Source organism: Eriocheir sinensis, chromosome 67 (genome assembly GCF_024679095.1).
Source record: "Eriocheir sinensis breed Jianghai 21 chromosome 67, ASM2467909v1, whole genome shotgun sequence".
Classification (NCBI taxonomy): domain Eukaryota; kingdom Metazoa; phylum Arthropoda; class Malacostraca; order Decapoda; family Varunidae; genus Eriocheir; species Eriocheir sinensis.
In genome coordinates, this window is record NC_066575.1 from 6,383,529 (window position 1) to 6,453,381 (window position 69,853).

A 69,853-nucleotide genomic window follows, 5' to 3' on the forward strand; every position below is an offset into this window, starting at 1 on the left:
GTACGACAATTTGGCAACGCTGGAGGGAAGCCACCGATTGAAATATCTTTGATTCTCCGCTGAGGGTAATGGTTTAGGGCTCAGTGGGCAATTACTCGCTATTAGTCAAGGAACCAGCCGCAAAGAACACACCGCCCAGCCATGCAGTATTCCTATGACGGACGGGGAGACCAATGCTATATCAGTGCGTAGTGGGAGGCCGCGGGTTAGTCCAGCAGAAACCATGAAGGCGATAACACTCCTTGCGGCGGCGGCGGCCCTGATAACCACCGCCTCACCCACCGAAGGTACGCTTGTCACCCGCTGTTCACTTGATGTTGTGGACACCGGTAAAGCACACCGCTGCCAGATTATCGTACTCAGAGCCTCCTATTTACCGGTTTCTGAGCCATAGCTATTGCCAAAGAACACCAAGCATTAACCATTTTAACGATTACTCTATATGAAGACAGTTATTGGGGTCGAGGAGGCAGGCTTGGGGTCGGAAATCGGGAAACATGAGGCTGAGTACGACAATCTAGTAAGGTTTGTTGATAGTCCACCGTTGCCAGATTATCGTACTCAGAGCCTCCTATTTACCGGTTTCTGAGCCATAGCTATTGCCAAAGAACACCAAGCATTAACCATTTTAACGATTACTCTATGAAGACAGTTATTGGGGTCGAGGAGGAGTACGACAATCTAGTAAGGTTTGTTGATAGTCCACCGTTGCCAGATTGTCGTACTCAGAGCCTCCTATTTACCGGTTTCTGAGCCATAGCTATTGCCAAAGAACACCAAGCATTAACCATTTTAACGATTACTCTATATGAAGACAGTTATTGGGGTCGAGGAGGCAGGCTTGGGGTCGGAAATCGGGAAACATAAGACTGAGTACGACAATCTAGTAAGGTTTGTTGACAGTCCACCGTTGCCAGATTATCGTACTCAGAGCCTCGTATTTACCGGTTTCTGAGCCATAGCTATTGCCAAAGAACACCAAGAATTAACCATTTTAACGATTACTCTATATGAAGGCAGTTATTGGGGTCGAGGAGGCAGGTTTGGGGTCGGAAATCGGGAAACATGAGGCTGAGTACGACAATCTAGTAAGGTTTGTTGATAGTCCACCGTTGCCAGATTATCGTACTCAGAGCCTCGTATTTACCGGTTTCTGAGCCATAGCTATTGCCAAAGAACACCAAGAATTAACCATTTTAACGATTACTCTATATGAAGGCAGTTATTGGGGTCGAGGAGGCAGGCTTGGGGTCGGAAATCGGGAAACATGAGGCTGAGTACGACAATCTGGCAACGTTGGTAGAGCAGTCAGCCCGCGTGGCGATGGCGGCCGCTCACGACGCAGTTAGTACAGCCGGTATACAAGTTTTGATCCATTCCAGTGTCCTGTAACGCCGGCTTCGTCCTGCTCAACGGCAACACTTGCATCCAGGTCTTCACGTCGAAGGTGACATGGTGAGGCGCCTCCCCCCCTCCCTCCCCTCCCCCCCCTCCCTCTCTCATGCCCCTGGGTGAAAATTAAGTGTTCATGAATCTTAAATGTATTTATCTAAGATCTAAGGTATATATCAGGACACCTCTCCTCCCGAAATTGATTTATCTTTTTGGCCACGCTACTCTATTTAGGAGCAGTAAGTAGCGGGCTTTTTTTTTTTCATTATTTTTTTTAACCCCCTTGCGCTGTCTCCTCTGCTGTAAAAAAAAAAAAAAAAGGCGTATGTATGTATGTATGTATGTATGTATGTGTATGTGTGTGTGTGTGTGTTTACATGTTTAAAGTTAGGAGATCACAGCTTGATCGGCCTGGACATTATTCGATGACCAATACTGGATTTTTTTTTTAAGCCTGCACGGAAAAGTTTGAATTACCACATCATCAACGTGTGTCTTGGCAGCACCCGCGGCCTTGGTACTCGTGGCACGGTCAAGGAACTCTAACATACATTGCCCTTCCTGTATTTTTCCCCAAGGGTGGAAGCGGTAGCCGCCTGCGCTAACATAGATAATTTCTTGGTCGGCTCTCCACACCTGGCCTACTTCAACGACTGCTCCTTCATGACGTACCTCTATGACTACATCTATTACCAGCAGGGTGAGTCTGTATATAGGTGACCTCTCGACCTAAGTCTATATACACCAAGTCAAGTCGTGCGCAGGTTTGTGGGAGGAGACACGGCCGAGGCGTGGTTTATGCGTGACACTGCTTGGAGCCAAACTAGAGAATGTAGAAATGTAGAAACAGGGATTTAGAGTAAACGAGGACAGGCGGACTAATTTAAATCATTCACTTCAACATGCCCTCCTTCACACCCCACACCGCCGTTTGTAGTCATTGAAATTACAGTCACGCAATAGCACAATAAAAAGACATATTGTTTCGTCAGTGGCTTGCCTGTACGCGCTGTGAAAGAAGGCGAGAATGCACATCCAGAGTGCACATACGGCCCCAACTTTAGTCACCCCTGAACTAGCGAGCATTTTTTTTTTTTGGCTCCAAGTGGCGTCATCCCGCTGCTCCGCCCCAAAACCGCCTCCTGTGGCTGCGCGTACCGGTCGCAATTTTGAAGCAGAGTGACTTGACTCGGTATATACAGACTTAGCTCTCTTCCTCGTGAACACCACTCCTCGCCGCCTGCCCAGCACCTCATTTCACTCTGGTCTGTACATTTCAGGGCTGTCAGAGGACCTTTGGTTGGGAGGAAGCGACTCCAACACCGAGGGTGCCTGGGAGTTTCTGAACGGTGACCCTGTGCCCATGGGTATTCCCTTCTGGCACCCGATCCAGCCTGACGGAGACAACATCGAAAATAAACTGGTGTTCGCCCATAACGGATACTTCGCGGACGCTCACGAGGATGACAAACTTGGTTACATCTGCCAGTATACGCCTTAGCTGGGGGGACTGAAGTTGCATGGGTGTCGTCGCTGCTGGTACCACTGGCTGTAAGGATTGATACAACAAACAGAGGAGGAAAGAAGGAGAAAAATAGTCAAATAAACCGCCACAATAGTCTAAAATAACGAGCCGAAGCAGCAAGGAGCATCAGGACACTTTCAAAACCAGATCTATTTATATTCAAACATCTCTCTCATGGCGTTCTTCTTTTGTCTTAATACGAGCAGCGAGTTATTTGTTATGTGTGTTTTAGGTTTAGCTCTGAGGCTGTCTACCGTAAGAAAGAAGGGGGAGGAAGGAAACGAAGGGTTGGGAGGAATGGTCAGCTCTCCTTTGCGCTGTGGAGAAATGTAAAAACAAAAGCCAACCTCGGATCCCTGTGAGACAACGTTGCCAGATTATCGTACTCCGCCTTAATGTTTGCTGATTTGAAGTGATTTCCAACCCCAAAACTGTCTCCTCCATCCCATTAACTGGCTTGGTATTTAGTTAACGTTAAAATGCTCAGTTATTGCTGTTTCTTGGCAATAGTTATGGGGCAGAAACCGGTCAATAGGATGCTTCGAGTACGATAATATGGCATAGCTGCTGTGAGACCCACCCCAAGGACCATTTCCCGTCAGTATGATGTACAACCTGATGACCTTGATGATTAACAGATTTACAAAGGCAGTCTGGTGGATTATCGTTACCCTTGACAACCAGGCCGACGAAGGGAGCGGAGTGAAATCAGCGTTGCCAAATTGTCGTACTCTGAACATTGTATTTATTGTTTTTTTTAGGCGCCAAGACTGTCGCAACCACACAAACAACGATAGAAAATTAGCCATTGTTGAAACTGCTAAATACTGAAGGCTTTCGTTCTTTTTTTCTATAGTTATCAACCTACACGAAAATGCAATGCGCTGAGTACGATAATTTGACATCGCTGAGTGACATGAGTTCAGGCACAGCCGTTGCTATGGACAGTCATCATTGATATTGTATGTTGTTGTTTATATATCGACCACTCCCCGCCCATGCTCGTTGCCTTCCACCCGGCGCTCCTGCCTCAACACGAGCTGCTGGAATATCAATTACTACCATTTTTTTAACTTATTGGGAGATGAAGTTGTGGTAGAGAGAAGCGCTGGGCAGGAGAGGGAAATAGATGTATGTTGGTGATTGAGGAGCCCATGGCCGAGCTCTCAACAACAGCAACAACAACAACAACAACCATGACTGCTTTCACTATTACTACTACTACTTCTACTACTACTACTACTACTACTACTACTACTACTACTACTACTACTACTACTACTACTACTACCACTACTACCACTACTACTACTACTACCACTACTACTACTACTACTACCACTACTACTACTACTACTACTACTACTACTACTACTACTACTACCACTACTACCATTACCACCACCACTACTACTACTACTACTACTATTACTACTATGTGTCCTTACTACTATTACTACTATTACTGGCGTGTGTGTGTGTGTGTGTATCACCGGGGAGGCTACACAAGAGGCATGGAGTTCGTCACAGGCAAAAAGCTTTCTATCAGATCGAGAACGCAAGGGACCATCAGCAGTGCAGGGTCTCCCAAGATATAGCGAACTGAGCACTACACCGCTGTCTCTGGAGGGTAGGATCAACACCCATGCAGAATTATCCGATCTGACACATTGCAGTTCGTTTTCTCTCAAATTTTCGTAGCCGGGGAGGTCCAGCTTGTCTCTAAAGGGGGGTGAGTGTGGTATCCATAAGTACACCATTGGTTCGAAAAGCTCGGAGATGGTTTCACAGCGCTCGGGTTCCTATCAACGTTGCCAGATTGTCGTACACTGCCTCTTATGTTTGCCGATTTCCAACCCAAAAACTTCCTCCTCGACCCAAATAACTGCCTTCAAATATAGGTATCGTTAAAATGGTTAATTATTGGTGTTTCTTGGCAACAGTTATGGGAAGCCGTTAAATACGCGGCTCTGAGTACGATAATCTGGCAACCGTGATTCCAATACGTAGCTGCGTCCCTGCCGGCAGTTGCCATTTGGTGTTCCCCTTATCAATATTATGACACCTTTCCGAATACGTACTGTGATATATTTCCCCAGCGTGATGTTCTCCAGGGGGGCTACATTAACATATTCCCTTTCGAGTCAGGCTGTTGATTGAGAAACGAACACTAAGAAGAAACTTGATAATGCAAAGTTGAGAACCCACCCCCGCCCGTCCAGTCCAGCGATGCCAAATTATCGTACTCAGCGCATTGCATTTTCGTGGTTTCTGGTCGATAACTAAAGAAAAAGAGAACGAAAACCATCAGTATTTAGCAGTTTCAACGATGACTTTAATTTTCTATCGTTGTTTGTGTGGTTACGACAGTCTTGGAGCCTAAATATGATAAATTCAATGTTCAGAGTACGATAATTTGGCAACGCTGCCGTCCATCCAACCCACTTGAACCCAGCGCCATCGCCAGTCCCTCTCAGGTGATCCAAGTGGTAACAGTGACGGCCCTCCCGAGCACAAATCAGGCTGTGAAGATGGAGTACAGGACATATTGACACGCGAAGAGAGTTCCCCGACAAGGATGGCGGTTGCTGGGGCCCACTCTTATTCTCCGACACAAATATGGAGTTCGTTTGGGTGGGTCTCGAGCCTCGGTACAGCGTTGCCACATCACCCCCAATACATCTCTCTTGGTACTTGAAATTGTGCTAGATTTGGCAGCGCTGTGGTCAGGAGAGCCCCGCCCACTCGGTCTTCATAGCCGAGTCTGCCTATAGCGGGTCTGCCAGGCTGGAGGGATGTCCTGCGCCGCTGCCCGAGACGTAAGAAGGAAGTTTTGATGTTTTCCCGTCTCCATGTTTTCTACCTGTCCTGATTTCTGTTCCCCTTTATATCCGCATGTCTGTCTAGGAGACAGCTCAAGGGCACAAAAAAAGGAAACAATAATAAAAAAAAAGCCCGCTACTCGCTGCTCCTATAAAAAATAATCAAAAGAGGTGGCCGAAAGAGAGGTCAATTTCGGGAGGACCAGTATGCTGAGCTTTCCGCTAGTCTTCATGTTCCTCTTTCCTGATATCTACCTTGACTGTACTATCTTGGGTAAATGTCCAGAGAGTTGCCCGTCTCACTGCGGTACTCCTCACCCTAGCCATGGGTTAGATCTCATAATTCTATGCATTTTGAACCCCATATATATGCCTCGCAAATTGTATTGTACTTAAGGGACGAAATACATATTCCTTAACCATAATATGAAGGCGGAAAAACTTAAAAGTAAACAAAAAGTGGTAAAGGTAGTGAAAAAGCATATTATACATACGCGCGATGTGTTTTGATGGCGGCCATATTGGGAAGTGAGCAGTGTTGCCAACGATCCGGTTATCGATGGTACGCTAGGTTAGCGATGGTACGCTTAGTTAGCCATTAGCCCACGCATGTGAGACAGGTCCACCACGCGTGGTTATTTTTTTTTTTTTTTTTTTTTAGAACACGCACCTTTACCTAATACTATACCCGGCCCAAACCTTCACAAAAGCCTTTGGGTATAGCCTAGGTGCGTGTTCTAAAAAAAAAATAACCACGCGTGGTGGACCTGGTCTCACATGCGTGGGCTACTGGCTAACTAAGCGTACCAAAGCTAACCTAGCTTAACACCGCTAACCGGATCGTTGGCAACGCTGCTCACATCGCGATGGCGTCGCCATGTAAACACATCGCGCGTATGTATAATATGCCTTTTCACTACCTTTACCACTTTTTGTTTACTTTTAAGTTTTTCCGCCTTCATATTATGGTTAAGGGACATGTATTTCGTCCCTTAAGTACAATATGGAGGCGTAATATCGTATTTTGGAGGGGGGGGGGGTAACAAAGTATCCCAGTCCTCCCAGTGACGCCCCGAGGCGGCCGCAAAAAACTCACTAACTTTTCAAAAATCGCTAGCAGCGATTCTATCAATTTGCGAGGCATATATATGGGGTTCAAAATGCATAGAATTATGAGATCTAACCCATGGTTAGGGTGAGAAGTACCGCAGTGAGATGGGCAACTCTCTGGACATTTACCCTATCTTGCTTGCACTATCTGTCTGTCTTGATATTCAATTTGATGTCTGTTTTGATAGTTACCTTGATGTTTTAACCTTGATATTTACCTTGATGTGTACCTATCTTAATATTTGATTTGATGGCTACCTGTCCTGATAGTTGCATTACCCACCTGTCGATCTTTGCTTAGTGAGTGCACTCGACTTTTGATGCAGTTGTGTCATGTTTAGAGACGTTTATTTCAACACTTCCTTCGCACTACGTAATAACATCCTTTCGACTTTTGATATAGTTAAAAGTTGTATCCAGTTTTGACACGCTTATTTCATCGTCTCCATTCTCCAACGTAATGACATGCTCCTGATTGTTTTGATAGGTGAAGTTGTACGCACTTAGACACTTACATCTCCTAATTGTTTTGATAGGTGAAGTTGTACGCACTTAGACACTTACATCTCCTAATTGTTTTGATAGGTGAAGTTGTACGCACTTAGACACTTACATCTCCTAATTGTTTTGATAGGTGAAGTTGTACGCACTTAGACACTTACATCTCCTAATTGTTTTGATAGGTGAAGTTGTACGCACTTAGACACTTACATCTCCTAATTGTTTTGATAGGTGAAGTTGTACGCACTTAGACACTTACATCTCTTAATTGTTTTGATAGGTGAAGTTGTACGCACTTAGACACTTACATCTCCTAATTGTTTTGATAGGTGAAGTTGTGCCCAGTTAGAGACATATATTTAAATTTCTTCATCCACCAACATAATTACAACTTACACCTAATTGTTTTGATAGGTACAAGTTGTCCCCACTTAAAGACACTTACACATCTCCATCCACCAACGTATTTACTATATGCACCTAATTGCTTTGATTGGTGAAGTTGTACCCAGTTAGAGACATATATTTAAACTTCTCCATCCCCCAAAGTAATGACACTCAGCTGACAGTTCTGATACAGTTTTAATTGATGAAGTTGTATCCAGTTAGAGACATAATTTTAAACTTCTCCATCCCCCAAAGTAATGACACTCAGCTGACAGTTCTGATACAGTTTTAATTGATGAAGTTGTACCCAGTTAGAGACATATTTAAACTTCTCCATCCCCCAAAGTAATGACACTCAGCTGACAGTTCTGATACAGTTTTAATTGATGAAGTTGTATCCAGTGAGAGACGCCATCATTTTAACTTGTCCACAGCAGTTCAAAGACTTCGATACACACGTAAATATAGAGTCAATACGCACCAGACACTGAAATCCATTAACCCTCTCGCACACCGTAAGTTTCCAATAAGTTTCTGTTCCACTCATCATGGATTTCTCAAGCCCGACTGGCCTTTTTTTGCCGCCGCGATACTCCACATTCCCAGACGTATTTTACCCTCACAGATATATCGTACCCCAATAAATTTAGTATCAATGGCTTCATAAAGACTTGTACTAGAACATGCGCAAATAAAAATAGAGGAAAATATATATGTATAAACAATACAAACTTCTTTCAAGTCTCCGTATAAAGTATTGTAGACAATAAATCATAAGTGCCAACTCTTCCCCACTCGCTAGCTCGAAATTTTGTGGGCCAACTTTTTTAGCTGAATATATGTTTCGAAGCTGAATTTAGTGAGGATTCTTATGGTATCCTCAAAATCCTCATACACCTATTAGTTCCCGAGTTACCCCGAGAAAACTGTATTTTTTTCCTTTCCCGTCAGAGTAGGCTAACAGCTAAAAATCGCTCAAAGCTCCTCATCTACGCTTCTTAGAAAGGTTGCCATATGTTACCATTAAGAAACTTATCCCAACAAATGGAGCTCCCATATTTGATGCACTTTCACAAAAAACTTAATTTTTAATATTTTTTTAACTTTTATGACGCGTTTCGCCTTTGATGACGCTAAACGCTTCATCGTGCGCGAGAGGGTTAAGCAAGTGTGCGATACATTTAGTAATTTTGGTGGCATTAGTTGCACAGCTGCGGGCGAGACTAATGCACAGCTGCGAGCAAGTATATATCAACCTTAACACGCATAAACTCATGACTCGGTGGCTGCTTTACCGCGGGAGGAAGTCAGACAAGGGAGGAACGAAGTGGAGGGAAAGGGAGAGAGGAGAGAGGGAGCACGAAAGGGAGGAAAAGGGAGAGAGGAGAAAGGGAGGACGAAAGGGAGGGAAGGGGAGAGAGAAGAGAGAGGGAGGATGAACTGGCGGAAGGGTCAGTAATAGAGTGCAAGGAAGGGGAGAAGGAGGAGAGAGTGAGGATGTAAGGGAGGGAAGGGAAGAAAGAATAGAATTACATAGAATTACATAGATAACCAGACCACACAGGCCCTAAGACCCAAACTAGGTGGTCTGTCCTAAACCTAAGTGACAGTTGTTATGCGGCCACCATGGCGTTGAAACTGACCTAGTGAACATTTAGATGGAGGAGATAGCGGTCAAGATTATTATTTAACTGATGGTGGTTATCTGTTGCAATCTCGAACGACAGCATTAGTGAAGAATTTTGTGCAATCTGAATGAACGTGTCTACATTTGAGTTTAGCGCCATTGTTTCTCGTTCGCGTCGAATCATCCATCACAAACAGCTTGGTCGGATCCACATTGGTAAAACCGTTAAGTATTTTAAAGCACTCGATAAGTCCTTTAAACACTCGATCAGAGAAAGGGAGGATGACCTGACAGGAAGGAGAGTGACTTCCCGCATGAAAAAGGACCACCGATTTATAAGCACAGTCGTGGGCGGATACATCTCGCCGGCATCCGCACGAAAATACAATCACATAGACGAGGCAATCCGTTGTGTTAGTGGTCGAGGTCAAGGGTGGAATCATAGGTCAGCGCCGAGCCTCTCCATCTCGTCCAGAAGGTGGTCCATGTGCTCCGGCGTGGGCTTGGGGTTACACTTGGTTACCATACGGAAGAAGTTGACGAGTCCTTTGTCCGGCAGCGGCTGATACCCCACCATGAAGGAGCCATCGCGCACCAGCCGCTCCTTCAGACGCGGCGCCACCTGGAACGGAGCGGGTGTGTTAGTGATGTTTCCCTTCCTAATTGTGGTTAACTTCTTGCCTCATATGATCTAAAATACGTAACCGCACATACTTTCGCGATGGTTTAAGTGCTGAATCAGAGTATATAAGATTCGATCCCTTCACACAAAGTCATGCGGCACTTCCTCAAACGGGTGTATAGTTAACTTCTGGCCTCCGATGATCTTTAGTATATAGCTGCAGATGTCTTCGTGATGGTATAGGTGCAAAATTACAGCATCAAATAGTAAAGTAGATGTCAGTGTTTTCTTCTCGCCTCTGTAGTCTGCAAGATATTCCGGGCTAGTATTTTGGCATCCCTTATGAGTTGTGTGTTAGGACTGTTATTGCCCTTATTTGGTTCATTTCCCCTAAAGGTGAATATAATCGTAAAAATGTCTTTGTAAAGGTTAATATACAGAGGACAAGACTCACACCCTAATGACTCCTTAACGTTCAACAAAAAATAATTATAAAAGTGAGGCCGAAGAGCGAATCCCAGTGGAATGCCTCCAACTCTCACAGGACAAGCTTATACCAGTAGTCGGAGTCTCGTTAAATTTTCGAGTAGCGGGCTTTTCTTTATCATTGTTTCCTTTTTTTGTGCCCTTGAGCTGTCTCCTTTGTTGTAAAAAAAAAAGAATAACCGATAATATCCCTCTGTAAAACAAGGGCTGTAAAGTGTACGGCAAACCCTCACCTTCGCCAGCTTGTTCCACCACTCGGGGCTCTCCTCCTCCTGGCGCAGGCTGGGGGGGATGTACCAGAAACAGACGTTGGTGCACTGCGGCGTCGCTAGCACCTGCCGGAACCCAGGCCGCCGCGACACCTGCTCCGATAAGTACCTGTCCACAAAAGGTGACACGGGTGTAATTAACTTCTTGCCTCCGATGATCTAAAGTATATAGCTGCAGATGTCTTCGTGATGGTATAGGTGCAAAATTACAGCATCAAAAAGTAAAGTAGATGTCTGTGTTTTCTTCTCGTCGCTGTAGTCTGCAAGATGATCCGGGCTAGTATTTTGGCATCCCTTATGAGTTGCATGTTGGGACTGTTATTGCCCTTATATTTTTCACATTCATTTAACGTACTGGCTCCGCTAAGGGCCACCAGCCTCCCTAAAGAAAGAGGGCTCGTTTGACAGCGGGACTTAATATTTCCACACTAGAACATTGGAACAGGACCGAAAAATATAAATAAGGTGCCCGATAAAAGGTGACACGTTAGCATTGTTTTCACATTCATCATTTTAAAACATTTCGTCGCCCAAGTTCACATATTTGACATGGCTTTCGTAGGAGCTGTAGGCCTTTCCAGGGGTAGTTTTATGACCCTGGTGGTAGTTTGACCCTTCTTCTGTGCCATGAACCTTAAAAAACACTAATGAGAACCCGATTGATCCCCTCTTTGACCTTTAGAAATAGTTGATGTGAGAAGCGATGGTGTCTTGAAATACAGCCCTTAATATTTTCACACTAGAACATTGGAGCAGGACCGAAAGATACAAATAAGGTGCCCGATAAACGATAACTACACCAGAACAACTGACGAACCTACACCATACAACTGTACACTCCTGCTGTCTTGCCTCCCCCTCACCTGTACCTTCACCACTAACCCACTTCCTCTTCATACTATACTCTTGATAAATAATAACAAAAAATAAATAAAAAATAAATAAAAATCCCTATACTGCGCGAACACTGAAGCCGGACTGAGCACCTTTACTGTACTGGTCCCAAAGATAAACAAAAATATTCAACCCGACTCATCTGTTCCCTGAGTAATTCAACGTGAGTGTTAGCTTTTCCCAGAACTCTTAATAGGATGCAGTAACTAGAACACGGTTGTAAGAGGCATGAAAACTTCGTGCGCAGAGGTGTACTGAAGAGAGGATGCACGTCAATACACGCTCACTTACTTGAAAACATGAACACTTGCAACCACAGCGATGACCCAATTAACAGGTCCTCATAAACTCTTGCCAAGGTTGTATCTCTATCGAACTTCGTGCAGAGTCGCGTATCTTCAGTGTCCCTGGACGAGTATTGGCAATAACAGCCACTGATATGATCTTTGCGAACACTCCGATAAATTGGTATCTTGCATCGGTTTGCCGTCACTCGTGTTTGCATTATGCATGAGGAAGTAATTAATGAGCAAACACTCCCGCGTACCTTATAAGAGGCGAACACACGAAGGCCAGTGGAGAACATCGGGTATTATTTTTTTAACGCCACTGATATTCGTGTCCTATAATCGAAACACTTATAAAGATATGAATGACCACACTAGCAGTCCTGAGGCAAAATATAGAAATAATTCGGAGGCTTATCTAGAACTAAGTGAATTTCAGTTAGTTTAGAAATCATTTATATGTGTGTCTCCGTCTCTTTATGTTCCTCTTTATGCCGCGATCCATCTGTGCCTCTCTTTCTTTGTCCAGTAAGTCTGTCTGTATGTCTATGTATGTCTCTGTCTCAAGTTATTTCCCTCCTCCGCCACCCACTCACTCTGCGGCACTGAAGGCGGCATCCACCCTCTCCTCCATCTCTTTGAGGCCGTGGTAGGTCAGCAGGATGTACAGCTCTCTTTCTTTGTCCTGTATATCTGTCTGTATGTTTATGTATGTCTCTGTCTCAAGTTATTTTCCTCCTCCTCCTCCTCGTCACTCCTCCGCCACCCACTCACTCTGCGGCACTGAAGGCGGCGTCCACCCGCTCCTCCATCTCCTTGAGGCCGTGGCAGGTCAGCAAGAAGTACAGCTTGAAGGCGTCGATTTTGCGGCCGCACTGGAAGCTCTTGTCGCCCGTGTCGTAGCTCACGTCGTAGAACTTGTCTTGTTGGAAGAGGTACGTGGCGTTGGCGGAGTTGCACTCTTGAAGAATATCCTGAGAGTCGAAATAGAGGTTACAGAGGTATATAAGAGCTGGACAGATACGCACACACAGACAGACACCAAGACAGAGATACTAAAACAGACAGGCACAAAGGCAGATAAACAGGCAGACAGAAACAAACGCGAGCGGAAAAGCGAAAACTAAAAAGGGACAGATTTTAAAAGGCACAGAAGCAAAAGGAACAAAAAGAAATAGACAACATTTGACAAGGCTTTCGTAGGAGTTTGGGGCTTTTCCAGGGGTAGTTTAATGGCCCTGGTGATAGTCTGACTCTTCTTCTGTGCCATGAACCTAAAATAACATTCTTGAGAACCCGATTATCTCTTTTGTGGCCCTTGGAAATAGTTTATGTGAAGGGTGAGAGCGTCTGAGGATATGGGACTACATCAATATCCTTCAACATTTGACAAGGCTTTCGTAGGAGTTTGGGGCATTTCCAGGGGTAGTTTAATGGCCCTGGTGATAGTCTGACCCTTCTTCTGTGCCATGAACCTAAAATAACACTCATGAGAACCCGATTATCTCTTTTGTGGCCCTTGGAAATAGTTTATGTGAAGGGTGAGAGCGTCTGAGGATATGGGACTAGGCTATACTCACCTTGTGGCGCACGATGAAGGGCGAGCACTGTAGCGGCGCGCAGAGCATCTTGTGAGGGTTCCAGGACAGGGAGTCGCACCTGCACGTGAGAAAGCATTGCGGCCTTAGGGAATGTTCAAGTCGTAGGCACCACCCCAGTTAAGTATAAAAACAGTTACAGTAATCATTGGGGAAGTAAAATACCCTCAAACATTTCCATAGTAGCTTTTTTATATATATTTGGATGCTAACTGGAATGGCGTTCATGAATTGTCGATTTTTCTCTAGGTAGCCACGTCTCTTCCGGCTCCTCCACGCTCCTTAGTTATCCTGGCATGCAGTGGTAGTGTTGGAAATGGTTATTATAGTTTACTGAATACATTTCCTCTCAAAGCAATAAAAAAAACTAAAACACTGAAACTGCTGCTAAGTGGAAGTGTCGTCTGGTTGGTCACTTTTCGTATTAATCCATGTCCTAGGGCAGGATTTCTAGTGACGCCGGTGACGCCAGGTGACGCCCCGCGGTGCTCACCTGTCGATGCCGTGCAAGTTGTGGCGGTGCTTCTCGGACAGGATGGCGGTGCCCCCCCAGCAGGCCTGCGGGGCGGGAACAGTCACGTGGCAGCAGTAGGAAAAGTAAGAGATGTTTCAGTACAGAAATCTTAGTAAAAAAACAATCAATCAAAGCCATCGCTGGGCCGGCACGACACGGGACGTAGCCTACACTCTGACGTATACAGTCGAGAGGAAAATGTCCGTAATGAGTGCGGACAAGTTATACTGAAACTTGTGTTTAAAAATTTCACTTCAGTGTGTAATTCTAAATAACACTTTCATGAAAGTTATGGGGCCCCTCTGGCCACCAGGATCTGAGGCATTTCGCCACTAAAGCCATCTTTTTGCTACGCCTCTGCGGACACACGCAGAAAAATCAAAGTACACCACGACCACGTAACGTACGTAATAGCCGAAATTAGACTTTGAAGATGGCCGCCATCATACATTCAGTGAGAAAAAGAAAATAACGAATCAAATGACTGTAGAATTATTGGTATACTCATGAATTAAGAAAATATCAGAAGTGCAAAAATTGGACTTTGTGGACCATCCCGACTAGCCATCGGCCAACACTCACGTCGCAGTGCAGCCATAGCCCTTCGTCGCGGCACACGTCCGCCAGCTCGTCCAGAGGGTCAAAGGCGCCCAGCACGGTGGTCCCGGCGGTGGCCCCGACGAAGAAGGGCTCGCCGCCCCCCGCCCGCGCCGCCGCCACCGCCTCCTTCAGGGCCTGGGGAATCATCCTGCCCGTGGCGTCAGTCTGCACCTTCACCACGTTGTCCAGGCCCAGGCCCAGCAGGGACGCCGCCTTCCCGACGGAGTAGTGGCTCTGCGGGGGAGACACGCGCCTGGAGTTGAGTGCTAAATGGATTTTATTGTTACAAATATACAGCAAAGGCCCTTTGCAGAGGGGGGGGCGGAGGGGGCTCGAGCCCCTGCCCCTTTGAACCTTGATGGGCCCCTTTTGCTCACGCAGCATAGCGCCAATTGAAGGAAAGTCATGAAAAAAACTAACCCGTAACTTCAAATCTTAGTTTTTTTTTTTTTTTTGTGTATGTGTATTATATATACTTAATGGTTGACTGGTTGTTTTTATTATAATTTATTATTAATATAATTTTATGTTATCATTTTATTACGAACCTATCAGTCAGTAAAGTGCAGAAATATGTAATAGTTTCCCCCTTTAATCTATTACCTTGAAATGATAATGATGAAAAACCCCCTGTCTGTTAGGGGAAGGCGCGCGGGAAAAAGGGAAAGACTGTTTTTACTGTTTTTACTATGGTTACTGCAGCTGCCGACACGCAGAAACAGCCCTTTGCACTCTGAGGAAGTCCTCCCCAGCTGTCATGGAGTTTTTTGAAATGAATGACAAGACCCTCCACTCTCACTCTCCAGCAGGTGATGCATGATTCTCTACTCAAGCTCAACTTTGAATTCTTCCTGTGTTTAAAAATCAACCCTGTCCATCTTCAAGGTAACTGGATTCTAATGCTTTGCAGCAGAAAGACATGGACCTGGGTGCAGCATAAAGTTGTTGGTAATTTAGTTAACTGGCACAACACAGAACAGAGAAGAGAGGAGAAGTAATATAATATAAAACAGGCTATAGAAGAAGGCTGCATCAGTGGGCCTGGACCCTGAGATTCCTTCCTGGGTCAGGGAAAGGGGAAAAAAAAAGCCTAAGTATCATAAGCTGGCCACCACTAAACACTTTGCCACACTTACTTTTTTTACTTACTTACTAGTTAAAAGTGTGTATTGTGTTTGTTGGACACAACACACACACACACAAGGAGGAAGGAGAATCGGAGAGAGTTCAAAGGAGAATTCCTTTCCAATTTCAATTCACTGGAAGATACAAGCAACTGAAACAAAAAAAACAACCAACAAAAAACCCAACAGAAGTAAAAAAAAGAAGTGTTATAACATTACAGAGTAGACAATTTGAAGACAAGACTCAACTAGAACTTGCATTGTTATGCCATGCACCCATCAGTGTGACACCCATCTATTCTACATCTATTCTATAGTGGTCAAAGAAAACAATGCATAATGGTTTTCCCTTTAACAGCTACTTGAGCTGTTGAATATGCACTCCTCCTCCCTGGTGTGTCTATGGAACGTTCTTTTTTTCAAAACTGACTAAAAAAAAACAAACAAAACTTCACACCTTGCAGAGAGAGAGGATAGGGTTACTTCTTTACTTTTTTGAAAGATTGAAAAGGATATTCAGTCAACCTTAGTGAAGTCATGGTGATTTTTTTGGGCATTTACTAAACAGGAGTTGCTGTTGTACCTGCAGATGCCACTGTAACACACACACACACACACACACACACACACACACACACACACACACACACACACACACCTTAGAGACCTACTCTAAGATCTCTTATCTATTCTATAATCAATCAGATACTTTTAGTTACATTAAAAATAAAAAAAAATAACTATGAATAAAGCATTCATGATTGATGTGATATCTGTTAATAAATAAATGCTGGATTATGATGCAAACAACATTTAAAGATTTCAAAAATATATTTATATTATTTGGCCTGGCTCTCTAATAATTTATTCATAACGAGTAATTAGTAGTATGTTGTGATTCGATGTTATCTTTATGAATATGGGTTGCTAATTCAGCAGCCTGTTATAGTCAGGCTTTTTGTTCTTTCTCTCAAATTCATGGCAAAGGGCGTTTGTCACCCCGGCCTTCGAGGACTGAAAACCCAAGACTGTGCAAAGTTATTTAACGTAGAAGATAAAACAAAATATTAATAGAGAATACAAAGAAAATAAAGGGTGGCTCGTCATCCTCTGATTTGGCAAGGTCTACAATGTTGCAAAGTACAACAAAGAGTTATCTTACCATCATGGGCCTACACTTGCGGGAGGGTGCAGGCGCATGCCCACTGACAATTGCCCTGTTAATCCTGACCCCCACCCCTGAAGGGAAGTGCAGCAAGCAGGCCTTAGGTGGCTGTGAGAGTGGCGGCTGCACTCACCTGGTCTGAAGTGAAGGCGACTAGCGGCTTCATGCCCGTCATCCCCCGCGTCTTCACCTCGGGGTGCTTCCGGTACCTGGCCAGCGTCATCCCGTACAGGTTGCTCATGCTCCCGCCTGCAAAACGGGAACACTATCATGCCGGCACCCGCACGCGTGTGTATGGCAGCTCAACTTCACACGACGGTTACTCATGAACCAAGAAGATACACTTTTTACCGGGAGAAAATATTCCGTCGCCCTCCGGCCACCCGAAAAGCTCCACAAGACGTGCAATGACGAAGTGCTCCACCAGTATGAACACGGGAGCCACCTCGAACGTGTGCCTGCAATCCACGGCCGGGCCTTAGAACAGCAGGGCCGGCTCTCCAGTGTATGGGTCGCGCCCCAGTACAGATAAACACAAGAGAAGTATGTACACATGAGATTTCCTTTCCCACGAGATAATGAAGGAAGAGATTTATTTTACTGGGTCGCGAGACTGTTCTCACTGGGTTCCCAAATGTTCATTAACCCGGTAGCAGCGACGGGCCAAATTTGTGGCTTTACCGTGTAGCAGCGACGGGATAAATTTGTGCCATGATATAACCCCCAAAAAATAGATGATACATAATCTGATCACAAATGCTTTGATATATATTATAAAATGGTTTGTGTGAGGGGTGATTTTTTTCTCATTTTTCTCGCTTGGAGGGACCATTAAGAAATATGATCCCCGCTGCTACCGGGTTTGTTCATAAATACATACACCTAAAGAAGAGCAAAAGGCACACAGTTGTTCGCGCTGTCAAGAGGGGTCGGGAGGGAATGTTTACAATGAAACTGCGTCGCAGTAAGAGAGAGTCAGAGACCACTGCCTTAAACACCCGAGTTATGTGCAACTGGGCGGACGGGATAAAGTTCCTGAGACAGCCTCTTTTATTCCTTAGCTAAATACTGCTGACATCCACATCTGCTAGGGAACCAGGCTATAATATTGAAAAGGAAGACCTGGATTATCTTTGAAAACTGGTGAACATGAAGAAAAGCTGAAACTGACAATTCTGAAACATGTTCCCGCTAAGGACAGTGACAGCTCTACCAAAAAGTCACAGTATGTTTCAGTGTGTCCTCGGCCACTCACTGGTTGGTGTTGAGCGCCTCGCACAGCCACGCGCTAGCCAGGGCCACCTCGTCGATGCCGCCGTACAGCTGGTTGAAGAAGTACGGGTGCTGCGTCCTGACACTGTAGCGCACCACCGTCTCCATCATCTCCTCAACGTCCTGCAGCGAACGTCCCTCCGCCCGGATGTCAAGTTGGAGGATTTTCTGGGGCAGGACAATAGGTTAGGAACATTACGATATGGATGCAATGTAAAGTAAACCCTAAAGTCGGTATTATGACACTTTTGGTCCTCACATCAGCTATTTCTAAAGGTCAAAGAGGGGATCAATCGGGTTCTCATGAGTGTTTCTTTAGGTTCATGGTACAGAAGAAGGGTCAAACTACCACCAGGGCCATAAAACTGCTCGTGAAAATGCCCAAAACTCCTAAGAAAGCCTTGTCAAATATGAGAACTTGGGCGATGAAATATTTAGTAATACGGTCCTTAAGTAGAGTGGATGTGAGGCTCTGTTGTGGGTACCAAACATTTTTAAAAAGCTTAGAGCGAAAAGGCGGCAGAGGTGAACTTACTGAGAGCCACCATGCTTTCTATATGAGTGAGATTTGGAAAGCAGTTGAACAAATATCAGCAGAGTTACCGTAAAGGACAATACACGACCTTTAGTTTTAATCATCCAGTAATAGTTGAACTCTTAATAAGGCGTAATCATAAGCCCGTATTTTTTAACAACATATCAGCCCCTCAGATCACCTGTTTGAGAAGCCCCTCGTAGAAGTTGCTGAGATTTGCATGGACTCTTTGGTGATTCTAGCAATGATTCTGCACATCTACACCTTGCGCGGAAAATATAAAAAACATTAGAACACAGTTAATCTTCTCTGTGGCCCTGGAAAAAGAGTCGTAGTGGGAGACAGATACGTTTAAAAATATGGACCTCAAATCCTCTATACGTCAACGAGGCAAGAGCAGCGTTGCCAAATTATCGTACTCCCCGTATTTTCTGACTGATATCTATAGCAAAAACAAACGAACAAACATCAATAAATAACAGTTTTAACGCTAACTTTAATATTCTTTCGTTATTTGTGCAGGTACAAGAGTGTGAGGCTTAAAAATGATAAATACAGTGTGGTGAATACGATAATCTGGCAACGTTGGGCAAGAGAGTAATAACTGACCTATTTTTTAAGCTTTTCCCTCTATACCTTCGCATAAGTATTACCTCCGTTGCTCTTATCATATTAATGCGTGTGTGTGTTCGTGGTTTCGCTTCTGGTGTGTTGGATGCGATAGTGGATAACAAGTGGATAACAGTTTCAAGACGTGGTTAATCTCCGTCTATTTGAAAGGAGAGCAGCGAGAAGCGGCCTTGGAGGGGAAGCAGCAGGTCTAATAGTGTGTTAACCTTGACAGCTGCTGCGTAGGGCCATAACTCCCTCTGAAGAAGGTGTATCCGGCGTGCCAAGGACGGATCAATGAAGGGAAGGCGCAGCACCCCCCCCCCCCCCTACTAGATAACGAGCAGCACCCCCACCCCAGTAGACAGTAATGGTGAAAGTGATGGGCAGGGAGGCGGGCTAGAACTGAGGATAGGCTAGTAAGGTGTAGGAAGGCGCATTGAGAGGGGGTACTAGCCTAGGTTCGTATTTTAAAACATTTCGTCGCCCAAGTTCACATATTTGACAAGGCTTTCCTATGAGTTTTGGGCATTTCCTGAGGTAGTTTAATGTCTCTGGTGGTAGTTTGACCCTGCTTCTGTACCATGAATCTAAAGAAATACTCATTAGAATCATATTGGTGCCCTTTTTGACCTTTAGAAATAACTGATGGGCAGGGAGGCGGGCTAGAACTGAGGATAGGCTAGTAAGGTGTAGGAAGGCGCATTGACTAGGAGAGGGGGTACTAGCCTAGGTTCGTATTTTAAAACATTTCGTCGCCCAAGTTCACATGTTTGACAAGGGTTTCCTATGAGTTTTGGGCATTTTCTGAGATAGTTTAATGTCTCTGGTGGTAGTTTGACCCTGCTTCTGCACCATGAATCTAAGGAAATACTCATTAGAATCATATTGATGCCCTTTTTGACCTTAAGAAATAACTGATGTGAGAAGCGAAAGCGAGCTGAGGATAGACCAGTAAGGCGTAGAAGGGCCCATTGACTAGTTCTGAGAGGCACGATCCATAACCAGAGCGGGAGGTAAGAGTGGTGGTTGGGGGGGGGGAGGGGGAGGGCAGGCGTCGAGGGGGGTAACTACTTTAATTCACCTCTCAGTAAAAAGACGTTGTGCATAATTGATTTCCCTGCACACCAACCCTTAAAAGTATCGACATTTTCCCTAGTTTGACGGGCAGAAGGGGTTTGGTCTATATCCTGTACTTTTAGGCGTTATCCTTAGTGACAGTGAGGGGTGAGAGAAACGATTAGGAGGAAAACAAAGCCTCTGAAGCGATGTTTATGTCGTCGGATCGTAACGAGTCTTGCAGTATCTGGCTCACACCTCCATGACCACAGATACTCAGATAGCGCATACGTGTTACTTGTCATATTAGTTAGATAAGTCGAATGAAGTCTTGTCTGTCTTTGAACTACCCTCGACGGCTATACATATTTAGATAGGAAGATGTCTACGTGTTCATACTTCCCCAGCGGTTGTTTAAAGGGATTCCACGCGCGCTTGTCCACAAACATCGGCTTTTCGGCACTCTGACTGAAAGATGAAGTTTGATTACATGAAATAAACGAACATTTAAGCGTGACAGCGAATCACTGATGGGAAACACTGAACGAAGCATCGCTATAGACGTATGTACTGAAATTTTCATATAGATTCTAACTCTTCAAACGCATGACTTAACATTGTACTATCGACCCCTGCCGCAACCCTGAGTGACGGGGGCTGTAGATACTGATGTTTAGTAATTATCTTTGGTGGCCTTGATTCGAGCCTCGCTTTTATACTGGTGAAAGATAAAAAGAGTAGAGATAATAAGGTCCGTGATACTAAACATTTCGTCGCCCAAGTACACACATTTGACAAGGCTTTCGTAGGAGTTTGGGGCATTTCCAGGAGTAGTTTTATGACCCTGGTGGTAGTTTGACCCTTCTTCTGTACCGTGAACCTAAAGAAACACTCATTAGAACCCAAATGACCCCCTCTTTGACCTTTAGAAATAGCTGATGTGAGAAGCGAAAGTGTCATAATACCAACCTAAATGTTACATAACTCACCTTCAACTCTTCTGGAGGCTTGAATTCAACGGTTTTCTTCGATTCATCCACTCCGCTGACCATTCTCTCCCTCTTCACCATTCCCAGGATGTTGTCTAGGAGTCTGCCGTCGGCTTGGGAGGAGGCGGGGCGGGCCATGGCGCGGCGAGGATCAGCGGGCACTCCTGCGGCACTGTTGTGTTGGGCGGAGGTCACGCACGGAATAACGCCCCGCAGCGGCATGTCAGTCACTAACCTACACCCTCTCCCGACACGTAGACAAAGCATGCTGCAGAACACTGCGGGTTAGAATATCGAAATCAGAGTTAGTTTGCCACGACGGACGGACGGAGACGGGTACCTGTCAGCGGCGGTGCGATGCTGGGACGATCACAGGTAAGACAGACAGGCGGCGGCGGAGAGGCGGAGGGGCGGCATCGACTGGCTCTTGCCCGGCGTCCAGGGTCATTTCGGCAGTCTTGAAACAGGTCCCAGCTACTAATAACGTGTCTCACCTTGCACCAATTTTCACCATGAAAACTTTACTATTTCTTGCCCCTTGCCGCACAGTCTGAGTATATGCTACAAGGTAAAGAGCCCCAGGTGGGAAGATCCTGTCCCGGGGAAGTTCAGCCGTCAGTGTTGCGGGGCCGCGTTTGGCAGTGGGCACATTTGTGCTACCGCTTTGCCAAGTCACGCACCCTTCCCCCTTACCACCAGTGTGCATTATGTAAGAGCCTGTAGAGTAGCCCCGCCAGAACGGCTATATAATTATAGGGTATAGAATGTGAGGTATACGTGACACTTGTATCCCTTTACATACTTTACCGTTATGACTCGGTAAGCATTCCAGTGTGTGTGTGTGTGTGTGTGTGTGTGTGTGTGTGTGTGTGTGTGTGCGCGGATGCCTTGAGTCATTGGTAGTAACTTTATAACAAATTATTTACTCTGACGTCAGCAATCAAATACTTTAGCAAATAATCAATTATTTTAGCACACACACACACACACACACTCCGGTAGATCAATCGGTTAGAGCGCCGCGCTGCAAGGCTTCACGGCCAAACAGGCGGCGGTTCGAGCCCCACTCAAGCCGGATTCTTTCCGTTGACTAGGAGTGGTTACTGTCCCCCCTTGAACAAGGGGGATGGGGTGTGTGGTGTGTGAGGTCCTGGCAGTACCCAGAGATACACGATAATGAGCACTTGTTCACGTCGTGAGGGTACCTGCTGGCGGAAGCGAGTCCAACTCGTGATCAGGCCGTGGTGAATTACACACACACACACACACACACCGCTCCGGTAGCTCAGAAGCTCAGTGGGTAAGGCTCTGCGCTGCCAGACTTCGCGTCCTGGCAGGCGGAGGTTCCCCGCTCCAAGCCGCGATTTTTCCACTGACAAGGAGTGGTTACTGTCCCCCCCTGAGCAAGGGTGGTGGGAGGTGTGGCGTGTGAAGGTCCTCTGAGCCTTGCTCTGATCGGGAGGGTACTTGCTGGCGATGACGAGTCCACCGCGTGATCAGGCCGTGGTGAATTGCGCACTCACACACACAAGATTATTCTCTCTCTCTCTCTCTCTCTCTCTCTCTCTCTCTCTCTCTCTCTCTCTCCACATATAGGAGCCGATGATTGTTATCTTTTGAAACATGCTCGTCTATCTAGTGCTAAGCGTAATCCTTTGGGGGTTGGTCATCACTCAAAACTCACCGATGAAGTGAAGCTTTGCCGCGCGTCGATGATATTTGTAACATACGTACTAAACTTACCTCCGGCGAGTTGCTAATCATATTCATTACAGTGTGGGAAGCAGATTGCCACAAGTACCTGTTTCCTAGAATGTCAATGTAAGGCAGGGTAGAGAAAGGGAATAGGTTGTGAAGCAGTACGCGCCGTCTTTCTTGTAACTGTACTTGCGAGACCGATCCTTCAGTCCTCCCTCGCTGTAGGAGACGTGGTGCTTATGTCAGCTTAAGAATGTGAGACTTAAAAATATATATAGGATGTCGATGTAAGCAGGAGTAGAGAAAAGGAATAGGTTGTGAAGCAGTACGCGGCTTTCTTGTAACTGTGCTTGCGAGACCGATCCTTCAGTCCTCCCTCGCTGTAGGAGACGTGGTGCTAATGTCAGCTTCAGAATGTGAGACTTAAAAATATATATATAATGTCGATGTAAGCAGGAGTAGAGAAAAGGAATAGGTTGTGAAGCAGTACGCGGCTTTCTTGTAACTGTGCTTGCGAGACCGATCCTTCAGTCCTCCCTCGCTGTAGGAGACGTGGTGCTTATGTCAGCTTAAGAATGTGAGACTTAAAAATATATATATAATGTCGATGTAAGCAGGAGTAGAGAATGGGAATAGGTTGTGAAGCAGTGTCTTTCTTGTAACTGTAGGCTACGTGCGAGACCGATCCTTCAGTCCTCCCTCGCTGTAGTCCAGTGTAGGAGAAGTGGTGCTTATGTTAGCTTAAGAATGTGAGACTTAAAAATATATATAGAATGTCGATGTAAGCATGAGTAGAGAAAAGGAATAGGTTGTGAAGCAGTACGCGCCGTCTTTCTTGTAACTGTACTTGCGAGACCGATCCTTCAGTCCTCCCTCGCTGTAGGAGACGTGGTGCTAATGTCAGCTTAAGAATGCGAGACTTAAAATATATAAAGAGTCTCAATGTAAGCAGCTAGGGGTAGAGAATGGGAATAGGTTGTGAAGCAGTGTCTTTCTTGTAACTCCACTCGAAATTGACCTCTCATTTGGCCGCTCTTTACTTTTGTCTATTAAGGGAGCGGCGAGTAGCGGGCTTTTTTTTGCACTTTTTTGTTGTAAAAAAAAACTAAGCTGCATATATGGGGCCGATCTTTCAGTCCTCCCTCGCTGTAGGAGACGTACCTGGTGCTTATATAGCTTTAGCATACGGGACTTACAATTCTGCTTTAGTTTATGTGGCAGCACTGTACTTAACTATAGACAGAATTAAGGGCCGATAAGTACAATTCAACCCTCAGCATAGGATCAGCTTTGAAAGTATCATTAAAACAGTCATTGGCCTTCACAGTACCTTTTTTTCTATTACTGAATCATTTTATATATGCATGATTATTATTTTTCGTTAGGTAGAAATTTGAACAGCCTTTTGATAACTGATCCGGAGCTCCGAACAAATGAAGCAATCCATTTGAGACTGGTTGAAGCTCGGAACGGCAGACAACATGGCGGAAGCTTAGCACGCCGACGAACGCCAACTCAGCAATATTCGTGCCCAGAGGAGTTTTGTCTACAGGGACTTCAGAGGTGCCTAGGGACGACTATAGCTGAGGTCCAGACGTGTTCCTGTATTGTGTGTGTCGTTGATGTGATGAGAGCGTCTGTGCGATGTGAACCGAGGAGAAATAATGGGATGGCTTCCGCTGCTCAATGGTAAGCTCTCCCTCTCTCCTCCATCTCCCCTTCTGTTTTCCCTGTTCACGTCTTCCTCCTCCTCCTCCGCCATTTTCGTTCGTTTGTGTCAGTACATTATGCCAGCCATCTGCCGTTAGTGAAGCCGTGTTCAATTCATGCCAAATACACAACCCCAGGGATTTTATAGCTTGTAAATAGCTCAAGTGTTTTGTTGGAATGCTCATCTTCCTCTCCTTGGTTGCAAGTTACTCTGGCTTTGGGGTAAGCTATTAGGGGCAAAAATAAGTCTTGGGTGCCTGAAACCACACCACAAATCATAGCGCTACACAAGGCTGGACACCAACCAGAGGATATTGCGAGGCAGAGCTGGTATTTTTTTACACATTTTATGAGGAACAGGGTAAGTAAGGTACCTCGAGGATAATGGCAATAGAAACTTGTCCACACTCAAACCACGTTCTGGTAAGCCCAAGAGAACTTCGCTTATGCTTGGCACAACCTCAAAAAACAGTAACTTGTATCCAAGGAGATGAGCAGCGCTGACAAATCATATCCACTCACAAAGATAACTAAAAGCACCGAGGTTGTGAGGTTATTGTAAGCTGGGTACATGTCACTCCCAGGACTAACGACTGACAAAATACTTAAGGGGAGCGTCTGGGGGGGTATTTTTGATGAATATTTTTAATTCCTCGAAATTCACTTTATGGGCTCATCATACCAGGGATACAATGGGGTGTCACGTGGCGAGGTTAGTTTTTTAAAATTTAAATCCTCGCGCGGTCTGGCGGCCCTTTAAATATCTGGTAGTGTTGCCATACAGAGCGCTTTACGCGCCAAAATATGCATACATGAACCAGTGCTTTTATGTCCGTAATTTTTGCAATAGAGGATATTTTTTTACACAGGGTTTGAGTTACATTGACATTCATTACCAATACATTGTCATCGGAGAGCAGAATCGATGGGCGATCGATAAATTTAGTTTTCCTTCGTTTTCTCAAAACAGGGTCACACGCGCATTTATTTGATATTTCTAAGTTATTTATGGACCTAGCACAAACATAAAGATAGCGTTGGAAAGAGAAAAAAATTAGCTATAAATGCTAGTGATCAGAATCTGGATAAACATCATCAAAATTTTTATATAAATTTTCTAAGTTTAAACTTTGAAGAAACAAAAAAAAAAAATGGAAAAGTAATCTCTAGGAATACACTTATTTTGTATGCCCGTTCCAGTGGTTTTTATTTTTGAGCTATCTAAACTCTAAATATGCTTTTTTTCAATTTCAAAATTTTGAAATTTTTGAAAAAAAATTCATAATTTTTTTTTTTTCAACAAATCTTCACCAAAACTGTACATGATGTTCCTACTCAAGGTACACATCACCTGTGAGAAAATGGTGATCCTCTGATAATATCTTAGAACATGGCAGACGCTCCCCTTAACCCGGTAGCAGCAGGGATCATGTTTCTTAATGGTCCCTCTAAGCGAGAAAAATGAGAAAAAAATCATCACTCACATGATATACTCATTTAATGATATATATCAAAGCATTTGTGATCATTTTATGTATCATCTATTTTGGGAGGTTTATATCATGGCACAAATTTGGCCCGTCGCTGCTACCGGGTTAAATACACATGAAACAAAAGTGCAGGAAGCATTTTGTGTTGTTGAGTGACTGGCATACTTCACTGACTCTGTAATATGCCATCTTTCAGAGTAATTTAATAGAAATCTTTTCCACTACCATAATGATATTCTTTGAACTTCTTGATAGGACAAAGATGCTGATGTTTTGGGGTAATGTTGAATTGCTCAGGTTTGTTTTTCCTAGCTTTTGTGTCCCAGAGTAATGGGTAACTTCCAGACACAGGCTCAAAGGGCAGTGTGACGGAGTTGAACACAGTGGCCAAGTGCATTTTTGTTTGTCGTCAACTTTACCTATACCTCACCCCATCTAGAGTGACACGCTACATCTGCAGGAAAGATCTCACCTTCATTGCCAGCTGTTAAGAGATACTGGTCATCACTGTTATGCTCCTGAACACACCCTGCCTCATTATGCCCCTGAACACACCCTGCCTCATTATGCTCCTGAACACACCCTGCCTCATTATGCTCCTGAACACACCCTGCCTCATTATGCTCCTGAACACACCCTGCCTCATTATGCTCCTGAACACACCCTGCCTCATTATGCCCCTGAACACACCCTGCCTCATTATGCTCCTGAACACACCCTGCCTCATTATGCTCCTGAACACACCCTGCCTCATTATGCCCCTGAACACACCTGCCTCATTATGCTCCTGAACACTCCATGCCTCAGTCTGCCCCTGAACACACCCTGCCTCATTATGCTCCTGAACACACCCTGCCTCATTATGCTCCTGAACACACCCTGCCTCATTATGCTCCTGAACACACCCGGCCTCATTATGCTCCTGAACACACCCTGCCTCATTATGCTCCTGAACACACCCTGCCTCATTATGCTCCTGAACACACCCTGCCTCATTATGCTCCTGAACACACCCTGCCTCATTATGCTCCTGAACACACCCTGCCTCATTATGCTCCTGAACACTCCCTGCCTCATTATGCTCCTGAACACTCCCTGCCTCATTATGCTCCTGAACACACCCTGCCTCATTATGCTCCTGAACACACCCTGCCTCATTATGCTCCTGAACACTCCCTGCCTCATTATGCTCCTGAACACTCCCTGCCTCATTATGCTCCTGAACACACCCTGCCTCATTATGCTCCTGAACACACCCTGCCTCATTATGCTCCTGAACACACCCGGCCTCATTATGCTCCTGAACACACCCTGCCTCATTATGCTCCTGAACACACCCAACATCAAGGTGACTGCCTGTCCTTCGTCTTCATCCTGTGTGTATATAAGTCTGGTATGCAGCACTTCCTCCCACTCTTTGCTCTGGTCCTCACCTTCACCTGATCCTGTACAATACTTAGGGAAACTTCCTGTCACAGTAAATCACCATTTCCAGGAACTCTTCAGCTTGAGTGACTTGCTTTCTCTCACTGGGCATCGTAGGCATCCCTGGTCTCCCTCCTTAGTGTAAATTCCCTTCAGGTTATTATTTTCATGATATTGCTGAAGGTGTCTCAGACTTGGTGATGCACCACAACTAACTTTTCATCAAGACTTAACACAAAGCCTTAAGCACCCTTTCAGAGGTCTTGCTGTTATTTACAGTTTCATCAGCACCAATAGTTCACACCCAAACACACTGAATGTCCTGCTGATTACTGAACTGCAAACTTGTAGGCCTCCAAAGTTCTAGTAAAGCTCTAGTTCTTGTAACTTTTCTGTTCAGATGTTTTGGTGTTCTTGTTGCTTCTTGTTCCCTTTCTCTAAGTGAAACATCTATTATTCTTGCAACATTTTTTTTTTCATTGCCGTTATTTTTCAAACCTCTGTTAAATTACTCAGCTAATGTGACTGGCAGAGTGCCGTATGTTTTTAGTCTCTTAGGAGTCCAGTCCTGACCATTCCATGTCAACATTTATTTCCCTTATTACTAGCTTTGATGAATTTCAGAATGTTTCAAATTGAATTTATTACAGTGAACAGCCATGGTGGTCCCTCAATGTGAAGATGTTTGTAAGATGAAATCAGCAAAGTCGAAAAGGACCATGCTCACATTTTCTGAAGAGTTCTGACTGGATGCCTACAGAAGACAACAGTGATGCTAACATATTCAAGAGGATTCTTAAGTGGATTGGAGGCCAAATTTGGGAGTTAAAACACTGGAACACTGATCTTGATAAAAGGTACGAGCCATGAACTTGTTGGACAGATGACACTGAGCAGATTAGGGCAAGGGACTCAGATCAGGGTCAACACTTGGAGTTCAGTGACCCCATGTGAATCTTTACTTAAGTTGAAGTTGCATAAGGAACCTTAGAGTATGTTGTGAAGAGTAAAGTGTTAATTTCTGCAAGAGCAGCCAAAAGTAACATAATAACCTGCCTTCAGCATCTTGTGGTGGCATCACTCTTCCTGCTCCACCTGCTGCATTCAGTTTACTAGTAATGATGATGATAATAATAATAATAATAATAATAATAATAATAATAATAATAATAATAATAATAATAATAATATAAAAAAATTACAGCCTCTAGTGGAGAAACTGTAACGGTGTTTGCTGAAGTTATTTTATTATTATTTGTATAAATGGTGTATTCACCATAGCAAGCAAGCATCTAGCACAGGGTAATGTGTAATTGTGTAACAAGAATCTGATAGCTTCAAGATAACCTGAACTATATCTAAGAGAACCATTTGAGGTAGTTACTTCTGTAGTATTTTACTTGTATTGTGTGTTTAATTGGGTTTTAATTTTACTGTTACTGACAACACAGCACACTTAAGTGCCATACATATTGTGGTGAAGTAATAATACTCCAGTACCCAAGTAGTGTCATAGAATTCATACAGATGGTGCTGATGTGAGGTCATAAATGATGCACATTTCTACAAATTTGCAGAGAATGTGAACTGTACGTTAACTAAAACAAATCGGGACTCCTCTTCCATGTTGAGTTATAGAGGGGAGGGATATCAGTTAAATGTATGTATTAAACCTGTAAGGACCTAATCCCAATGAAGACCTTCAGTGAATATCATGAAACAAAGGCCTGTGGCTGATCAAAGAAATATCTGCCAAAGGGAATCATGAACTTCATATGGGGAAAGAAAAAAAACTTTTCATCAGACATGTATTGATGTATATCACAGAGGCTGAACGGAGCAGCATAAACACCCTTTGGTTGAGCCACTTTGCACTTCACACAGATGAAGTTAATATTCTTCAACAATATGATCCACCCACTGACCCACCCACCCACAAATAACTGCCATCAAAGAAAGTGTGCAGTATTAAAGACCTGAGGCTTCCAAATGTCCTCCATCTAGTGGTTGAGGCGTCTTACCTCAGGACTGTAGAACTGCATTGTCATTAAGACTTAAAGCAGTTATTTTCTGGTGCAATCATACTACAATGCCTTACCATCTTTTACCCAGGATAACGAAGATGGATTTACCTTAAGACAATGAAAAAATAACAAGTGATGAACAATTACATGCTCAGCAATGTTACAAATACAATTATCTTTACTCTGTTTCCATTGCAGAGGCTTCTTCCATCTCTTCATCATCCTCCTCTTCACTATCATCATCATCATCATCACTGTCATCATCATCATCACTGTCATCTTCGCCCTCACTCTCAAACCACTCCAGGTCCGCTTGGTCCAGGGAGATGATGGTCCGCCACTCATCCAGCTTATTCAGGTCTGCGCCAAATTCAGAAACCACACAGTAAGGTAATATGACTTTCATTAAACACAAGTAGAATACACATTAAACTAGTCTGTCAAGTTATCCCCCTAAGTCTGTAATATTAAATTAGTCTGTCAAGTTAGCCCCCTAAGTACATACTGTAATATTAAACTAGTCTGTCAAGTTATCCCCCTAAGTACATACTGTAATATTAAACTAGTCTGTCAAGTTATCCCCCTAAGTCTGTAATATTAAATTAGTCTGTCAAGTTATCCCCCTAAGTACATACTGTAATATTAAACTAGTCTGTCAAGTTATCCCCCTAAGTACATACTGTAATATTAAACTAGTCTGTCAAGTTATCCCCCTAAGTCTGTAATATTAAATTAGTCTGTCAAGTTAGCCCCCTAAGTACATACTGTAATATTAAATTAGTCTGTCAAGTTATCCCCCTAAGTACATATTGTAATATTAAACTAGTCTGTCAAGTTATCCCCCTAAGTCTGTAATATTAAATTAGTCTGTCAAGTTATCCCCCTAAGTACATACTGTAATATTAAACTAGTCTGTCAAGTTATCCCCCTAAGTACATACTGTAATATTAAACTAGTCTGTCAAGTTATCCCCCTAAGTCTGTAATATTAAATTAGTCTGTCAAGTTAGCCCCCTAAGTACATACTGTAATATTAAATTAGTCTGTCAAGTTATCCCCCTAAGTACATATTGTAATATTAAACTAGTCTGTCAAGTTATCCCCCTAAGTACATACTGTAATATTAAACTAGTCTGTCAAGTTATCCCCCTAAGTACATACTGTAATATTAAACTAGTCTGTCAAGTTATCCCCCTAAGTACATACTGTAATATTAAACTAGTCTGTCAAGTTAGCCCCCTAAGTACATACTGTAATATTAAACTAGTCTGTCAAGTTATCCCCCTAAGTACATACTGTAATATTAAACTAGTCTGTCAAGTTAGCCCCCGTCTGTCAAGTTAGCCCCCTAAGTACATAACATTCAACTAGTCTGTCAAGTTATCCCCCGAAGTGTAGGGGAATGGAAGTTAATTGCCACTAGGGTTGGGGAACAGCAAGTAAGATGTTCTGGGTCCTCATAGGTGAGTCACTGTAAGGGTCCCCTGGGTCTGTCATTTTAGCCAGTGAGCCAACGTTGCCCTCACTTTATTTACCTCTTGTGAAACCTTGACTCTACAATTATTGTTTTCAGCCGGTACTGCTATTGTTAGCTCTCTGAAAATACTGTTTGCCCACCTATGCCAAATATTAATACAACACACCCTCTCTTTATATAACTTTGCTGTCTAGTCAAGATATTGATACAGTGCTCTACCTTCAGATGAACAAGACTTCTTCATTGACTGGTCCAACCCCATAAGGAAAAATAAAGAACCTAAATGAAGAAGAATAAGACTTGACCTTCATTAACTACAAGAACGTGTGCATTCCTCACCCAGAGAATAGAAGTCATTGAGGGTGAGCTGCTTGTGGCTGTCCTCACACATGCCGCCATACAAGTAGAGCACTCCTCGCTTCACGGCCACCCCGGCATTCATGCGCACTGGCGGCACAAACACTTCTGGGCTGCTGCCATTATCATCCATTGGCTTGCTACCCGCTTGGCCCGCTGCTGAGCTAGACGGCCCAACTGTGACCTGCAGGTGGTTCAAATTAGCATTTAAGAATGGTAAAAGCAATTGGTACTATAAACTCATTAATTCAGTTCAATAAATATATAATTAATTATTATCAGTAGTGATGGGTGCATGTTGTATAATACTTACAGTGAACACTCCGTCGTCACTCACTACTTTCTCCTTCGCTTCATCTTCCTCTGCCACGTTCAGGCCCTCCATTTTCTCCTCCATCTATGACAAAGTTAAACATTAGTCACTTTCACCTTGACGGCTGGATGGTCTGATGACATTTTTAGTCCAAGAAACTACTGCACGTACCTCTTCGTCACTTTCTTCTTTTCCATCCTCCTTTTTTCTCCTCCTCTTTTTCTTCTCTCCTTCCTCTTTCTTTCCACTTACGGTTACTGAAAACAAATTTAAGAATTAAAGTAAATTCAAAGCTGATCATGGGAATCACTGGGGCTGGTCTATCAGAATGCAGCATCTTTAATCTCCTCAAGCCGTTTTACTCTCTTCTGCGGGATTTATCCTTTCAAGAGTCCTGTATCCCTTTACGTACTGGTGGAGTGCTGATGTGAGTTTTAACAAGTGATGCTTGCAGCCAATGTTGTTCTGGAGAAGGCATTTCATTCAGTGCATTGTGAGGGACTCTGGAATTGGCTGCAATTCTGTGGGATTCTTTCAGGGACTGTTGGTTTGCTGACTGGCCTATACTTTGGGACAGTGCTGTGAAGTGTGAGGGAGGCTTGTCCAGCTCCTTTCCCATTTACATTGGAGTGAGGCAGGGCCTTGCCCCATCATTTTTCAACACTGTGTGTATGGACTGGGTACTAGGCAGAGTTGTGGATCAGTCATTGTGGAGCATCCATTAGGAATGCCAGTCACTGACCTTGTTTTTGCTGTTGATGCAGTAATCCTTGCAGTCATTGGAGGTTCTGGTGATTTTTCTAAAGGCACTGTATGAAGAGGCAAAGTCTTTGGGACTTAAGTCTCCTGGGTCCAAGAGACCTGGAGTCCAAAGAGCTTTGCCTCCTCGAACAGTGCCTCAAGAGCCATCACAAAACCTGCAGCGACTCTGCAAGGATTACTGCAACATTGTCAAAAACAAGGTCAGTGACCCTGGTATTGCCAATGGATGCTCCACAATGACTGGTTCACTACTCTACCTTGCACCCACTCCATGCAAATGTTGAAAAATGTTAGTGCAAGGACATAGCTTTGCCTCACTCCCACATTGATGGGAAAGTAGCTGGGCACCCCCCAACACCACCAAACTTCACAGCACTTTTTAATCATAGCGTACAAGTCAGTCAAGAGACCAATGGTCCTTGCAGAAATCCTGCTAAGTTGTAGGGGAGCCCAAAGTGCCTTGTGATGCACCGGATCAAACACCTCAAGATTAATATAGGGTGCAAGCATCCCCTGTCAAAACTCACATCAGTGTTCCACCAGTAGGCAAAGCCCTTGGATAGGATCAGTTGTCACCTTCCCAGGTGTGAACCCAGACTGTTCAGGTCTCTGCAGCTGACTGCAAACATGCATAAGCAATAGATGAGCAAGGACCTTGCTTTGAACATTCAGCAGTGTAATATCCTAGTCATTGTTGCAGTCCTGGTGGTCCCCTTTTCCTTTCGAAATATGGACAACCAGCCCCCTCTTGGAGTCAGGAGGTATGATACCAAACTGCCGTAAGACAGCCAAGACTGCATAAGCCATGCAGCTTTGAGCACCTCTGCACTGATGTTACAGATAACAGCAGCCTTTCCACCCTTTAAACTTATCTGACCTCATCAAGAGCCTAAGCTTTTAGCAATTGGTGGATCAACATCTGTTAATTGTAACCCAGCACTTGAAAGCTGCCTGTTTGGAAAATCTGCTGTGCACAACTGCCCAAAGTACTCAGCCCAACGAGCCCTCTACATATCCATGTCCAACACAAGGCAGCCACCTGCTGTTCTGAAAGCACTCACCGGAGAGGGAGGCATTGTGTGTTTAATGTGCCAGTAAAATTGAGAAGGAACATGAGATAGTAAGGTAAATATAATTGCAAGACTGTGATTAGCATACCATATCCAATCATTATTTCTAGCTTATATGAGCATGGAATAAAATGACCACTGCCCAAATAAAATTCCTGGGTAAAGCTGCACCACTCACCTGTATGCCAAACAAACTTCTTCAGATCCAAGAGATACAAGTCATTGAAGAAGGTTCCTAATAGTCCCCCTTCATCGTCGTCATCCTCCTCCTGGTCGTGCACTCCGCCAAACACATAGGCGCGCTCTCCCGTCCCCACAGCGAGAGAGGCGCCGCACCGAGGAGACGGCCGCGTGCCTCCCTGGCGCACACTCTGCCACTTCCATTTAGTACCAGTCTTGTCATGCTCTGAAAGACAAAGGTGGTCCATCATTTGGTCTATGTGTTTCATGCACAGTGATCATTCTGATTCAGCATAACTGCAGTAAATTTGCTGGCCAAAATATCCATCTGCTCTGAAGAACCAATGAAATACACTTCAGTAGATTTAAGCCTTACAGAGAGAAATGAATACAGCAACAGTATAACCACCACCCTCCTGTGTTGTTAGTGCAGCTGTAAACACTAATTAAAACTAAAGAACAGACATTAGTCACTGATAGATTAGTGATCACGGCACCATAACTACCACGAATATATGGTGCCGGCAGGAATTAATAGAGCAAACAATATGCTTCATCTCCCATGTTTAGAAGAGCATGAGTGGGGACCCCCCACATACTCATGGAAAGACAGACATGGTTCCTGTATACAGATGTAAGAAATTTTGATGGAGAGGGACCACTGATGAGATGAATTAGTAAAATTATGATTATATAACATCAGCCACTCCCTTTCCACCTTTCTGTTATAAAGGAAATGAACAGACCTGTGGATCCTGCTCTGGCTGCCCCCTCGCTGAACAAGAGCTCAATAAGTAAATTACAACAAGGTCTTTTGCCAAATGGGACATCACTAGAGAATATATGTTAAATCACTGCTCCATCCTTAATCAGACATGGGGCAATATTATAAAATAATAGTAATAACTATTACAGGATTATTAAATAATCATAATAGCCTTGCCCCTTGTCAGCTGATGTTAACTAAGGTCTTAGCATGATGCAAACACGGTGCATGCATAATATTCATGGCGGCCACTGGGCATAATCTTAATGACTGGGGAAAGAGTGATGCTATTAATTTGTTAAACACCGCACTTATTAAGAATTGTCTTCAATACCGACCCAAACTCCTCCGAGACTTTAATGCACCCTCCTAAAGATCTGCATGTAATCAATTCCAGCCTGTCTCTTACTTGCATCCAACACATTCTACTTCATCCTCATGTCCACATCAGCATAGTGTATCAACCTTCTCTCATTCCTTCCTCATAACTTTAACCTGTGGATTTTCTTGTGTTACAAGTTATTTGCTAAACACAAATGTCTCCAAAACATTGCTCATTTTGTACTCACACTAATTTGAATACAGCAAGATCCTTTTCACACTAGTAAAGTACTGCAATTACTGGTATCACAAGCAAAAGTATGCAGTGGTAATAGACTAAAATAGTGATTGTAATAAAATACATCAATTAAGATTATTAGTAATCAATCAATGGGGGCAGAGAAACCCTATAATAGACCCCGTGTCTGCCCTCCCTCATTTCAATATGACCAGGATTGCTGACGAGACCAACTCACTGTCTGGGGCAAGAAGAAACATATCTGTGTGGGTGACGCCCTTCTCCTCGTCTTTCTTGGCAGGCTCTTTGCTGTACCCGCCACCCACCAAGATGCCTCCGCTGGGCACAGGCGTCAGCAGGCAGCCGGACCGAGGGCACGGACCATTGCCTGTGGGATGAGGAAGATGTACAGTTTGGACAATTAAAAAGCTAAAAAAATACTATATTTGTGGTTTTCATATCATCTTTATAATACCCATGGTTCCCCCAAAACTACTCTCTGCCTATGTGTGTGTGTGTGTGTGTAATTCACCTCTTGGTCTGCTGCGGGTCTCTCTTGAGACAGCCAGCCGTTCCCCTACGGAAGAGCACAGAGCTCGTAGTACCGATCTTTGGGTAGGACTGAGACCACTCACACACAACACAACACACCGCGACAACGAGGTCACAACTCCTTGCCTGACGTCGCGTACCTACTCACTACCAGGTGAACAGGGGCTACACGCGAAAGAAAATAAACCCAACTTTTCTTCACCCGGCCGGGGAATCGAACTCCGGTCCTTCTGGTTGTGAGCCAGACACTCTACCCCTGAGCTACCGGGCCGGGTGTGTGCCCCCCTTTGTTTTATGCAGGCTAAGAGCACTGGCAGGTTGCTATTATTCTGAAGGGCATCAGTGGGTCAGCCCAAACCCATTGGTGGCACAGGTTAGTTTTATATATTGTAAAAGAAGGAGTGTCAGTGAATTCTATAGGTGGAAAACCCATTGCATGCAGGTAATTATTCATGAATCTGTACAGCACAAAATAAGTAATGAAGGGTAACCTTACCGACAACTGCCAGCTTGGTCCACTTGCGGTCATTCAGACAGAAGGAGTAAATATCGTTGTAGTAGCGGAACTGTCTGCCATTGTCATTGAAGCCTCCAAATACCAGGAGTTGATTGCCATGAACTGCCATTCGGTGCCCACTCCTGGCTGAGGGGCCACCGCCACCTCTGCAACAATGGGGACAAGTCAGGACGTGCCAGAGAGTGAAATAATACGAAAAAGAAATATGACCCAAGCAAACCTCAAAACTGTGGGATATTGCAAGTGATGTATTCTATAAACTTGTGTTGGGAAAAAGAACAGTAACTGGTCTGCCCTCATTTACACACTGGCTATCCAAAATGCCCTAAACATATACAAACACATGCACTCACCCACCCAGCCACACACACTTTCTTGATTGCTAAAGGTTGACATGGATCCTTCAGGTACAGTCATGGATGTTGTGCACATTCAGCCAAGTGACAAACAAAATCTTGAGCTTCACACACTTTACCATAGATGAAGCAGTACTATACTAAGGCAAAAGTATCACCTATGAACAAGATCAACATAAGGATAACTACACTAGCACACACACACACTCCACTAACCCCTTCCATGACTATTACAACAGATGTCCTAAATTTTCAGGTCTCTTAGCAAAACTCCTATTCTTCATCTTCTTTACAGCCTCGGGTCTCCATACAATCCTCTAGCAAATTGTGTATCTGATTTTGCACACTTAGTAGTTGTTGGATGACCAGTTAGGACAAGGTAATGGTTTGAATATATACATTATTTATTCACAATGATGCTTATATAAAGATCATCTATAGAATTAAAACTTTTGGTGCGGATGTCTCCTCACTGTGCATCAGCCATCAAGATCTCTTTTGTTGTCCTTGAGCTGCTTCCTTTGCTGTAAAAAAATAAATAAATAAAAAATAAAAATGTAGCTACTGAATGGTGACCCAAGCAGCTGGTGTGAAGATGAAACATGTTTTAATATTACTCACGGGACTTTCTCCCACTTATTCTCTGCCAAGTGGAAGACCCACAAGTCTTTGAAGTGGTAGAAATGAGATTGAGTAACACTGCTAAACTCTCCTCCAAAGATCCACAGCTGACCTCCCTCGCGCCCCACCGCTACAGCCTGGTGGCCAGACCTTGGCGGCGGGCTGTGGGGCGCCATCACCTGCACCCAGCGGTCGTGCTTGGTGTGGTACAGGAACAGGTCGTTGTACATCATGGTCTGGAAGGAGGCAGAGGAGTAAGATATAACAGCAATATAAAACTAGTTAACAAGCTGGCTAAGCACTGTGCAGGATGATAAAATGAACATAAGTAAAAAAAAAAAAAAAATGAAATCAGAGTATTCATTCCTCCAATGACACAAGTTACATTCCTAAAACCAAGTTGTGTTATGTAAGTCACTTTACATAGAAAAACTAAGGCTTAGGTAAGTAAGGCTGAAGAAAGAAGAGATAATATAGGTAAACCAATCAATATCCCATTTAACAGTCTAGCAAGTTTGCATATGTGCATATCCCAGCCCCCCAGTAAGGGAATTTAGGGTACAAATTAAAAACTGAAGTGAATAATAAATTTCCAAATTACAAACTCATTGTTGATAAGGATGTAGATACTCTATCTTTTGGGCTTCTGTGAAATATTAAAATTCTTCTACAGTAGGCTAATCCAGGTTATAATACTTTTGTGATAGGTGGTCACAGATGAGCTATACTGTTTGATACAAGCTTGTCTTTTGTGTGCTTATATGATATATTATCAATGCAAATCAGCATGTTTGGGATTTATAAAAGGTGTGGAGATAATTTGTATACATAAACATTCAAATATATCACTGAAGAAACAATCTGTATACAATCTGAATATAGATCACAAGTAGCCAACAATATCAGACACATTGACTTTTTCATCCAATCACAAGTTAACAATGTGCATGTGCCACACCTACGCTCATATGGGCAGATGGAATGAAACCAAGTGTATAGTCATTAGCTGGTGGATGATACTGCCTGCCTGTGTCATCTGAGTGCTGAAGTTTATCTTCTCCAGGTTTCCCAAAGCATTCAATTATTGACTAACCTAAGAAGAAGGATGAATGGCTAATTGCTTCCCAAATGACCCTGCCTAGATTCAAACCACATCACACAGATTCATGGTCAGGCTTGCTAACCGCTGCAACATCACAGTCCCAGTACTTCTTTGAAGGTGCAATCCATACAAACATGGCAGCAGTGAGGCTGTCCAGTTATGAGGATTTTCAATACAATTTTTTCCAGGGATCAAACTCTACCTATTAGCTATATAACTGTATGAAAAAGACATCTACAATGGTTCACATAAGAGTAATTACTATTTACTACGACTTACCTTTGAGCCATTGAAGTATTCTCCTCCAAAGAAAATGAGTTGATCCTGCCATGGGTGGGGTGTGAGTGTAAAGCAAGACCTCCGACTTGGAGGGGACACCACCTCTTCCTTCACTGCATTCACTGCTGCATCTTGGGCAGCAAATTTGGCAAGGAGGGTGTCAAAGTCCTCCTGCAGGAATATTCATATATGTAAAATCAATTTAAATAATTTATACGGTAGTAGTAATTTGTGCAAGACTTTATACAAATATCATAACATTAAAAATTGAGTGCTGAAACCTGTGTCACAAATCAAAATTATTATAATAAAGGAAAGAAGGGAAGATGATGAGGAAGAATAAAAGAAGGGAAGACGGAAATAAATAAAAAAGAAGGGCAATACACTAACCTCTCCTTTGGCCGCCATCTCCTTTTTCAGCTTCGTATTGGCCTTTTTCTCCGTCTTGACCGCCGTCTTCACCGCCCCCTGGCCCTTCTTCTTGTCCTTCTTCCCCATGTGTGCCGCCGCGACGAGCTGTGTGCCTTAAAAGTATAAAGGTTTCCTCCCTGGCGCCGAGAGCAGCTGGAGCCACACGTGTTCTGTCTGTCCTCAAGATGTAAACAAACTATTCTTGCCTTTTAACGGGGCACTAAGAGAAATGCTACAGTATATTATATCATTATTATTATCATTTGTAGTAGTAGTAGTAGTAGTACGGTAGGCAAAGGAGTATGTACTTTATGTATGAGCATGGTAGTGCATGATTAGCGGGCTGTTGTCTTTTTTTTCTCCCCTTGAACTGCTTCCTCTACTGTTAGAGAGAAAAGTAGTAGTAGTAGTAGTAGTAGTAGTGTGATGATGATGATGATCCATGAAAAAATACTTATATAGACCCAAACAGTTCCCTCGACGAGCAAACATTGATATTAACAATAAAAGACATTGACAGTAGAGTAATTAACTAACAGGGAGCATACGTCCGGGGGTGCGTCGCTTCACTCACTCGACATCCAATATTCATACTCCCGGCGGTCCTCCCGAGCAAGCTCCCACGTAGTTGCCGGCCTGTCCATCCCAAGTCCTTTCCGGCAAGATCGGCTGACTTGCCCCAGCCACGAGTTACGAGGGCGTCCCCTTGGTCTCCCCCTCTCAGGTATTAGTATGTGTGTGTGTGTGTATTTACCTAGTTGTAATTTTACAGGGCCTGGGCTTACGCTCGTGTGGTCCCGTCTCCGTATCTATAATTATCCAACTTTTCCTTGAAGCTTTTTTTCTTTTTGATATTTCGTTGGGGATATGAGCAAAGCATGCGCGCAACCCCCCAGACTGGTAGATACCCAATTCTTTCAAGGAGAAGACCCAGTGGGGCTGAAGCTCGATCTGCACACTCTTCGCCGATACTATTTTTTCACTTAGTCTGTTCCAAACCTCTATATTTCTTTGTGGGAAGCTATATTTCTTTATGTCTCTTGAGCATCTTCCCTTCCTCAACTTTTTACTATGTCCTATTCCTGCTGGAAGGTTCTTCTCTTAGTAGTAATTTCTCGTTATCTACCTCTTCCATATTTTACTCAATAGCCTATATATTTGTATTAGGTCTCCTCTTTCTCTTCTTTGTTCTAATGTTGGTAAGTCCATTTTGTGTGTGTGTGTGTGTGTGTGTGTGTGTGTGTGTGTGTGTGTGTGTCCTGAAATTAAGGGAAATGAAGTGTATAAGGTCATGGAGTTTTGCCGGTATAGGAATCCATGGGTATATACTTAAAAACAATGTGCTGGAAATGGTGGATAAAGTATATATCCAGGCATGAAAGTGACCAAGGAAGGTATAGATGCGGTGAAAAACAGGAAAGTACTGAAGGGAAGGCGAGAAGGATTTCAGGAATGATAATGGAGGGTAGGAGTGTATGAGAAGAGACTACCACAATTGTCTCCTTGGATCAGAAGTATCAATATCGAGAAGGGACAAACACACGTATCAGTGACCATTACTCTCAAACACTCGACAGCGTGGAGTTAATGTGTGACTACAGGAAGCAAAGCGATAAGTCCGGGATATCCTGTCACCAGTGTCTCCTGAGTCAGCATGGAGCCCCCACAACCCGACTCGTGCTCAACGTTGCCAGATTGTCGTACTCTGTCTCCTGTTTGCCGATTTCCGCCACAATAACTGGTTTCATATATACTGATCGTTAAAATGGTTAATTATTGGTGATGTTTGGGAATAGTTATGAGTTAGAAACCGGTATATACGAGGCTCTGAGTACGACAATCTGGCATCGTTGCTCGTGCTGCTTCAATAGTTCATACCAGCAGTGATCGTTGTCCCCGCTGCTCTTTTGCCTGCTAGCCCACACAGCCCGTTTGGTGACGATTACACAAGTGGATATTTCAGAGAAGGTAATCACATTCTAGTTATAGGTACGATATTTCAGAGAAGGTAACCACATTCCACTTATAGGTACGATATTTCAGAGAAGGTAACCACATTCTACTTATAGGTACGATATTTCAGAGAAGGTAACCACATTCTACTTATAGGTACGATATTTCAGAGAAGGTAACCACATTCCACTTATAGGTACGATATTTCAGAGAAGGTAACCACATTCTACTTATAGGTACGATATTTCAGAGAAGGTAACCACATTCTACTTATAGGTACGATATTTCAGAGAAGGTAACCACATTCTACTTATAGGTACGATATTTCAGAGAAGGTAACCACATTCTACTCATAGGTATGATATTTCAGAGAAGGTTACCCACATTCTACTTATAGTTATGATATTTAGTGAAAATGATTATTCGCAAAGGTCGATCATTGCCGTATATTAATTACTAATGATTGTTTAATGACCGGAGTTGTAGATATACCATGCTTCACCGTCAACAAATTATTGTGCCTATAATGGCCCATAAGGCAATAAAACGCGCCTAGTTGAAAGCGATATGCTGTTAGCCTACTCAAGGAACCTCGGTGAAAGATGCCTTACCTAGCAATGCGTACTAAATGCATATAATGTCCTCTGTGACGATGACGACCGTATTAAATTCAACTTGAGTTTTCTTGAGGGAGAGGAGGGAGGGACCTCAAGTGACTGAATACTGTCCGAACACTTCCTTAAAAAATACAACATGTATCCTGTTGTATAATCACACTCTGTACTGCCTGGGGGTTGGGATGGCATGCTCCTCCCTTCTCCTTTGTTGTTTACTTGCAACAATAAACAATCAATCAATCACTTCCTTAACACACGTCCTTGTTTCCCTCTTCCAGAACTGCACAAAATGGGAGTCACGTCCTGCCAAAACTCAAGAATTCTTTCCGCAGTTTTTCTCCTCGCCATTTTAGACTCCGTTAGTTCAGCGTTGCCAGATGACCAATGTGACGTCCGCGTGGCAGCCGCGAGACCGCAGGACACTCGCACTCTGACGGGGAGGCAGAGTGGCCGAGAGATACACAGCGCCTTGCCCGCCACCCCGCCCCGGCCTCCCGAGACGCACGCAAAGATACCCCAACAATATGAGACACAAAATGAAGCCTCGATTCGCTATTTGACTCTCAAGTTGTTAAGACACAGTGTCGTTGGCCGCGCCGAGGTCCCGACGACTTCAAGTGTTCAACAACTTTCAGGTCATTACCACACTGATTACGCACGAGATGAACATAATCTCGTCTCTAAGGCCGTCAGTGGGGCACCAGCGACAAAGCCCTTCCGGACCAAACGAAATGCAACAGGAATGCCTCGTGTAACAACCAGCACAAGCACGCCTCCTCCAGACGACCCTTCGTTACAGAGTACAGTCGACAATATGTTCCTTTGTGATCACCCTCCAGAAACTTTCTCTCCCAGCTTCCTTGGTTTTCCTTGGGAAACTTGCCTACAATATGATCGCAAGTTTACACAATCTACAGACACTATGGAAATCTGCCGCAGGATTTACACTTTAACAGAAAGCAACCCACAGAGCTTTGATATTGGAGTGTACCGCTCTGACGTGGGGCCCCTGACAGTGATCACTCACAAAAATTTTGTAAGGGGTTGCCTTCCTCTTTTCCGGAGATTCTACGACTGTGAGGAGAGAGATTTCCTGACCATCTGCTGGAAGGAAAAAGTAGTGTTTTTGCATTCTCATGATTGTCATCCTTCATCAAATGATATTTTTCTAGCTGGTTTTCTACTGGAGAATGACACTTATTGTTTCCAAGAATTCTGTGAGGGTTGGCAGGGTGTGGTGGACAGCGAAGTGGATGGGTTGGAATACCGCCTCCTTAACACTATACATAACCCTGAGGTCCCCTCGTGTGGCTATATGACCAAGAGTCTTAAGCACTTGTATCGACAGTACAACGGAACACTGTACCTTCTTACCAACAACCACTGGCCTTGCTGCTACCCACTCTATCTGGTGATATGGGCAGGCTTGCCGGAGGCTCATGGGCTCAACGGTGCCTGGAGTTACCTGCCCCTAGCATGCCAGGCAGGGGAGGTGCTGCTGCTGGTGCTGGTGGGCTGCGTGATGGTAGGGGGTGTTGGGGGCAACCTGCTGGTGATGGTGGTGATGGTGAGTGGGGGTCACCGCAGACAGGAATCCAGCTTGCTCCGTACCTCCTTATCCTTTGCCGACCTGCTCACCGCAACCTTTATCATTGTTCCAGCATTTATACGACACTTGACTCCCTTCCTCTCCCTGCCACAGTACTTCACAGTGACGGCAGAGATGCATCTCACTACAAGCCCCGTAAATGTGTCAGATTCCATTTACATTACAAATGCTTTACATGGGTGGCGTGGCTTTCCACTTTTTCAGTCCATACTGTTTAACACCACCTCCACAGTGTCTCTGCTGATGCTGCTGGTGCTCAGCCTAGAGCGGTTTGTCATCACAGGTCGGTACCTACGGTACAGGGATTATTTTAATTATCATCGGACGGTGTTGGCCATCACAGTTGCTTGGATAACCAGCTTCGCCAATGCTTTCTGGTTTGCAGCTTCTGAAGGAGGCATTCTTGGCTTCCAGTGGCTCACCTTTGAAAAGCTTCCTACAGGGGCATCGGGGTTTGGTGCAGGTGGGGCTCGTTACGTTATCTACCACGGGCAGTTTGCAGTCTACCTCACGCTGGGAATTTCTGTTGTCATATTCTCAGCACTGGCCATACTGAACTATGTGAGGGAACAGCTTCACGTGGCGGCCGAGTGGAGAAGCCTCAAGATGAAGGCCTCAAGGAAGTACAGTCGAGACAACAGACATGTGCTGACTACCATGACCCTGATGCTCACCCTCTTTCTCACTTCCACCATCCCCTTGACCATCAACATAACAATGAACTCAATCTTTTACAAGTTCCATCAGCAGCCACTGTTTTCTCACCTCTCATGGTGGCTCTTCATGGCAGGCTCTGCATGGAACCCATGGGTATACAATTTTCGAAGTAGTCAGTTCAGAGAGGAGATAAAAAAGTTCCAGCATCAGTCTCGGCGAGCCTGCTGGCGCCAGCAGCCCTGTGATGGTCCTCTGTCATCACCTTCTGAAAGCTTTCTTTCTGAAAGTTTGCAACCGGCAAAGAGGCGTAGGTGAACCCGATTCAAAGGTGTCCCTCTGGTGGTCTTTTCAGAAAGTACTGTTGTGCAAAGGTGATGGAGATTTGTTAGGAATAAAAAGAAGATATAAATGAAATTCAATGAATGAAAAATAATTACCGTATATAAAGTGCAACAACATGAAAGGAGTAAAAAAAATAATTTCAGAGCTATGCAAGGAAGAAAATGGCCTACCAACACTCATGTTACTATAAAAGCAACACAATGAAAAATCAATGGAAAAATATCAGATATAAAACACCACAATCATCATACTGTTAAGTCTGTATTAATGGGGAATAGTTACCCATAGAAAAAACAGGCACATATACATAGTTATAACTATTTAACACCCATAGATGAAGCTAGTCAAGATCTTATGTACATATCACACAACCTGACCCATTCAGCAGAGTGGGTTTGTGCCACAACTGACAGCCACTGGCAGAACAGTCTCTGTGCCATGCCTCCATGGCCTTCAGGTGGTGCCCAGGGGCACTGTTAACGTAGGTGAAGAGGCTACTCCTATGGCTCCCTACCAGAAACAAAACAAAATCATAAACCAACACCTCCATGTGTCTGAGAGCAGGGGGAACTGACGATGACAAAACTAAACACTCCTGAAATGGGAAGAGCAACTTGACTATTTTGTACCAGTATTCATACACATTATTTATATTACTTAGAACAAAACATATCATTTGAGTGGTCAGTATAAGGTGACTCCCTTCACACGAGCTGCACAGCGTAGTAACAGTAGTATTAGCAGTAGTTTCAAAGTCATACAAATGCCCCTGAGACGATAAAGTCACTATGACAGCTTAAAGAATTTTGGAGGGTAACATCATCTTACCTAACTCAGCTAATTGACACTCTTTAGTTTCTGCAATGCTATACATCATTGTGTGCAACATCATGGTATATAAAAATACAGCTTGTAAAACACTGCTCCAGTGGGTTATGTACACAAATACAATAGCAAGGGGAAACTGAAGTAGAAACATTCATAAGTAGAGAAATCAAAATCAAAATAGCATACCTGCAAGCACATCAAGATAATGACTCTATTGTCAGTAACCTCCAAAGGCTGAGCATGACTTTGACTTCCCTCACTCATCCCACCTGGGTCACCTGCACCTCACAAAGCCCCTGTACTCAACAAAAATATTTCATCAAATGGAAGGAATGTGGCCACGAAGCTTGCACGAATAACAATGCTGAAGAGAAGCACCCCTAAACAAATTAATATTGAACTGATAGACAACACAAAACTGGATTATCCGGTTCTGTACATATTAATACTATGTCATGGGCTTAGGCCCCTCTGTTGGGCAAATCTTTGACCTTATAGATACGGACGATCCAGTGCTCGGTGGTGTAGGCCTCCTCAAGAACATCCAACTCAAAGTCCTTGTTGCCAATTTCAACATTTCGTACTCTGTCGTAGCCGGGAGGCTTACCTGAAATATGAAACAATGGAGGACTTGGAAATATGATAGTACCATTTAATGCTAAACCCCAACTTAAGGATTTAACCCTTTCACTCCGGCGACGTCGGCGTCCGACGGCGTCACCATATGGAAAGGGTTAGTCCTCTTCTAAACCTCTTAAGAGGAAATGGAAGAGGATTAAGAGGAATTTAGAGGAGGATTGATTGAGAGGTGTAGAAGAGGATTAATCCTCTTCCATTTCCTCTTGACCCTTTCCATACTGTGATGCCGATGTCTGCGTCACGGATGGAAACGGTTAAAGGAACAATACTTGATCAGGAAGAAGCACAATGAACACCCTAGGGTGCCTTGTGCAAAGTTGGTCCATTCTTCACTATGAGAGCAGTAAGGTGTACATCACTGTACACTTTTTATTCTTGTGGGGCCTCCAGATTTCTCTCTTATTTCGGACATGAATATAAAGCCAACTAAACCACTCTCTCCTGTTGTATCTCTTAACATGTTTTAAAAATTTGCATGCATGCACACATATGCATGCAAGCATGAAAAAAATCCCTATATGTAATACTACTGCAATGTATGTTGTTTTGTCTTATCTGTAAATTAATTTCCTTCCTTCCCAGTCATTTTCTTTCATAAATTACAATTATCATTTATGTTTGTTATCATACTGAGATCTGTTTGTATATTTTCATCCCATGGTTGTCAACTTTTAATAAAGAATTATGTATATTTTCTATTTTCATATAATCACACACACACAAGTATATATTGACAATAATAATTACATTAGCACAAATAAACAACTCACCTCCCTCTGTGTACACTTGGCCAAATCTGTAGTAACACATCTTGTACATGAGGCAATTGAGGAGGGTTGGGGAGCCTTCCTTGTCCACCCTGAACTCCCCGGCGGGTGTGTAGTAGTCGTGCTCCTTGATGTGTGTGCCCTTCTCTGTGCTGCCCCCGATACGCACCATCCAGAGGAACTTGTTTATGTCTAGAGAATAAAGTGAAGATACTTGAGACACACAGGTACATTGTCATTGTCATCAATGACTACCACATACTTGGATGCTCTGCATCGTCAATGCTTGAAAAGAGCTACATAAAAATATAATGTTCAGATTGACACACTTCTTGAACAGATTTGAGTTGTTTCACTGCGATGCCCTGGAGGGGGCACGATGAGGAGTTTTGAAAGTGGACCTCAGGCCCACAATCAATATTACACAAATCTTTTTAGTGAGTGATAAGGTGAGGAACAACTCCATGCAGGTGAGGCAAATCACTCACACAGAAACAGAGAAACAGGCATTGAAATATGTAGAATGTGGCATGGCAGTAATAAAGTGCAGCAGGTAAGAGACTCCTGGCCCTCCTGGACCCTGACTGGCATAACATGACCAATGGTTGGCATGTCAGCCTCTCGGTGACTGAGTCTCACTAGATCTCTGATTGGCTCAAGATGAGATCAGAGTCACTGCTGGCCTGACTGGCTGGGTCAGTCTTTCAGTGACCGAGTCCATCCAGGTCCCCTACTGGCTGAAGGGGAGAGCAGTGCCACCACTGACTGGCTGCATCAGCCTCTAACTGACTGAGTCTCTTCTGGCCTCTTATTGGCTGAGGGTGGAAGCATGATGTCCAATGACTGGCTAACTTGCCCTATCAGTGACTTGCCTCATTCTCTTAGAATGGGCACATTAGAAAAAATCTCATATATAATTTTATAATTCACGATCCTACTAACATACACAATATACAATTAGGGAAACTTTCAGATACACTAGTAGTAGAAGGCTTTTTGCACCAGCTGAAACTCTTATGTATAGAAGATAAGTTGTGCTGAAACTTTTCATTAGTAGTCCAATGTTACAGAAGTGTTAAAATCACTAATTGCAATAAATACACTTCACAAAAGGGCAAAACTTACTGAACACAACTCTCTTTGGAGCCTTCCTCATGTTATATAAATTTCATACTGAATTAGCATCAAAGGCACATCCACACTCCCTTACCATCTGATGAGTAGCCAGTGAGTCCCCCAAAGATGACCAACACATAGTCAACGTCCAACTCTCGCATGATCTCGTAAGCCTTGTCCTCTGTGCTGGCCATGGCCTGACCCACACGAGAGATGTGAGTGTTGTTCCACGTGTTGTTGTCCACCAGGATGGTTCGATTAGCCATGGCAGTGATCTGGTAGCCATAATCCCACCAAGACATGACCTTTGCATCCTGTGCAGACAATGGTTGCCATACATTAGCCAGAGACAAATGTTTGAAAAATTGTCACTAAAACTACAAATAATCACTGAAACTAACTACTATTTAAAAAAAAATTCTTGGCTGAAAACATCCACAAAATCTTACATGACAGTGGAGAAACATGAGCACATGTTTTAGTAAAAAAAAGCCTAGGTGTCAAAAAATTGAGCTTATCTCACCTTACCAACCAGGCAAGCAAAACAAACCTGTGGGGTGTTGTGCCTGAGCCAGTAGTATGCCTCCCGGAAGTCATCAAAGATAATCCTGGAGCCATCGTGACCCCGGGCAGACAGCACAATAGAGGGGGAACTGTACGCCTCCGAGGTGACCCAAGTGCAGTGCAGTGTGTACATGACCAGGAACACTGACATCACACACACAAAGAATGTTGCAATCTGGAGAGGGAGAGAGTGTAGGTGTGGGAGTTGTGGTAAGCAATATTCTCACAGTCCTATTTCCATCTATCAAAGGCCTTCCCCAATGTCTTAATGCCTTCAGATCACTGGCAAAAAAAATGTGAAAACAAGTAAAATAGCTGGTTGGAGTGCATGATAAGTATAGGAAAAGGATTATAAATGAGGGTGATCAGTGCTGTGTGAGGCAACCAGACCCTCTCTATCCCCCAGGCAGATAATGTTGTTAAAGAAATGCTGATATCAATAACTGGGCTTTTACTCTAGTCATTAAACAGGAAGGTGACAATCAAAAATACACTTATCTCCTCAATCAAACCTGCCTACCTCGCTGCGCATGAAGTAGTTGCCCTCAAACTTGGTCTTCTTTTTCTCGGTCTTCACTTCGTCTATTTGCCTCATGTAGGTGGACAGCATGGAAGAGACCGCGATGCCTGAGAGGATGCACATGACGGGCGCCAACACCAGCATCAGACGCACCATCACTCCCTGCAGTGAGGAGAGGTCCACGGTTAAAACTATGAAGCACATAAAATTTCAATTCCAACACTTTTCTTCGAAATTTAAAGGCCAAAAGGATAACATGAAAGTTACACTTCTCTAAGTTCACTCTTTCAACTGTTTGTGGTGCAAGTAGTGATTAGGAGTGGTGATTAAGTTACTAAATAATGAAAACCCTTTTTGTCTATTCCATGTCTATTGTTCTATATAAGATCCACCTTGATTCACCCACTGAAGTTAACTCAAGTTTATACAGCTGTTTATAAAAAATAATCTCAATGACAGCACCTATTCTGTAACATTGCTTGTTTAAATAGCTAGTAAACATATGTATGCATGACATGTCCAACCACACACACACACAGTAGTGCGGTGGTCAGTGGTTGAGCTCCGTGGTGCAGTGGCTAGCACACTCGCCTCACAACCAAGAGGTGCCAAGATCAATTCCCAGGCAGACGAATGCATATATGGAGACAGGACAACAGGAGGTCAGCTTAAATCCTGTATACTACAACTAGGTAAATAAATACAGACACACTTACAGCAAAGTAGATGCTGAGGACTCCATAGAGGATGATGAAAATGTTCTCGTCAGTGAGGTTGGAGAAGCAGAAATAGAGACCAACAGGAAACATGAAGGTGAGCATCTGAAGGTCAAAGTAAAATGATGACCAGGCGGTGGGCTGGTGCTCAGAGACGGAGGCAATGATGGGGATGTTGTTCTTGGCGTAGGATGGGTCCAGCAGGGAGTAGAAGCGGCCCGTCCAGGGAGCAATCTTGCCCATGGCTGTCAGCACCACCAGCACCAGAATACCAGTAGCTGCCACGGTGGAGATGACAGCACGGAACAGTACCTCAAACTGGGCCTTGTTGAGCCTGGAGCGCACGTAGTCCACAAAGGCATGGATCTGGCAGAGGCCAAACACACCGAATGCCTACGAGAGGGGAAAGTTGGAAAGTTTTGTTTAGTCGGCGCAACATCTGTGGTCATATGCCGGAGAGAGACAGGAGGGGGAAGCAATTATAGGAGAAGGGAGCAGATCCCAGGAGATGAGACACAACCCCCAATTAATACCTGATACCCATTCACTGCTGGGTGGACAGGGGAAACGGTATTACTCCCCTGATGCCTGACCGTGAAAGTTTGTGGTTCTTTAGACAATCAAACATTACTTTGTTCATCACGTCTCTTTCCCTTATTAACATTTTTGTGTGAAATCAATAAATTTGAGAGAAAACAGGAGTGACTGGTTTAAAAGGCCACCCTGTCATAAAGCAATGAAGGTCTAGAACAGCAACTTGTACACACAGTTAAGTCATCAAAATCCAAGTTCATTCCATATGATCCCAAGTAATTAATGGAAGCAACCCTGATAAATCTAGTCATCAGCTTAACATTAAAAAAATTCATACAGTAATTCCTCTGTGTGGGTAGGAGAGGAAGGGGGGGGTGAATGTGTATCATAAATTATACTCTACTTGTTAATTTCATATTCCGGATGAGAACATCATTGTCACACAAATCATTGAGGTAAAGGGGTAAAAGGTTACAAGATAAAAAGTTGAAAATCACAGCTTTAGAAACAAAGTGCTACAAAATATATAAAACTGTCACCCCCTAGAAATAGAACCGATAGTATTAAACAATTCAAGGGCATTTTCAAGACATGACAAACAAACAAGAGAAAACTAAACAGAATCAAGAGTGACTGGGTGGCTTCAGCAAGGAGGCAAGCACTCACCCCCATGTGCTCTGAGGTGGAGACGGGCTGGAACCCAACGAAGGAGATCTGCATGGAGAGGATGGTGCCGATGACGTACAGCGTGGAGTAGGCAACATAGACGCGGTGAGAGAAGCGCCCAGTGATCATGAGGATGAGCACGTGCAGGGGGATGATGTTGATGAGGAACACATAGCCACCCCACGAGGACACCTGAGGGAGGCAACAACACACTGTCATTAGCAAGCCTTCACTTACAAACAGAACCATACCATAGGAGAGTTTGGCCAAGTTCATGACAGGCACCATGTTGTTGCCAAAAAAGCAATGAAAATTCAAGCTGATGATGATGTACTTTCTTTTTTTTTTTTTTTTTTTTTTACAGCAGAGGAGTCAGTTCAAGGGGATAAAAAAAGGGTAACAAATGGTATAAAAAAAAAAAAAAAATAAGCCCACTACTCACTGCTCCTAAAAAAGAGTTAGAGGAGTGGCCGAAAGATAGGTCAATTTCGGGAGGAGAGGTGTCCCGATACCTATATACTATAGCTACTATCCCCTTAATTAATCTTGTACACTATCCCTTTTCATATGCCCATAACTAAACCTATTTTATACCCTTCACATGACTAGCATTTTGCACCTCTCCTACACCTCCTTATTCTTTATCTGTCAATCCTCAATACCCAAAGGATGCTTACTTCCACTTCTCTCCCAATTGCTGGACAAGTGCTTTGCTTCTCTACCAAAGGGTTGCTATTAAGACCCCTGACAATACTTCAATTTGTCAAAGGTAATAAGAAATAAAGAACCAGGCAATAGTTACTTACCATGTAGAAGTAAGCCAGAGCCGACATCGTTGACCAGAAGAGCGTTCCCGTCTTCACTGCCTTGATCCACATGTAGTAGGTCAACAGCATACAGAAGATTGCAATACCTGCAGAGTCAAGGAAATAAAGTTAGCTATGCAGAAAAGTTTCGTTTAGTCGGCGCAACATCTGTGGTCGTGTGCCGGAGAGAGACAGAAGGGGAAGAAATTATAGAAGGTAGGGGAAGGGAACAGATCCCAGGAGATGGGACACAACCCCCGATTAATACCTTGTACCCATTCACTGCTGGGTGGACAGGGGCGTAGGGTATCAGAAAAGAGTTAGCTATGCAATATTAACATGTCTCAGTAGAAAAGAGTGTATCCATTTTTTCAGGGGTGTGAGGTCGGATATAAGAAATTTCAACTCTGACTCTGACTTCAGGAAATTTTAGATTGTGGCTGACTCCAGGAAAATTAGGTTGTGACTCCTGACTCTGACTCCACCCTCCTCGCCCTTCCTCTCTTCTGTAGTACAGTGGTAGGCAAATCAAACCTTGCTACACCCCACCCCACACCACACATAAAGGAGTCGCAGTCAGAGATATTTTAACCAACTTCGACTTCAACTCCGGCCAAAAGTAGGCGACTCCAGAAACTCCAGTGACTTCAACTCCATACCCTGCTCATCCCACAGGTGGCAAAACAGTGCATCCAGCATCCTCACCTTCATTATCATAGGAACCAGCCACTGAACGGGAGATGTAGCCCGGGACAATTGCAATCATGACGGCCGCAACTAGACCCGCGCCAGGGCTCTGTAGGGGGTGAACATGATGCCATTAAGGTCAGTTTCAAAATTAACGCAATGCTGGATGACTACACACACATACACACAAAATAAATAATCATGTAGGGAATGGAAAATTTACTTTCTTCCTTGTAGATTACGACAAAATGAAACAGAAAATTCAGTATAATACTTTAGCTGTTGATGCCGTGTGAAGTGAAGAACCCTATTGACAAGAAACTGATCAGAGTAAAGCAGAATGCAATGCTCTTCTGCTGACAACATCAATGGGAATGTAATACGATGCCAGGTACATGCAATACAGGAGGAAAACAAGGGGCTTCAAGAAATATAGGGAACATCAGCCAATTTGTATGCATCATTTCAATATTATTTGCCCACTTTTGTATTTAATTTTTACACCGCTCAATTTCCACAGCATCTTTGTATTTTGTCGAAATGAGTATTAACTGGAGTGGCACATACAAGTTGGCAAACATACCTTATCTATCTCTCAACAGAACCCTTCCCCTTCCCTATCCCAAACCTGCCCTGACAGCACCTACTTTGTCAACAGAACCCTTCCCCTTCCCTATCCCAAGCCTGCCCTGACAGTACCTACTTTGTCAATAGAACCCTTCTCCTTCCCTCTCCAAAACCTGCCTTGACGAGATACCTACATTGTCAACAGAACCCTTTCCCTTCCCTCTCCCAAACCCGCCCTGACAGCACCTACATTGTCAACAGAACCCTTCCCCTTCCCCCTCCTAAACCTCCCTTGACGGCACCTTGAGTTCCTTAGCCAGGTGGTAGGTGACGATGGTGGTGAGGGAGGAGAAGAGAGGCGCCAGGAAGACACACACATTGCGGACGTCTATGGTGATGTGCAGCCAGTTCAGGATGTGGTATATGGAGGCTGAGGTCACCATCAACCCCGGGTATATGGTGCCTGAAAAAACAAAGTTAGGCACAATAAATACTTGACAACAAATCATTCCCAAGTCCTATTACTGATGACTTTTTAATAATGAGCAGCAAGGGAGGCAGCTCCAGGGCATAAAACAAAAACATCAAAAAAGCCCATCAAACGCTCCCTCGGCAAAACAAAAAGAACGAGAGACCAGACAAGAGGTCAGTTTGGGTGGAGAAGTGTTTCAATACTCACAAATTCATACATGTTGCAAAAAGACATGAAATACACCAATGAATATACCAAAATGAGTACTAATTGCAATGATGTGTATAAAATGGCAAACATACTCTAACATAAGGAGCCTGAACAATTACCTCCAATGATCCTGCCCAGTGGATACCATGCCCTGTCATCAAACCAGTTGTGGAAGTTGTAGAAGCCTTCCTCCGCCAAGAACTTGGTGGTTCGGTAGTTGAAGTAGGGATCAAATTCGTGAATGACGGACTCGAAACGAAGAACGGAGAATAACCTGCAGGAAAATGCTGGAGAAAAAATAATCAATGTGAAAAATAAACATAAAAGCTACACATCCTTATAACTAATGCTATATAAAGGTTAAGTTATCTCTGTACAAAGAATATTCATGATTTCCAGTCGACAATACATGAACCTTTCTGTCTGGCAACCATATCCTATTTATGACAAGTACGGTATTAGTACTATTGTGATGATCTGGGTATGTAAAGCAAATCCTCCCCCTACGAGCCTCTCATAAAATCTACTCAATGGTGTGTGATGTTACATACACAGAATGGCTGCAAGGGAGAGAACAGCCATCTTGAGGAGCGTGTCCTGCTTCTCGAGGGACATTCGCAGCCATCCCCGGGTGCGGTAACTCAGGACTGGGGCAGACATGTTTGTTGGCCTGGAAACACAAGGAGAGTTAGTGAACATCTAGAGAGTGGTAATGAATGGAGCAAGGGGAGGCTTTCAAACTACTATATGAAGTGTGGATGCAGCACGGGGTGGTGAAGAGACTACCAGAAAGGTGGACTGACTGAAGAACACTTGGAGGTGGGAGACACAAAATCGTTAACATATGTTTCTATGCACCTAAAAACACCAACACTTATTTTGTGCCTGCTCGTGAAATGTCTGAAACTCCCAGAAGGTGCTCACTACAGATGTTTATGCCGAGCCAAAAAACAGTAACACACTATAGCTTTCAATTTTCCACAATTCTGAGTAGAAATTGATTCAGGATAAACCAGAACACCTTTGTCTTATTTTAGGACATGAATAAAGTTAAAATCAGAAAAATAAAATATGCAAGAATATCTCTGAATCAACTTCCCAGCATATATCTTTCCACTTCTGCTCTTGCTTCCTGCCTCTGGTCGTCTTCTCAGCCCCTCGCTTCAAGCCAGTAGGTTACTTAATATTTTGGCAATGATATATCAGTATTTAAATGGAAATAAGTTACTATCAATTCAGTTTACTTGGGGTTCTGTTAAGGAAAAGTGGAGTGACAACACGCAGATTCATTGGTGGCCTTGCTCTACAATCTTGAAACATTAGTTTTTCTTGATATTTCCCTTACTTTTTATAGTAACACTGGTTCAAGGGGTTTTGATGTGTGTGCAAATTCAATTTTAACAAACAATCATGGAAAATTACCTCCTATCAAAACTCAGAACCTAAAACAAATATTTCCCTTAATTCCCTTAAATATCAACCTAGCCCCTTATAGCCAGTGTGTGCAGATAGTTCCGTGAATACCCCGGGCACGTGTTTCTTCTCCGTATCATTCCCAACCCTGTAAATGTCTAGTGTGTGTGTGTGTGTGTGTTTGCTGACCTTGGCACTCAACCTGGCAATGCAAAAAAAAAGTGTGTTATTGTATTGTCTGGCTGTGGCACCCTAATACTGAGCTGGCTATGGCACCTCAACACCTGGCCCTGTGTGTTGGCTGGCTGTGGCACTAGAACACCTGGCCCTATGCATGTGTTGACTGGCTGCAGCACACTAACACCTGGCCCTGTGTATGTATGAGGCAAAGGAGCTATTGTTCGTAAAAGGATGCCTCTGCCCACAAGGTTTTTAATATGCCAGTCATAGTTGGCTGTGTCACCCTAATACCCGGCCCTGTGTCACTGTCAGCAAGCCCGGCACCTCCCCTGCCTAGTATATGACACCTTGAGGGCCACACACCTGCTGACACATCAAAATTACTCAAACTAAGACATCGCACCCATAAGAGGCACATGTTGTCCCCTATAGACTTGTGAACCCCTGGAATAAATTAACGGAAAGGGTCACTGTTAGTACCAGCAAAACTACCCATACCAAAACATCGCACCCATAAGAGGAACATGATTTCTCCCATGAGACTCATAACTCCTGGAATAACCTGCCAGAAAGGGTTATTGTTAATACATGCCAGCAAAACTACCCACACCAAAACATCACACACATATGGGGAACATGTTTCTCCTTCTAGATTCGTGAACCCCTGGAATAACCTGCCGGAGAGGGTCACTGTTGGTACCAGCAGGCAAAGGAATAATCTGTGAATGCTTTGCTACAAGGCTCATGTGGTTGGTTGCTTAGCTGATATGCCTCTCCTCTACAGATTGTCACTATAGAAAGACATAATGGTGAAATTTGATCCTCCACTGAGCATCATGTCACAATGTTATCAGTGGAAGTTAAGACTGAAACCAGCAGAACCAGCACCAACTCTTTAAAAATAGCTTTGACCGGCATGTTGAAAATCTTAACTGGAGAGATGACAGCCCCAACACCAGCCCCGTCTGCCCCGCCCTCAGGAGCCCCACGCCCTGGCCCCGTGTCAATCAGCAGTGCCAGGATGAACTCTTAATAATAACTATAACTGGCATGTAGAAGACCTAAAGAGATGACAGCCCCGGCATGCCCCAGCTGCCCCGCCCTCAAGAGCCCCACGCCCCAGCCCCGTGTCAATCAGTAGTGTCAGGATGATCTCTTAATAATTATAACCAGCGTGTAGAAAACCTTAAGAGATGACAGCCCCGGCGTGCCCCAGCTGCCCCGTCCGCCCCACCCTCAGGAGCTCCACGCCCCGAGACCGTGTCAATCAGTAGTGCCAGGATGAACTTTTAAAAATAACTATAACCGGCGTGTAGAAAACCTTAAGAGATGACAGCCCCGGCGTGCCCCAGCTGCCCCGTCCGCCCCGCCCTCAGGAGCCCCACGCCCCGGCCCCGTGTGTGTCAGGGGTCATGGGCGCCCTGTGAACCCTTCCCTTCCCGCCCTGCCCTGCACGTACCCGGCGAGCACTCGGGGCGGCGTGTGTCAGGCGGCGGGGCTGTCAGACGCGGCGGGGCGGCAGCAGCAGCAGCAGGTGTCGGCCGTTCATTGGCCCTCGCCGGCGTCCCGTCCTCCACGCCGCGCGCCGCTCTCCGCCTCCCCCACGGCGCGGCTAATACCTATGTAATTAATTCGGCTAATACCTATGTAATTAATTAATGTAATGTAACGCAGCCATGAGAAAGAATACATATGTTAGGGTAGCTGTAGGTAGGCAAGTTGATCAGTGTATAGGTGCCAACAGCAACTATTATACTTATTTCATAGTTGTAATTTAAATCATGATAATAGTTGTATAATCACACTCTGTACTGCGCCTGGGGGTTGGGATGGCATGTTAATTAATTCCTCCCTTTTCCCTTGTTGTTTACCTGCAACAATAAACTATCAATCAATCATACCCATGCACATATCGATCTTTAGCATCTTATAATATTACAATCACTATATGGAACTTTAAGGGGTCTCACTAGGCCATACTGAAGGAGTACTCCAGTCGTCATGACATGTGCATATGGTTTAATGTCAGTATATATGATACTATTAAAAGGCAAATATCAAGGTGATATCTTAAGAATTGTATTTCAAATATTTTTTTTCGTATCATCACTACCATCGGTAAAATGAGATGAGATCCTGTGTTTTTCACCCGAATTCAATTTCCTTTAGATATATGTGTTCAGAGATCCTGCCAGGAGGTATACTCGGTTTGGGAAGAGGCCACCTGCATGGATACTCGCCCGGAGGGTCCCCTGGCTTGGCGCGTATATATACGTGGGCGAGGCGATATATAAATCCCCCGGTGTATGCCCCCATTGATTGATTGATCCTGTATATAGCACATGTGTGTTTTGCTTCAATCCCTTCTCCCTTAATTGTTGTTTACCTACAACAATAAACTATCAAAGTATACGTACTTCACTGGATTGGGAAAGAATAAATGCTAGATGAAATGCCAGAATTTTCCTCTTTTCTATACTCACACATGTCCTCTGCGTGTAACGAAACACACGAGAAATTAATCCAGACAAGGAAAGGTTTGCCGGCGCCGGGGATCGAACCCGCGACCAGCGTAACGGGAGAGCCTCTCCTTTACCAGTCGGCCGAAGAGGTACCCCCTTTGGCTAATTAAGTGGGTTATGGGAGGCTCGCCCATCAGGCAAGTCAGCATTACATAGAGTTTACCAAAAAAAGATCACGAAAATATCATCTACATATAAAACTTAATTATTATTGTTACTCATTAAAAAGATTATCAATACTCTAAATCTAAGATTTAGGAGAGAAAACAAACCATTTTATGTCTTCGCCTGTAGCGCCGGTAGGCTTTCTTCAGAGGCTTGGTGGTCGGCCCAAGCCCGTCATGGCACAGGCAATTTTTATAGTGGCGCCATTTATGCTTGGCTCATGCTGCCCTTCGGAACTCGATCAATTCTTGATTCACTTGGACGGTTTCTTCTAGAGTCCGGGTTGATGAATGGTCTTCAGGACAGCATGTGGGTCTTAGGCCACTCGGCAGTGACTGAAAAATCCCAGGTGGTAGCGGGCGTATTCGAACCAACGTCGTCCATGGCGCGGGGAATGTGGGGCACGCACGCTAACCACTCGGCCACCACCTACCCATTGCTCATTAAACTGATTCGTTTTCTTTTAAATTTTAAATTTAGAATATTGATAATCTTTTTGTATAGGTAACCAAAAGAAATGTTACACGCAGATGATATTTTCATGGTCTTTTTATGGTAATCATATCCAAATCCCTTAACCCGGTAGCAGCGACGGGCCAAATTTGTAGCTTACTGTGTACTAGCGACGGGCCACATTTTTGCCATGATACAAACCACCAAAGTAGATGATGCATAAACTGATCACAAATGTGTTGATATATATTATGAAATGGTTTGTGTGAGTGATGATTTTTTCTCATTTTTCTCGCTTAGAGGGGCATTTAAGAAACATGATCCCCGCAGCTACCGGGTTAAGTAGGAGTTACCATCATCTTCATTCTTTTATCCCCTCTGCTGGTAAACTCTGGAACATCCTTCCTGTACCTGTTTTTCCTCCTGCCTATGACGAACTCTCAAGAGGAGGATATCAAGACACCTCTCCATTTGAAACTGATCTCTCTTCTGGCCAATCATTCTCTTTTCGTTTGATGGAGCATCACTTGGGCCTTTTTGTAGATTTTCTTCATTGTTTTTTGCCCTTGAGCTGCCTCCATTGATGTAAAAAATAAAATGGGAGGCACGTATATCTGTGGGGTACAGCCGCATATGAGGGGGCACTGGGCAAGTGGAGCTCAATTGCATTCTGATGTCACAAAGAAAGTTGCTATGGCATTTTCTAAGATCAACAGTGGTGGGTATAGGTAGGGTTGCCACCTTGAGCTCAGAAAAGTTAAGGAATGCAACATCTCGCACTCCAATATGGAACAAATCCGTATTTTAAGGAATGGGTGGTAACCCCGAATTTTCTCTAATCTGCCCTGACTGACAGCCGCTACCCACTGGTGGTGGAGGCAGGAGGAATAAGGGACAAACATAATTTTGTGGAGTGATTTCGTGATGGACCAAAAAATGCACTCACTACAATTTTAAAACACTGTATTTTATATGCTTGACCATTCAGATAGACAAATACTGTACAAATGGCATTTTGTATTGGTTCAAAACGGAACGTTTTAAGGAACGGGTGGCAATGTTGCCTATATTAGGGCATTATACAGTCACTGATATATGGCCTACCCACAGTATCAAATAAAACAATATGTACAGAAATTAGGTATATTATAATTAAACAAAATGGGAATTACATATTCAAAACTGAAACTACAAAGTCAGCTTTGCAATTAAAGGTAAAGATAAAGTTGGGGGCATACGCTGTAGCAGCGCGTGGCCTCGGTGCTCATCTCCGTAACATTGGCCCTTGGGCCTGTGGTGAGAGGGAGCCATTACCTCGGGACACAAGGCCAGTGTGACATCCGGGTTACCACCGCATTCCCCGAAGTCTCAATGGCCCCCTAGCCAATTTTGGTTGCGAGGGGTGAGTATGGGCAAACACTAGAATAATACTGAAGCCAGGCACACTGACCACTAGACCACGGAGGCATACATTAATTTCTGCAGGTATGTATAACAAAACCCCGCCCCGGGCACCCACCCACACCCACACACACACACAAACAAACACAAGAACACCCGAGCCAAACACACCCGTTGGTGTAACAGTATGAAGAAAATAAACTGACATAATGAAGAAAATATCTTGCTCTAGCCCTACACTGTAAGTGGTGAAGTGATGGGCAGAGTAAGCTGTGTTGTAAGGCACTAATGTATGTATAAGATCATGCAGATAGAAATGTAAGGCTTACAAGTGTCAAAACACAAACTCTGTATGGAGTTACTGGATGTTTAGATGAGCTAGGTTTTTGTTAGCTTTGAGAGAGAGTGGTGCCACATCTAAGAATGTTCAAAGGTGGACACCAGCTCGAGAGAGAGGACCGCCGACTGCAGGGAACTCGGAACAAGACAGATGGGGCAAACACCAAGACATGTGCCTCGTAGGTGTTGGCTTTTAAGGTGACTCCTCATGTGCACTAAGACTGTATAATATAGTTACAACCTTATTACACGTTTCTATAACCAGAGAGAGAAAAGACAGAAAGGCATCAGCTCAGCCAGATCTACATCACTTCCAACACACAACTTTTGGTAAGGCCTTTTGTTACTTCACTAACGTCAATCAACTCCGAAGTGCAAGTAACTGTGACTCCAGCCCAGACAGTGAGATAATAGTGTGAGCCTGCAATACCATTAACAAACAATGGACGTGTTACCCTAAACAAACAGACATAAAGTAGCTACTAAAATGATTAACAGTGTTTGCAATACTGAGACATGACTCACTTGTCTAGCATGTGAGCTGAGCAAGGGTGAAGGGAGTCTACATAAATACCTCCCCTGTTTACATGTCTCAGCTGTCTGATTCACCCATCAGCCCCCAAAACTCCCAGCAGGTTGGGGGGAACCAATGAAACCAGTCAGTGGATCAGCTGATTGCAATCAAAGGGCGTACCAGAACAACAGCTCCCTACCAGTATTCCATCAGCAGCCTTTACAGGTAACTGTTTACTGTTTCATCAGTGTTGAATGAAACTAACAAAGTAAGATGCAGCAGAGGTGACCCTGGCTATTCATAACTATAACACGTCCTTTTTTTTACAAAAACTGCTCTCCCTCTTGCCAACACAACCCCCTGCACAGACTTGGCAAAACTTGGTAGCTACATTGCATAATGTTACGCAAGATTGTGTGGCTAACAGGTCACCCAAGTGAAGGGCTGGGGTGAGGTGAGCACATGAGGAAAGAGGCAGGGCAGGGGTAGAGGGTAGAAGGCGCGCGACTGCATCTCTATCCACGGTGGGACATTTCAATAATATTTTACTTAATATTTTAATATAAACTTTTACTTATGACTGGCCTTTCAGTCCCAAACACCATAGTAACTTGCAGACTACCTGTATATAATTTCTGTGGTAGACAGAAGCATCTATTTTCCACTGTATCATACTTTATATAAAGTACATAAGGTTGGCAATTTTGTCATTAATGTCTACTTTTGTCGCTAGAGTCATTACAGCATCACTTGGGACAACTTGATCTTCACCTGAAGACATGGATGCAGCTTCACTTGGGCAAAGATCCCGACTATGAAGTTTTGCTCTGAAAAAGAAAAAAAAAGGTACAGTTGACCTTAACTTCATAGGATTCAATTTAGCAAACAAAAGTCTGGTGAACTGAAACTCCACTACACCACAATTTTTGCCATGCAGTGTTTTACAGCAAGTTCCATCATGTTTATAGCCATTTGAAGGCATTATGTTAGGTTTACATAAAAAAAAAAAAGGGTGACAATATAGCTTTTGGAACTAATAAATGATGTACACCAGGGTCTCATGTGTGTTTGCTTGGTGTGTTTTGAACATTTTGAGGTAGGGGTGACCTACGTTGACGTTTAATTCAATTGTGGGACTAAAGACTCTGCAAACATAAATATGACAACTGTACTGTAAAGAATACCCAATTAGAATAATTTTGACCAATTCTGGTTATCCTGTGTGTAAAAATAATGGTATGAGAGGTGTTTCAAATTTCAACTACTTTCAAGCTAAAATAATTTTTTTTTACCAATAACTGTAAAATGTTGTCATTCTATGACAAAAACAGGTTTTGAAGGCATTCAAATATACTAAAATGTTATCATTGGCATCCTAGTAACTGAAATAGAGTAATAATTTCTGCAAAACAGTGTGTTTTAATGAAATAATCAACAAACTCCTACTTTCGGTATATTTGCCGTTCAAAGTGCTTCAAAATGTTGAAAATGGGCTTTGTAGGAAAAACATACTTGATCTGGAAGTGTTACCCAGACTTTTTTGAAAGGTCTTGGTACGTAGAACTAGAAAATATATAATTTTGCTCTGGAGGAGAGATGGACACGGATCACCCCCCAGCACCTACACTGTTTAGGGCTGGTCAATAAATGGGTACCTGAGGAAATCTGAGGTAACCCAGCTGTCATAACTACCTTGTGTCCCAGGATAATAGGCTCTTACCCACCACAGGCTCAAAGGCCAATGTGATGGAGATGAGCACCAAGGCCACACACAGCTATGGATTATGCCCCTAACTTTACCTTTTACCTTTGGTTTCTGTTTTACGTTTGTAGATATAGCAACTTCCTTTATAGGTTCTTAAGCTGCATTCACATCACTGGGCAGTGACTGGCATGCATTATGCATTCTTAATTTTTTGTTGCAAAAATGTTTTAACCATAACAGAGAGTGGCAATGATTCAGCTATTTGAAAAAAATATACAAAAAAAAAAGTTGAAGCAGCAGTGATCATGTTGATCTCAAAATGTTCCTTCATCATCTGACTCTTTAGTTAGTTAATATCACACTCACAGCTATTTCCAGTTTTCAGCAGTAGATGATGAATCACAAGTTTCTAAATTTTCCGAACCATCCTTACCTGTGTTGATGGTTCGGTCAGAAGGGTGGGAAGGTACGGACACTCGTATTACTCGGTTTAATCTAAATATGACTTCAGTTGGATTAGCTAATAAGCAAGAAATGATCAATTCCATGACATTTGTGTAAGTATAAAAATATCCTCTTATTATATATAAGAAAAATAAAACAAGGAAAACTATAACAAATATTTCAAGATGTATGGAATTATGGCTTCCTTTTTCCCCTCACACACACAATGTCTGATTAATTCATACAAATTAACCTTTTTATAATTGTTGCAGCATATATATCATTTCAACTGATATAAAAATAATAAAAATAAAGAATCAACTGTCTAAATCATCATGATTCCATAGAGATAAATGGCTCGTCACATTCCACCTCCAGCACGAGAGTTAAGTATTCATGTTCTATGGCAATACCTTTGCTGTGCATCGCTGCTTCACCATAATAATACACAATTTGCTATTTGCCATATTCATGAGTGAGTGCTCATGGTACACTCTAAAAATATTACAAAGATACAAAAAACAAAATCTGACTTGAATCAAAAGGTACAGCACTTAGGGCAAGGTTGTCCTGTATAGGGAAAGGCAACAAAGTTTTGCATATTCATTCAAGATTTCGCAGTACTCAGTCCCATACGTTTTACAATAAATGCAACGCCTGGGCTATCCCACTGTTTGAATCATCACTGCTCTTCCTAAATGCATCATACCTGTAGGCCACTAAGTGTGCATAGAAGGCTGGGGTGGGAATGGACACTGAGCGAGTGCACCGGGAGTAAAGGTGGCACATGGCATAAGTCAGCTTCTGCAGCATCTCCATGGACATATCACTGTCATCCCACAGCACATGGTAGTGGGTGGGCCTGCTGGTTCCTATGATGCCCTGCAAACACAGACAAAATAAATGTCATAACTGCCCTGTGTCCCAAGGTAATGAGTTCTCACCCACCAAAGGCTCAAAGGCCAATGTGATGGAGATGAGCACAAAAGAAAGAGCACCTTCAACAGAAATGCAAACCTCGGAGTCCATCACAACAACTATGCAGCAAGGAAAGGGAAAAGATTATTTACAGAAGCTTCTAACTTTTACCATATTTAGCTACATGAAAATTACCTCTGCTAAAACAAGAAACTTTTTTTATATATAATATAATAATATAAGAGGTGCATGTGGTGTGTCAGGATGGGATGGAGAGTGTAATGAAAACATGTATGAGCAGTTTGGTATGAGTGCAACAAAGAAAAGAGTGGAGTGCACATGTGGAGTGGTGGAGTGGTGAAGTGGGTGAAGCGTGGTGCATTGAGATGGTTTGGACACATGATGAGAATGGGGGAAAATGAATTCATGAAGAGAGTGTATGAGGGAAGGATTGAGGGAGGGGGTGTCAGGGGAAGACTACCAGTGAATTGGATCAATAGGGTGAGTGAGTATTGGAGCAAGAGAGTTGGAATTAGCAGGATTGAATATGCTGAGAGGGAGTACCAGAACAGAGAGAGATGGAGACACTTCTGCCGCAGCCAGCCCCTGGAGGGAAGTTCCCGCGAGGGAGCAAGGCGTCAGAGATATAGATAGATAGATAGGATGGTAAACATCCAGGAATGGGCCGTGGCACCCAGACTGTAGCCGTTCCCACATCCTGGACTTCTGTGATTCCTGGATGCTTGCTCCTGCCTATTAGTCCAGGAAATTGAGGGTTGAGTGTACTAAAATTAGGTAAAAACAGCTTCCCAATCACTTTGTAAATGTTATCAACCTTTCATTTTGGTACACAGAACTTACTAGGTGAGAGCATAGATAGAAATCCTTTTGAGTTGGGTGGGTGATGGTATTGTCCACTGTTGTACCGGGAGGAACATTGCCTGACTTCCCTACACCATCACTCTCATTGCAAAAGAATCTGAAAACAAGAATCAATTAATTAATTTTCCTTCACCATACACACACACACACATATGATATGGAGATGGGACTATTAGAGCTTAGCTCGGGCCCGCTAGACTACAAATAGGTAAATACATAGAGGGAGCTCCGACATGCAGTGGTAGCATGGTCACCTCACAACCAAGAGGTTCTGGGTTCGATTTCTGGGCGGATTGGAAATGGATGGGCAGTCTTGTTTAATTCTCACTCCATCACTCAGCAGTGAATGAATACCAGGTGTAAGTCAGGGGGGGTGTCCCACCTTCTGGGTGTGTATGGGTGTGAGGTTTCAGCCAACCCCAGAGGTGTGGTCATAATGAATTACACACAAGGGATATGTTTAGGTAGTTTATAAGTGAAATTGGGTACATCCACTGAATCCCAGAGACCATTCCAATTGGTACTAATACTTGTAGTTTATTTCCCCTGATATGACCACTCTTTAGACAGGGGTAGCTATGAGTCTAGAACATGTCCTCTTTTTTTAGTTGGATATCATGTGTCCAGGAGGAATTTTTATTGTAGAAATTTTCTTCCTGGTAAGACATTTGCAGTTAGTGTTTTCAGACATTACAAGGCTATTTCAAAAGGTTGCAGTTGTAGTCCTCCTTTCTTTCTCAAGATAAATAACCCACAGTAATTAAGAACTCCTTAAGAGTGAGATGAGTGAAGTATATTTGTGATATTTGCATTCATTATAAAAAATTATATGTCACACACAAGAGTCAATGGAAAGGGAGAGCAATTCTGTTGCAGAGGTGCTTAACAATTTAGAATCTATTCATGCAGCTGTAGTAGAATGCAAGAGTCAAAATTCATATCCTTGCAAAGATCTTGCACAAAAATGCATCAAAGAAAACTAAGCAGCTTTTGTAATCAAGTGAAGTATCTGCACAACAGCTGCAAGAAAATTTGAAGAGGATGAAACCAATGGAAATTTTTTTGTGTGTGCTTTAAGTGGATAAGCTTGAGTAATCCACCAAACTGGAAGTGTGTTGAACCCTGTGTCATGGATACAACTTCCTCAGACCCTCCACCCTGCAGGCAAAGGTCATTGCATATAGTCCTGATAATGTGTGAAACTGTGCACCACTGTATACCATATTTAATCAATTCATGAAAATATGAGAACTTAAAAATTACATTATAAAATAATCTTTTTCTTGCATAGGCATGATGGGAGAGAGAGGATTTAAGCCTAAAGAGCAGCGAGGAGGAAAGACAATCACAGAACAATTACACAGCCTTCATGACATGGTTCCTCGGAGACACCAGACATAAAATCTTTCTTGAAGCAATACCCTTGTTTACAGAAAGCTGATAATATTTTTACCATTTCTGTTAAGTCACTTCTGGTTCAAATGATTTTTTAATGATAGTCTGACACAGAACCAAATTGGTAGTCTAAAGCAACCTCAATGGCAGGGCTACTCAACTGGCGGCCCGTGTCTGAATTCAGACCTTCTGAGTGTTGTAGCTGGAGCCAAGGCTCCAGGAGTAGAAAATATAATTAAATTACATGAAGGTGCTGGTGATGAATTCTTGCAAGTGTATTTCCTTGAATGACAGTAGGCCCTACAGTCAGTCCAGGACATTCTTGTTATTTAGTTATATTTTCTACTCCTGGAGCCTGGGGTCCACAAGCAATATTTATCCAGATCTCTGCATACATTTGAACTTGTCTAACTAGACCTTTGCTCATAATAGTTGAATAGCCCTGCTCTATGGAATAGGAAAATGCTGAACTTAAGCTTACCTTGTGTGATGTCTTTTCTGAACAACAATGAAGGTCATGGCTGGCTGGTAGGTCTCCTCCAGCTCTGTGCAGGCAGCCCTCATGGCCTTCAGCTCAAAAGACAACACTTTCAAGAACTGAGACTCACTAACTCCATCACGGAACATTACAATCCTTGATGGTTTTCTCTTTGTTTGTCGGTAGAACGCAAGAAGAAGATTTCTGGAATGTTCAATTGACCTTGAATTACAAACTGAGAAGTTGGTACTTATAAAGGACATTTGAAATGCCCACCCTTTATAATTAGTAGTGTTACTAATATTATTGGCCTCATCATAATTACAAGTGGTTGTAAGCTACATACATTGTGACCAAGGACTATCTGTATATATTACAATGCAGTAAACCCTCGCTTTAATAAACCAATTGGGAGGGAGGGGGTAACATTATGGTATATCCAAAAAATTTATAATATTCAAGGGAACCGAATTCTGGAATACAACAAACTTTGTTTATTATAGAAGCTGAGAATTTGCTATTTCCAACCATTTCTGTATACAACAATGTTTGTTTTTTTGTATTAGATGAAGGTGAGGCACAGAAGGATGACAGCAGCAGTGTTTATGCAGACAAAGCTAGACTAACCAGATGTGCTCCACCCAACTGGCTTTGTTTCCACACTGCCATTCAACGTGTCTGTACATATTCGGCCTACCTACCACTGAACCGAACCCTGGACTTAGCAATCTTGTTTAGTAAATTCCCACATATACTGGACTGGGCTAAAAAGTTCATTAAAGCCAAAATTTGTTCTATCAAGGTCTGTACAAGCAAGGGTTTACTGTATAATGGTGGTTCAGTAGTATTTGTATATGGTAGACATGTACTGCAAGTCAAGTGTGATTTGGCGGGAATGCTATGCCACCATGTAGCCATCTGACACACATTTTTCAGGAAGCAAACTTTTTAGTGGTCTGCTCCTCTAGTCTGGCAGCAGATGAAGTCTGTTAAATTCAAAATCTGTTCAATCAAGGGTCAAGTGTATAAAATTATCCTTCTTCAGTATACTCTAACTGAATGGATTTTTCAGGAAAACAAAAGGAAATGGGAGGAAACAGCACACAAAAGTGTAGGCATCAGCAACATGTCTTAAGTGTGATATGCTCATTAGCAGCACCCATGAAACTTACTTCGTCATCTCTTTCAGTTCCTGAATCATTTCTGTTCTGCATTTTTGATGACGAACTTCCGCAGCATATTTTGAGGCAGTATTGTTCATAGAGGCCACCACTGCTGCCAAGGAAGGAGTGGCCTTATCATGTGCTGGGGGATGGTTGACATCAGCACCCATGATCATGACAGGATCACTGAATATCTGCTGTGAAAAATTAAATGGGGTTTCACAAAACAAATTATGAATTGGTTGGATACATAATGATGACACACTTGAAAGTTGGATAAACACTCCCTAACCCCAACCACCAACATTTGTAATTCTTTGACCTATGAACTTAACATATTACCCAAAAATAACATTAAAGAAAAAAAAAATGTGTGAAACTTTAAAAAACACTACATTTCCTAAGACAGCACCAATGCCAGGCACTGTGTTGGCTGATTGTGTTGAGTTGTGCCACACGTGGAGTTCACATGTCCCCCGAAATGTTCCAGCCTCGGAAGCCCTTATGCCTGCATTATACTTGATATGTCATTATTACTATCGTCCAGAATTCCAGACAATTGGGAATAGTTCAGGAATTAAGCACAGGAAAAACACAGCGTACCTCACACACCAAGGGCAGAATGGCAACTGAGATGTCATGGCCACAGAGCACCATAGGTCTAACAGATTTCCTTCTGCGACGCTAATTAACCCCCCATGCCGGGATTCTGAACAACGCTGGTAATCTAGGGTTAAGTGGTCCAGATGTGACGGACCGACATAGAACTGTACAATGAATTAATTTCCAAATATTACAGATCCATACTACATACTCACAGGGAATCCGATGATGCTTTAATCGTTCGGATAACACATGAAAAATCAATCTAATTGTTCTTAGCTCAGAGTAGGTGAGTTGGGTAAAGCGTTGTGGAGAAGGAGATCGTCTGGCAGAGTTCCCGGTGGCTGCTTGTAGGCCATGAACAAAGTATATTTATGCTACATTGTGCAGTGTACTTATTTACATATATACATATGAATCTGAATCACTTCAAAATGGCGTTCGGTTTGCATTCACTTTGCATTCGGGCACCGATTCGGGCTGTTCAGTATGTGTTCGTCTGATTCGAAAACGATTCTGGAAAGTTGACCAAATATTTCATTCGACATGAAACTTTTGGACCCTGCCCCAGCCTCGGGGGTACATGTGTGTCAGCTTGCTCCAGTGCTTCGGCACTTTGGCTTTCCTTATCTGCTACCCAGCGATTCCTAAGGCTGTTCTGTTGCTGTAGTGCTGCTGCTGTGACTGAACAACAACTACTACTACCCAACACTCTGCTCTGCTTAGTGTTATTTCTGATATATTACATTCCATCACCCTCACCCTAACACACTTGCTTTCCCTCGCTGTACTAATCCCATACATCTCACAACTTCACAGTGGTGCACGCAAGCTCCTTCTAAACGTTCTACATATATTTTTTCCTATTCATTTTCCAGGAAGTGTTTATATTAGATACTGTTTCAGGCTGTAATTTTCCTTGATAAATGGAAATTTCCTGGCCACCAGACACCTCCCGCTCGCCGGCCGTATTCCCCTGGGAGCCTTTGCATCACCTGGGAGGACCCTTTGTTTCACTACGCTCTGCGGAAAGATCAGCCAATATGCCCTCAAATTTGAAACGTTGTTTTAACTGTGGCCTTCGCCAAGCTCCACAATATTTTAGGACAAGTAACGGGGCAAGCGAGACTTGCCGTTTCTGCGTCAAGGCAGGGCATGATGAAAGAAAAATCAAGCACCTGGAATCCACGATCCACTCGTTAACAAAATACAGTGAAGACTCAATATTTGAACGTCTTGGAAGTCGAACTTTTCGATACTCGAACACAAAAGTTCAACTTGGTACTCGAACGTCCGCACACGTGGTTGTAAACAAAGGCTCCTGGCCTCTCCCTCCCCGTCGCCGTCAGTTGTCCCGCCGCGGTCGTGAGAACAACAACATTCTCCTGCGTTCTGTCTGTGGTTTTTCATTTAGAAACTTACAATGGCACCAAAGAGGCTTATTAGTGGTGAAAATAAGCCTAAAAGGAAGAATGTAGTGACGACCATTGGACGGAAAAAGGAGATTATTGATAAATACGAGAAAGGAGCAAGAATCACCGATCTTGCAGCTGAGTATTGTATGTCGAAATCTACAGTAGCCACCATACTGAAGAACAAGGAGGCCATTAAGGGAGCTGATGTGACGATGGGTGTGAAAAAGCAACTTAAGCGACCTGCGGCGGTGGAAGAAATGGAAAAATTGTTGATGGTGTGGATAAACGAAAGGCAGATGGCTGGTGATTCTATGTCAGAGGGCATAATTTGTGCGAAGGCTAGGCAGCTCTATGGTGATCTTATTTGTGATACTACCTCTGACTCCAGTGAAGATTTTAAAGCTAGTAAGGGGTGGTTTGGGAATTTCAAGAAGAGAACTGGAATTCATTCTGTTGTGAGGCACGGCGAGGCCGCAAGTGCTGACAAAGTTGCCGCCGAGAAGTTTGTGCCTGAATTTAAGAAATTTGTGGATAAGGA

The 69,853-nt window shown here is 43.6% G+C and overlaps 6 protein-coding genes and 2 long non-coding RNA genes across 12 annotated transcripts in view; 4 read left to right on the forward strand and 4 right to left on the reverse strand.

Annotated features, from left to right (window-relative positions):
* Positions 1-130: 130 nt before the first annotated feature.
* On the forward strand, positions 131-3,571 carry LOC126988009 (tetranectin-like). Its single transcript, XM_050845744.1, has 4 exons — positions 131-287; positions 1,383-1,455; positions 1,971-2,092; positions 2,673-3,571. Exons 1-4 carry the CDS (start codon positions 155-157, stop codon positions 2,891-2,893), a joined length of 549 nt encoding a protein of 182 aa, XP_050701701.1. The 5' UTR covers positions 131-154; the 3' UTR covers positions 2,894-3,571.
* A 4,526-nt stretch (positions 3,572-8,097) lies between these two features.
* LOC126988019 (acidic amino acid decarboxylase GADL1-like) lies at positions 8,098-22,180 on the reverse strand. 2 transcript variants are annotated; one of them, XM_050845754.1, is made up of 11 exons: positions 21,728-22,178; positions 21,388-21,559; positions 18,179-18,363; positions 17,275-17,381; positions 17,057-17,172; positions 14,617-14,868; positions 14,014-14,078; positions 13,503-13,581; positions 12,697-12,896; positions 10,706-10,850; positions 8,098-9,986 (listed from the first exon to the last, which is right to left on the reverse strand). In XM_050845754.1, the coding sequence occupies exons 2-11, from the start codon at positions 21,523-21,525 to the stop codon at positions 9,804-9,806; spliced, it is 1,470 nt and encodes a 489-aa protein (XP_050701711.1). In that variant the 5' UTR covers positions 21,526-21,559; positions 21,728-22,178; the 3' UTR covers positions 8,098-9,803. The 2 variants fall into 2 exon arrangements, with proteins under 2 accessions (XP_050701711.1, XP_050701710.1); XM_050845753.1 differs by having other exon boundaries at positions 21,388-22,180.
* On the forward strand, positions 21,641-31,584 carry LOC126988020 (uncharacterized). The gene is made up of 5 exons (XR_007741388.1): positions 21,641-21,762; positions 24,638-24,774; positions 28,361-28,567; positions 29,933-30,124; positions 31,436-31,584. It is a non-coding gene; the product is annotated as an uncharacterized LOC126988020 (long non-coding RNA).
* On the reverse strand, positions 29,505-39,229 carry LOC126988018 (kelch domain-containing protein 4-like). Its single transcript, XM_050845752.1, has 10 exons — positions 39,035-39,229; positions 38,645-38,815; positions 37,264-37,499; positions 36,266-36,432; positions 35,456-35,605; positions 33,891-34,118; positions 32,052-32,137; positions 31,881-31,964; positions 31,550-31,751; positions 29,505-30,094 (listed from the first exon to the last, which is right to left on the reverse strand). The coding sequence occupies exons 1-10, from the start codon at positions 39,140-39,142 to the stop codon at positions 29,913-29,915; spliced, it is 1,614 nt and encodes a 537-aa protein (XP_050701709.1). The 5' UTR covers positions 39,143-39,229; the 3' UTR covers positions 29,505-29,912.
* Positions 39,230-39,654: 425 nt separating this feature from the next.
* On the forward strand, positions 39,655-44,904 carry LOC126988016 (uncharacterized). Its single transcript, XM_050845748.1, has 2 exons — positions 39,655-39,779; positions 41,904-44,904. Exon 2 carries the CDS (start codon positions 41,915-41,917, stop codon positions 44,204-44,206), a length of 2,292 nt encoding a protein of 763 aa, XP_050701705.1. The 5' UTR covers positions 39,655-39,779; positions 41,904-41,914; the 3' UTR covers positions 44,207-44,904.
* Positions 39,786-41,356, forward strand: LOC126988021 (uncharacterized). The gene is made up of 3 exons (XR_007741389.1): positions 39,786-41,044; positions 41,085-41,164; positions 41,205-41,356. It is a non-coding gene; the product is annotated as an uncharacterized LOC126988021 (long non-coding RNA).
* Positions 44,476-56,542, reverse strand: LOC126988017 (dolichyl-diphosphooligosaccharide--protein glycosyltransferase subunit STT3A-like). Of its 3 annotated transcripts, none has more exons than XM_050845749.1 (13): positions 56,378-56,542; positions 53,877-53,995; positions 53,445-53,612; positions 52,946-53,106; positions 52,095-52,185; positions 51,390-51,496; positions 50,584-50,775; positions 49,384-49,776; positions 48,668-48,829; positions 48,134-48,322; positions 47,678-47,897; positions 46,471-46,659; positions 44,476-45,668 (listed from the first exon to the last, which is right to left on the reverse strand). In XM_050845749.1, the coding sequence occupies exons 2-13, from the start codon at positions 53,983-53,985 to the stop codon at positions 45,523-45,525; spliced, it is 2,127 nt and encodes a 708-aa protein (XP_050701706.1). In that variant the 5' UTR covers positions 53,986-53,995; positions 56,378-56,542; the 3' UTR covers positions 44,476-45,522. The 3 variants fall into 3 exon arrangements, with proteins under 3 accessions (XP_050701706.1, XP_050701708.1, XP_050701707.1); XM_050845751.1 differs by lacking the exon at positions 56,378-56,542 and adding an exon at positions 56,240-56,259; XM_050845750.1 differs by lacking the exon at positions 56,378-56,542 and adding an exon at positions 56,104-56,122.
* A 2,645-nt stretch (positions 56,543-59,187) lies between these two features.
* LOC126988022 (protein argonaute-2-like) overlaps positions 59,188-69,853 on the reverse strand; it is a 36,156-nt gene continuing 25,490 nt past the window's right edge. The window contains exons 12-16 of one of the 2 annotated variants that reach the window (XM_050845757.1): positions 67,307-67,491; positions 66,138-66,338; positions 64,241-64,358; positions 63,171-63,343; positions 59,188-61,139 (exon numbers count right to left, since the gene is read on the reverse strand). In XM_050845757.1, the coding sequence (XP_050701714.1) occupies positions 60,989-61,139; positions 63,171-63,343; positions 64,241-64,358; positions 66,138-66,338; positions 67,307-67,491 (828 nt within the window). In that variant the 3' untranslated portion in view covers positions 59,188-60,988. Of the gene's footprint in view, positions 61,140-63,170; positions 63,344-64,240; positions 64,359-66,137; positions 66,339-67,306; positions 67,495-69,853 lie in introns of both variants that reach the window. The other variant, XM_050845756.1, reaches the window with a different exon arrangement.

Bases quoted from the DNA above. Each gene is read 5' to 3' on its own strand.
- LOC126988009 (XM_050845744.1), top strand. From the start codon at position 155: ATGACGGACGGGGAGACCAATGCTATATCAGTGCGTAGTGGGAGGCCG. The intron at 1,456-1,970 runs GTGAGGCGCCTC...TTTTTCCCCAAG, and splicing joins TTCACGTCGAAGGTGACATG to GGTGGAAGCGGTAGCCGCCT. The intron at 2,093-2,672 runs GTGAGTCTGTAT...TGTACATTTCAG, and splicing joins CTACATCTATTACCAGCAGG to GGCTGTCAGAGGACCTTTGG.
- LOC126988019 (XM_050845753.1), bottom strand. From the start codon at position 21,654: ATGCTTTGTCTACGTGTCGGGAGAGGGTGTAGGTTAGTGACTGACATG. The intron at 18,364-21,387 runs GTGAGTTATGTA...GTCCTGCCCCAG, and splicing joins AGCCTCCAGAAGAGTTGAAG to AAAATCCTCCAACTTGACAT. The intron at 10,851-12,696 runs GTGAGTGGGTGG...TTTTGTGGACAG, and splicing joins GCCGCCTTCAGTGCCGCAGA to GTACTTATCGGAGCAGGTGT.
- LOC126988018 (XM_050845752.1), bottom strand. From the start codon at position 39,142: ATGGGGAAGAAGGACAAGAAGAAGGGCCAGGGGGCGGTGAAGACGGCG. The intron at 34,119-35,455 runs GTGAGTTGGTCT...TTTGTCTTTCAG, and splicing joins GTTTCTTCTTGCCCCAGACA to AGCATGACAAGACTGGTACT. The intron at 30,095-31,549 runs GTGAGGAATGCA...AATTTGGCGCAG, and splicing joins CAATGACTTCTATTCTCTGG to ACCTGAATAAGCTGGATGAG.
- LOC126988016 (XM_050845748.1), top strand. From the start codon at position 41,915: ATGGGAGTCACGTCCTGCCAAAACTCAAGAATTCTTTCCGCAGTTTTT.
- LOC126988017 (XM_050845749.1), bottom strand. From the start codon at position 53,985: ATGTCTGCCCCAGTCCTGAGTTACCGCACCCGGGGATGGCTGCGAATG. The intron at 51,497-52,094 runs GTGAGGATGCTG...TTGACTCTGCAG, and splicing joins TGGTTCCTATGATAATGAAG to GTATTGCAATCTTCTGTATG. The intron at 46,660-47,677 runs GTAAGGGAGTGT...TTTATTCTCTAG, and splicing joins CACTGGCTACTCATCAGATG to ACATAAACAAGTTCCTCTGG.